Source organism: Apaloderma vittatum, unplaced genomic scaffold, assembly GCF_000703405.1.
Source record: "Apaloderma vittatum isolate BGI_N311 unplaced genomic scaffold, ASM70340v1 scaffold18411, whole genome shotgun sequence".
Lineage (NCBI taxonomy): Eukaryota > Metazoa > Chordata > Aves > Trogoniformes > Trogonidae > Apaloderma > Apaloderma vittatum.
The window spans coordinates 1-60,554 of record NW_009698785.1 but is presented as its reverse complement, the minus strand read 5'-3'; the positions used below and the strand labels follow the sequence as shown (position 1 = coordinate 60,554).

Sequence of the window (60,554 nt, the reverse complement as noted above, 5' to 3'; positions counted from 1 at the left end):
GCTCGAACTGCTTGCGTGCTCGTCCGTGAGGGATGAAGTGATTTGTTACCCAGGGCTTGGGAAGCCAACGCCCTGTTAGCACTGATGGCTTTTTCTCAGGACTCGCATTTCCCATTCCACGGGTAAAAATAAACCATCTAACTCGTACGGAATTATATTCCTTTTTTGACAGAGCTGTACTTTCTCGCCCACAGGCTGGTTACTGATAGTTGATATTTGCACAGAACAGCTCAGCCCCAAGCTGTACGTAATGCAGCTGGCTTAACTGTAGTGCAGCATAGGTTGTGTCTTAAAAACGCAGGAGTAGAAAGAGAACTTAGTAAAGCCAGGTGGTGTTAAAATTGTGTTTCACCTGCTATGTTTTGCTGTCACCCCAAACAAGAGTGCTGAGTCTTTTTAGAAGTGCAGCTTCACACTAAGTTATCTTTTTGTACTTCGAGGCAAAAAAAACCAACCACAAAGATATTGCAGGCCTGTCATTTTCACTTTTGTCATTCCTGGTAGTTGTCCTTAGTCCTGACTGGTTTTCCGTCTTCTATTTTGCAGAGAAAATTAATTCAGTTCGCTTGTGTTTCGTTTTGTACTAATCAAGCTTACTCATTTTAGTCTGCTTATATGGTGTAGATCCTTCATCTTCCTGAGACTCTTTTGCAGAGTCTTTGTCTGGTGCATGGTAACTACATGACTAATAAATGGCCCCAAATCATGAAGAAGAGCCTTGCCTGAGATGCCTGTGAAGTACCATTCTAGACTACTAGGGTCTCCTGTTGAGAGGAAGCTGAGTGTAGCAAAGAACAAATGCTGTTAGTGCTCTCAAGTAAAGTTTGGATGCAGAAAAGCATAGTAATCTTTGTGGTTTTCAGTTTGTGGAAACTTCCTCAGGGTATGGAATTTCTTTCTACTGTGGAAAAAATTGCCTTTTATTTCATCATGAATTTGTTTTGACATCATTTGGTATTTGTTTTGCTAGTTCTCTGTGCTGTTCTGACACTTCTCTGTATTACCATACCTTTCGCATGCAGCTCACTAGGGTCTCATTTTTGCCAAAGTATTTTTTAATCTAGAAACTTAAATGCTATGAACATTCATCTGAGTAATCTGCTTCATCTCAAATGGTAGTCAGAGTGGTCACATAGCACATTAAAAACACTTATTTGCACCATTTTGTAATCAATGTATTTGATATGCAACTTGGAAAAATATCTGAGCTTTCAGTCAGAAGTAAGGACACACATTTCTATATTGAATAATGATTCTAAACTTGATGGGGCTCTCTTGAATCAGTCCATTTTTTTGCTAATGACTAACATCCAAAATACTGGATTTAGTGCTTCTTAAGATACATCATATAGAGATCCCCCATACTGTTGTAGTTCTTCCAAGTAAAGTTAAATGAAGGTTTGTTAACTAGGTGCTATATGAGGTTTATGTGCTAGCTGATTCAGAAGTTGTGGCAGTGACCACTTTTTTTAAAATACAAAACACATCCTTTTTTTTATACTGTCTTCAAGATGAAAGATTGAGATGATTTTAGCAATGCAGTCCTTTTTCTACACCAAATGAGACCCATATACCAAAATACAATTGAGATGTAAGAGTAGGTGATTTACCCAAAAGCTACAAAGTGTGTGTAAAACTAAAATTAAAAAAAAAAACCACAAAAAACACATGACCTGATAGGCTCGATTACTAAGTATGGCTAACTAAATATGTTTTTTTGTGTGTGTTTTTTTTTGCCTAGTACTCAAGTAAGGATGCCTTAAGAAGATAACTATGGATAAATATATTAAAGTGCGAAAGATTGGAGAAGGATCCTTTGGGAAAGCAATTCTTGTAAAATCTAAAGAAAATGGCCAACAGTATGTCATCAAAGAAATAAACATCTCCAAGGTGAGTGATTATTATTATTATTACTGTTCCTTTTTTTTTTTTTTTTATATTTCTGTTCCTCAAAAATCATTTTTTTCTTTTTGAAGATGTCAAACAAGGAGAGAGAAGAATCGAGGAGGGAAGTTGCTGTCCTGGCTAACATGAAACATCCAAATATTGTCCTGTATAGGGAGTCATTTGAAGGTAAGATTAACTGAGTAGAATCCGAAATAATAATAATAAGTGACTATCTGTGCACTATTTATTGTGTTTATTTTAAAAGTATATGCGTTTCTTGTCTTTAATCAGTCTTTTAGTGTCTCTTCGTGCATCAATTTTGTCTGATGCTTAAATGAAAGGGTTATGGTCTCTTGTTTTTTCTCTAAAGTGTAAGTGTCCTTGAATACTTATGTATACCCTGATGATTTGGATGCTTGTGTATGTTAAATATGAGTATGGTCTAAATTTGGGGTTTGATAATCTAGCAAGAGCAATTTTTATCTCAAAGTCTATTGTCTTAGAATGCAGTCTTCAGTAGTTGCAATCATTTCATTGCTTTCAGAGCTGTAAAAATAGGTAGGAGTGTTTACTTCATCAAGTTGTGAAGGAAGGAGAGATATAACTGCACATTGTTTTCACACTGAATGTCTTGGAAAATGAGCAGAACATATAAAAGATTCCAGGAGCCTGTCTTACAGGTTAAAACACTGTTTAAAAGCCTAAAAGTTATCTGACATACTGTTCAGGGAGACTGCTCCTTTCTCCTTTACTTCCTCTCTGCTGAGTTTCATATGTCTTTGGGGGACTTTTATTTTTTCTATGCATTAAATTAAAATTTTGTGCCATAGTCATTGTACAGTCGTAATCTTTTGGTTTATAAAATCATGCTTCAGTTTTCTCTGTAATAGAGGCCTGTCCTTTCTTTCCCTTTTTATTTTCACAAGGTAGATCCTGTAATCTGTAGTTCACAAGACTTGATATTGCATCCTTATTGCTAAAGCACATTGACTTTGAACATAGTGATTTGATTTATAAAATAGAATTATTTCAGCAACAGGTTTGCAAGAAATCTAGAGTCCTAGGATCATCTTCTAAAATAATACCTATTATAAAGCTTGACCAAAGCAACAAACGTTGTAAACACAAAAGAAAAATCCTGGTTTTGATGTTTTGAAAGACAAGTTTCAGAAGCCTCTGCAAGAGTGAAATTTAACCAACTTAGATGATTTAACTAATTTTGACTCTATTTACAAATTTTTTTTTAAGTGCTTAGGACTGACTCTTTCAAAAAATAAGAGTTTTTCTTTTGAGCAGCATGTCATTTTATGCATTTATTCAGTCATGCTTAATATATGAGAAGTGTAGTTCTTGTGGTTTTGGTAACTTGCAATTTGCTTCTGCATAATCTGTAGCTGGAAAAAAATGGCATTGGGGAACAAAACTGGAACTTAGTGTGAAATTTGTTATATAGGTATATATCTCATAATGGAAACTACCTGATCATAACTTAAGAGGTACCTATTTTTAGGGTAGAGGATCTATAAGATGTTTGAAAGCAAGTTGAAGAGTGGTTTTATGCTGAATTCATAAAGGGACACTTTTACCTTCATAGTGGTTTTGAACCCCATTTTGGGGCATTGGTTCCGCAGATGTGATTTATTTTTTTTCCTTTTCATATCAAAATAGTCTGATACTACCAGAAATTGGAAACTTAGATTGTGAAACTCAAAATAATAAAAGCATTTTTGCTTGAGGTTTGAAAAAGGGGCTAACAAATGATATCTGAAGATGTGCGTGAAAAGGTTGGGGTTTTTGTCTTGTTTTTTTCTGGGACTACAGTGAAGATATTTGGAAAGTTATGTTAAAAATGAGGAATGTTTTTGTTATAATTTGTGTTTTATTTTACAGAAAATGGCTGTCTCTACATTGTGATGGATTACTGTGAAGGAGGAGACCTATTTAAGAAAATAAATGCACAGAAAGGAATCTTATTTTCTGAAGATCAGGTAACAGCAAACTGCTCTTTTGTTGCATGATATTTTTTCATGAGTTTTAAGTTATTTTGCTTCAGTTTGGCAGATATAGTTACTTAATCTAAAAGGAGGTTCTCAAATTGTGATTCTTATTGCCATCAGTCATAGCAGTACCTTAAAAAAAAAAAAGGTAACTGGGAATCCTGAGTGTGGTAACTGTGGTTTTGCCTGTATATGTAAGGTGCTTTAAAAAAGTTAGATCTCTTGCAAAGTAAACCACATCTGAAAAGTAAGAAATACAGAAGGACATCATGAATGTTTTTTAAACTTTTATTTTTTTTTAAAGACATAATGGCATAGGATTTCTGCTTTGTGATAGTGATTTTCATTTATCAGAAGTACAAATTAGCATACTATGTGAGTATAATAATGTGAAATATGGCAATATAAAGATATGTCATTCAAAAGTTTCTTTGTCCATCAGAAAAAAAAATGTTGTACTGGAAGTATACCAGCAGGTTTACTTTTTCTGCAGTACCGGCTGTGAGGTCATTTGTAAGGTGCGAGAATTTGCAATAGATGAGATGATTTTACATACAGGTTTGTTGAAATTAAATAAAACCAGATAATGTAGGATTGAATTTTTTGGTTAGAAGTGACATATATTTCCTTGTTTATAAATTGTTTTTATGCTTTTGTGTCTGCATCCAGTAGGATCTCAAGTTACGTATGGTAGGAAAGGCTTAGTGGTATATTAGGTCTATTGATGGTACCCTATTCAGATAGGGTAGTCATGAAACATTTTGGATATAGCTTGTAAAACTTTTCATTTTTCTAATTTGGGCTCATTTTTATAAGAAGAGCTTAAGGTAGAAAAGTGAAAATTGCACCTGGCATTATACTGTGATTTTGACATGTATGTACTTGTAAGTTGAGAATGTTAAACTACTATTCACATGAAAAAGTTCTTGCCAGTATTCACTTTTATATAGTCTTTTTTGCAAAAAAGAAATTTTTGTTGGTTTGTTTATAATATTCTAGTTACATCTTGTTGGGGTTTTTTCCTTATTGATATCTGCTTTGTACTGTTTTGCTTTTTGAGATAAAATAGATAAAATTACTATATGATAAGTGTTTTGGTAAATATCGCTGTGGTCTTTTGGGACTCTTGGTTCATTAACTGCAGGAAGGCTTGTATTGTTTACAGCAGAAGTACAATCTTTAAGATGCAAGTTCCACATCTTAAACATTTTAGCCAATCAAATTCATATTGTGTACTTCTGTTAGGTTTATATACATAGTGAAACTAGTAGTATCAGGCTTAAAATCTGGGTAATATGCATATTGCCTTTAAAAGTTTGCGTTATACTGACAGTACTGTTATGTTTTTAATTATTTTATGGTATAAGTGAAGGCAGGTTTGTGGGAAGAGGGTTAAATCTTGAATTATAATAAAACTGATTTGATAACATCTTCAGTTATGTAACTGGGGAAAGTTTCAGATAAATAACAATGCTGATATTGCATTTTCTTTTATGCATAGATCCTGGATTGGTTTGTACAAATCTGTTTAGCACTAAAACACATACACGACAGAAAAATCTTGCATCGAGACATAAAGTCACAGGTATGTAGGTAACTATTTGTTTACTTCCAAAGTGATTGCATTCATATAGTGCTAGTGTAAGCTGGCAAATTATGGAAAATAGTCTTTTTATGCAAACACTTTAACACTGCAAACACTTCTTTTCTTCAGAATTGTCTGGAAGATATTTGTAAGATATTTGTACAAACAGATGAGGCTGTTTGATAAAGCTGTTTGAGTGTTACTCATATATTTATTTATGGGGGTATAAAATGTTACATTTTGGAATGTGCAGTAGTGTTTAATTTTTATGAAGTAGGACTAGAGTAGTCTGCTGTTTCATAATAGTCAATAACTATATAATGACTTCAGAGGGATTGAATGGCAGAAAACTTTAATCTTCCCAAAATATGTTGAGAACAAAAAGTGTGCAATTGTATGAATGTTTTAATTAACAGACTTCTTAAAATTTCTATATCAAGAATATATTTTTAACCAAAGATGGAACAATACAGCTGGGAGATTTTGGGATCGCCAGAGTTCTTAACAGGTAACTCCTTTCTGATATACTGTTCTCTCAGACTTAATCTAAATCACTTCACTCTAGGAAAACGCAATCTATCTGTGTCAGGTGAGTTAACTAGTTAACATTCATTCTTATTTTTTTTCCTTAGTACTGCAGAGTTGGCTCGCACTTGCATAGGAACACCATACTATTTGTCGCCAGAAATATGTCAGAACAAACCTTACAACAATAAAAGGTACTAATCAGCATTTTGTTAAGCATTTTGGATAAGGAGAAGAGAGCAAGTTCTTCTAGAAATCTAAGACTGATGGTGACTGATGGTGATGATGGTGACGGGAGGTTAGTTCATCTCTTACCCCAGAAGGTGCTGAGTCTCACTGTCTGAGTGGGACCTTAGTAGGTCTGTGCAGTACGAAGCAGCGTGATGCAGGGATGACTTTGCTTAATGTTCTGAATTTTAGGTCTATCCATGTTCTTAATTATGGTTCTACTTTTGCCTAACTGCACGCTAGTTTTACTGGCTTATCTTAGGCAGTATGAATGTGAGCGTGTGTTAAGGGTGAAATCACAAAACCAGGAGTTGGATTCTCTAAGCACATATGCAGTGAGGTGGCTCAGCTTGCTTCAGATAACAAAAGTCATACAGGTACTTTGCTTATATGTTTGCTGCCCTAGCAGTAGACTGTATCTGGTAACAGTGTCCCTAATGTAATTTAAATGGTCATTATCAAGTTAGTCTTACAGTGCATGAAGCTGCTGCACTGCTGCAGCCATTGCTTTGAGTGCCTTGTTGTAATTTCAGTTGGTTTCTTAAAAGGTAAAAGATTATTAATGTTCCTTGTCCCTTAATTTCTTCTACGTGGGATTTATTACACATTTCTAACAGAATTCTGTAATCCTGTAATGAGTGAGGGTAAAGTAAGTCAATGTTTCACAGAGTAAGTTGAGAATTGTATTTGCTGAATTAGGTGATGTGTTTTGGCTGGTTGTTTTTCTGTTAAATTCACCAAGACTTAAGGCAAGTGTATGTATTGTTTGCCTAATTTCTGTGATTGGAATGGTTCAGATGAAAAGGTCTAAAGAGAATCTGGACCCAAAATAACCTCATCTGGTTTTCAGGTTTTGGTTGTTGAATTCATTTTTTGTTTGGAGTTTTGTGGTTTGGAGCTGAAAGATGTCCATACAGGGGGAGCTTGTACATACACAAAATACCACCTTCTCCTTTTTAAAGACAGACTTCACAGATACTAGTTACTTGAAAGTGTTAAACCCAAAACTAATTCTTAAGATATGTTCTCTTTGTTTAGTGATATCTGGGCCCTTGGTTGTGTTCTCTATGAAATGTGCACGCTCAAGCATGCGGTGAGTAGAAACTTTTTGTGCCTTCAAAAAGAACAGTGATTTCAAAGAGTAATTTTGCCTTATGTTACAGAAATGTGTTTCACGATGGGAGAACAATTTTTAATGCCTTAAGAGTGGTAAATAGTCTCTGAAAGAATACTGCTTCAAGGATGGGAAGAGGCAACAAAGAAATTTTCCAGCCACTTAGTAGAAAAGATAAGATAGTGTGTACCTAGAGATAGCAAGTAGACCATTGTTTCGGAAGTTTTAATGAGCTATGCGTCCTTGGCGGTGCTTTGAACCAGACCTAAGCAAGGCTTTTCTAGTCAAAACCCTCATTATGGAGATTAGAGGGTAGCACAACATCAAAAATTATTTATGAAAGGCTCAAAGTGAGCCAAAATTAAATGTGGCACTGGATGATCACAACCACTGACTCAATTCAGAGCACTGAAAACTTGTTCCCCCACAACTGCAAGGAGCGTGCATGCTAATTTACGTGAGAGGCTAAGCTTATTTTAATGTACTGAACCAATACTGAATGTGATAGTTATCCCTAACCAGTAACTGTAGAACTAGTGGCAAAATAGGCGTGTTTATGCAAATAGATATGTTGCTTTTTTTTTTGATGTGATGTGCTAGTTTCATCTAGCATCCAAACTCATCCAACTTTGCTAATAAGCCAATGTCAGCTTTCTAAACTATCATTTAGTTTAGAGAGTTCTTTCTATGCAGTTGCTGCTTTTGGCAGCAAGTTGAAGAAAGGCTTTCATGGTGGCTGTTTGAAATTACCCTCCAACGATTCATCTCCTCTTCTTATATTGACCAGTATTTTCCATCTGTGTTCATGCTAATCTCAAGGTTCTTGGAAAAAAAAAAAAGGTCTTGAACATCTCTTATATGAAGAGAGACTGGGAGAACTGGGGCTGTTTAGTTTTGAAAAGAGAAGGCTGAGAGGGGACCTTATTAATGTAAACAAATATCTGAGGGGTGAGGGCCAAGAGGAAGGTGCCAGTCTCTTCACAGTGGTGCCCAGTAATAGGACAAGGAATGATGAGTATAAGCTAGAACACAGGAAGTTCCACCTCAGCACGAGGAGGAACTTCTTTCCTGTGAGGGTGACAGAGCACTGGCACAGGCTGCCCAGAGAGGTTGTGGAGTCTCCTTCTCTGGAGACTTTCAAAACCCACCTGGACGTGTTCCTGTGTGACTGCCCTAGGGGATCCTGCTCTGGCAGGGGGGTTGGACTAGATGATCCCTAGAGGTCCCTTCCAACCTCTGACATTCTATGATTTATGATCTCTCCAGAAATCTTAGCACTGTGTAATTTGTTTTCGATGTAGCTTTTTCATGAACTGTATTAGTTGAAAAAATTGTTAGATGTTGTGACAAATGATGCTGTGAATAGTGTTCCTTTCTTTCAAAAAAACTTGACATTTTCATTGAAAGTCGAATTTGGACTGGCAGGTTTTGTGCAGATGGATTAATGCCTTTCTGTTTAGAACAGGAATAGTTCTTAGAAAAAACTCCTGGGATGCAAGAGTTGCCTTTTTTTTTTTTTTTTTCCTTCTTCCTATATATGTGTGCTGTTTTGAAGAATATATCTATTTGCCAGTTAGGAAGTGAAAGAAAAACCACTTATTTCTGTCTTGTTTTGAGGTTTTTCTTTGTGAGTTTGTGTTTGATTGGGGTTTTTTTGTTCTTTTGGGTTTTTTTTAAGAAGCAATTACAGCAACATGAAAAAAACCCCAAAGGATAAGGGTTTAATTTCATTTCAAGCTTTTGTAATTTCTTACTGCTTAGTCCTTTCTGTGGCAGCAACGCTGACAATGTTGCCTTTCTGAGAGTTGATGGCAATAGGTTGTTTTCTGTGAACTGAGTGATACCTAGAGTTTCTTTTTATTGTACAAAGGAATTAAAATGACACGCTCTGTTGCCTCAGTTTAAGCTGAAGTCTAAGCATTCCTTTGGATTTTACACTGAATGAATGTGAATGCTTTGCATTCTTTCATTTGAAATGCAGCTTCACTAAAAAGGGCAGAGGGCATGTGATGATTGAAAGTGTTTGGGAGAGGAGGTCAAGCAGACAGTTATGTAATTATTCTTAATTGTATATCATCATTAGTTTAGATTTAGAGGGAGATAATTATGCGTTAGCAAAATTTGTATTTTATAGTATGAAGTAACTATCACGATGTATTTATAATCAGAACACTTTACAGCAAATTATTTTAAATGGATGATGTGTAAACTGTTGATGGCCTTGAAAATGTATTTTGTTATGTTGGTGTAGGGGAAGGTGTGTTGTTGGGGTTTTTTTTGTCTTCATTTGCAGCTTTGCAGACAGTACATGATGTGTAGTCACTGTTTTCTTTCTTGTGTGTTGACAGTTTGAAGCTGGTAACATGAAGAACTTGGTACTGAAGATAATCTCTGGACCTTTTCCTCCTGTTTCTGTGCATTACTCCTATGACCTACGTAATCTGCTGTCACAGTTATTTAAAAGGAATCCTAGGAACAGACCATCAGTAAACTCCATATTGGAGAAAAGCTTTATAGCCAAACGGGTTGAAAAATTTCTTACACCACAGGTATGAAATTAGTTTTAAATCTAGTTTTGCTAAAAACATCATAGGACTTTTCTTTATTCTAATGTTAATATACAATATGAGAAATTGAAGGGTATTCTCTAAAGCTTCTATAGAGATACTTTCAGTTGAGGAAAAAAGAGTTTTATTGTGAACTGTAAACAAAAATCTTAAATTACGCAAATATTTGATAGTTTTAAAAAAATAAATTTAAATTGGCATTTTCTTCAGTGTATTGTTTTGTGTGTTTTTTCTATATAGTGAGGAATTGTGACTGATATGTTGATTTGTTTACATATGCGTTTTTTCATAAAACGATGCTGTCAATGACTTCATCATTGCTGCTTTATCATAATTTCTTCAATCAGCTTTTTGTTTGGAATTTGGAATGGCCTGAAAGTTTGTTCTATGGAGTACTGCTAAGTAAACTGATCTTTAAATTTCTTAATGCTTGAATGTATCACATTTATGTAACCTCAAAGTAGTTGCTGACTATTCTGTTTAGAATCTCTTGCTACCACTTGACACCTATTCATGTCCTTTAATATAAATCTAAAAAAAAAAAATCAAGATTAAGAAGTGAATAATAGTACTGATACAAGGTAAATGATTATAAACAGAGAAAGGACATGGAGGAAATGAATGCAAAAGGAGACCTCATTAAATGCAAAGAATTCTAATGGATTCTAACTCACAACTAAAGAAATTTGACCAGAAGGCCATATATAATTGGAATTTGAGTCGTATATAAAATAAACTTTCAACTAATAATATTTCAGATTAAAATAAAAATGAAAGGTAAGATTTGGAAGACTTTACAGATAAGTTTATTCTTACTTTTACAGTAGTAATAGGTTGATCTGATTTTATTTGCAGTAGCTAGAGTGGATATGAAATTTTTATTTGGAGTTAGTCATGCGAAGTTTAATTAGTAATAGAGTACTACCAGATGACAATACCAATTTCTCCTACATTGAGTGAATACTTTATTTTCCAGCTGAATCACTGACATGTTTGACTTACGAGATGCTACCTAATCTTAAAAAATATGGAAAAACCCCACATCCAGAAAGCACCTTTTACTAAACATAGCTGTCACTGGTATGTTCCCATTCAGCCAGAGGTGGTCATTCTGTGACGCAGCTGTAACACCCATTTTCTTTTAGTTTCATCCATGGCTAAAGCTGTTGAACTCTCTTTTCGTTAGTCTAAGCTTAAGACATCTTCTGTAGTTGACATCTTCAACATGTTGCAACTATTGGTGAAATCATGCTCTTAAACGACAGGAAATAAGTCTTCCAGGTTTATATGAATACTTTCTTAATTTTCATAGTTAAGTAGGATATAGTAAAGAGTGGATCTAAATTAGCATCAATTAAAAAAAAGTGAAAAACAACAACAGGCTTTTTGAGCGGTACTGAAGAGTCTTATTTCTTTTCTGTCTGCTACTTGTTGTTGAAAGCATCAACTTTGTTTATCCTAAACCTTCCTCTTTCTGTTCAGTGGTACCCCATTTCTTACACTGATATTATCATTTGCTGCCCTTGCGTGTTTCTCCACAAAATCACATGTGGTGTTCTAGACCTGTCACATCACATCTTGGTCATTTTTTGTAGACTAAAGAGCAAGATTATTTATTCTTTGTACTGGAGCCTTATAACACTTCTAATTATCCTTGCTGCTCTACCAAGGTGTTGAGTTCAGATCTACACAGAGTATTGGAGGTGATGGTCTATTAAGGTTTGAATGTTATTTTTCTAGACTCCAATTTTTACCCAATAGGACTGTTTTCCACATTTTTATTATGATTATTTGATATGCCTGACACCACACCGTGTATGTTGTTCCTAGATATCCACATAGGTGTTGTCACCTTCCCGTCTTGAAAAGGATAGAGAAACTTAAAAACTGCAAATATTTTTGAAGAACTACTTTTTGACACAAGGTGTCTGAGAAACTGAAGTAAAATTTGACAATTACACAGAAGTTTAAAATGAACTATGCATAGAACTGTTGATGCTTACATTAACTTTCTTTATAGATTGTTAGTGAGTTCATAAATGAGGTAATGTGTGCCACCCAGCAGTCAAACTAAAATGTTCTCTTAAAATTAAGAGTAAATATGCCAAAAATGTTTGAAAATACTGAATCTAGCTTCATATTAGTATTAGTGATAGTAAAATTAATGCCTGAAGTTGAATATTCAGCATAAAGTTGAATATTGATTTAAATTAAAGTTATTGTAAATACTGTTGGTTAGATGCTTACTGGGAGAGGCAGACTTCTCTGAAAAAGAATTCGTTGTAGCTTCAGTCATGAATAACTGTTGACTAACTGTTCAACTTTTTGTGTAGCTTATTGCAGAAGAATTCAATCACAAAATCTTCCAGAAGTTTGGGCCACATGCTGCACCAGGTAAGGAAGTGTGTAAAGTACTTTTGCTTCCAGCTGTGGCAAGATAGTGTATGTAGGTTTATTCTCTGACTGGGTTTGGTGTGTTCTTGTACATAATTCTGGAAGTTTCAGAAAAAAAGAGAGGAAGGCAATTTTCTTCTCTCCCCTCAGGAGTTTGATGTAAGCAGGGTACAAATGATGCAAATACAAACTGTGATCCTGTAATATTTTAACTATACTTTTTCTTCTTGTGGTAGGCTATGCTTCCAAAATTTAAGGAGACAGTGAAGACTGCAAATGCTGGAAATAATTTGTATGTTGTTACTGTATGATTATTTTTCCCCACTTAGTAATGACAAATATGTAATAAGAAAGACCATTTCTTTGAAAAGCATGGGAGATATCATTAGAGATTCCAGGATAAAGCCCTGACTTCAGCCCAAAGCAGCAGAATTTCTTCTGCTGGTAGCAAATTAAATCATGGTTCATTTTGTCAAGATAGTTTTACCTTACTTCTTTTTTTTGTATTAGTTTGCCCTTTTTCCTCTAGTTTTTCTGCCCCCTCCCCTTTTTACATTTTATTTCCCTCTACTTGCTTGAAGCTGCAGCAAGGACTTGGGTGTCTTTTGAGAGTGTTGTTTCCTTGCTGCCCTGCTGTTCTGTAGTAAGAGAGCCTTGCTAACAAATCCACAATATTGGCATATCTTCAGGAGCTCTACAGCGGAAAAAAAATATCCCCGAAGGCCACTGAAGCTCTCCTAGAACTCATCTTCTGCTGACATTAGTGTTGCAGATTGCAGTTTAGTGGTGAGGCCTGTCTCTCCATTCCAGCAGTAAAATTTTTTGCTGTGTCCATGACAACTGTATAATAAAGCATGACAGCTTGAAATGAGCTTCAGTTCTCCGGTTTGAAGTGTTGAGAGTGAAAAGCTTAGGGACTGTGTTCTGCTGTTCCTTATCATGCATGAAATTTAGACAAGCTGTTTTGGACAACTGGGTATATTGCACTGACACATCACCTCGCGTGAATGAAATGTTAGCACTTCTCCCATTTTCTTTCAGCTTTACCGGTCCAAGATTTAGGGAAAAGGAAATGTGATACACTAGCCAGCCTGAATAGTTGTATAACAGTTTGTTTTGTTTTTTTTCTCTAGCTAAAAGACCAGCTCAAGAACAGATACTGACTTCAGTTGCACCAGCTCAGAAAATTACCAAACCTGCTGCAAAATACGGAGTGCCTTTAGGGATCAGGAAGTCTTGTGATGCACACAAAAAGCCTAATGAGAAGAAACCATTGGCTAAATCTAGACAAGTAAGAAGCCAAGTTACTTAAATTGAACTGATTTGCTCATACCTTATTTTAATGCTATGAAAATATTATTAATTAATTTTTTAAAAGTTTTTTATATGGACACGTACAGCTGCAGACAAAGTAATAGTAGTTTAAATGCTCTGCTTACTTCATTATTGATTTTTCTTTTTTTGATGGTGGTGCTGTTCAGATGGTTTTAATGACATTTGGAGACTACTACATTAGGTTTGGTTTTTAATTCCGCTGTTAAGTTACATGTGTTTTGCATGTTTTCAGTTCCTTTGTTGGTGTTGACCACTCTTAGAAGTATTGGAAGCCTGTAAGGTATACCAATGTCATTGACACTGGATAAGAATCTTAGCATCTTTCTTCTTTGTTCAAAAATAATCTCAAATTTTCAAAACATAGAAAATTACTGAAAAGGTTTTCTCAAGTGTTGTCAGACAGAGAAATTTTGTAATTTGGACACGCCTTTCCCAGACTTAATTCTATGAGCTAATGAGAAATAGTCTTCTGTATACTTTCATGCAGTTCTTCTGATCTTTCTTCCAGTCATCTTCTCTGTTTTCCTTATTACATACAGCTCTTTTTTTTCTCTCACTTTAATTACTGCAAGGCCAGGAGATGTTTATGATACAGTGAGTTTTGAGCTATATGCAGATACCAATCAACTAGCTCCCACTTCAGCAAGAGAGCTAATTCAAATTTTCTTCAAAATAAGGAATATTTTTGTTGTTGTTGTTGTGGGGTTTTTGTGGGTTTGTTTTGTTGTTCTTTTCTTCCCCCCCCTTTCCCCACGGCACTGCGGTGAAAATAATACTGAGGTATTTACCTAATTGGTAAATTTGATGGGTGGATAGAAAAATGTTCTTGAGATATATCTTATCTTTGAGGTTCAAAAGTTATTAGAGGTTTATGGAAAAGTTGATTGATCATACAAGCCTTATTGGCTTTTGTGATACACAGTTCAAAACAGAGAGCAAGAAGAAGGGAATACACAAATTTCTTATGTATACTTAAGAGACTGTGAGCATTTTTATGTTTTAAGGTTTGGTTCCACAACCACGTGCTAGTCTGCTGCTCTTTATAATCAGTTTGATCAGCCAACCAATCCAACTTGCATAGAGACTTCAAGTGGCAGGGTAGAGACTGGAAAAATATCCTGTTGTTGCATGTAAGCAGTCAGTAATGCTGCAATTTTAAGACACGGTCTCTTTGTGGATTGTACCTGGTGACAAGGTATAAGATGTAGGATAGAAACTGTGGCTGCAGTGTAATATAAGTTTCCTTCTATTTGCTGTTGTTCCAAGTATCATCATCAAAATAAAATATTTAGATAATCAAAAGAAAATATTATGAAGCTCTCTGTGTACAGTCGGAAAAAAAAGTAACCCTCACTCTTCTGAGAAGATTAAACAGTAGGGTTTATCACGTAGAGCTGCTTCTTTACCAGGTGTTCAGCAGTGGCTGCATTCCCTTCCATAGGTAATGGGAACTCTTACTTGTAAGAGAGTGTAAGCATAGCCTAATAAATCTGTTCTCCAAATAAAACAGAATCTTAGTATCTAGGGACTCTCAATGACTTAGAGTGGAAAAAGTTTGTAATGCAGGATGATATTGCCAGAGAAGAAAAATTAAAACAAAATAGTTTTAAAAATTACTGCCTTCAGATTTCAAGAGAGAACTTTCAGCAGAAGATCAACAAGTTACAGTAGAATTTACCCCTAGATCCTAGCAGTGCTTTTTGTTTAAAATCTCCTGAGTAATTAAGTATTTTAAACCCCATTTTGCACATGCTAAGTTGTGGGTTTGAGATTTTTTTTTTTTCTGATTAGAATTTTTCTTTTTCTTGCATCGTGCTATCTAATTTGAAGTTTCACCTTTTATCCAGGCATTTCCAGCTCCAGTGAAGAAAATGAATCCAGGAGAAGAAAGGAGGAAAATGTTTGAGGTATCATGAAATAATCTGCTAATTTTCAAACTAAGCAAAAGCTAAGTCCAAAAGAATGACAAAATAAAACCTCCAAACCTTTCCTCCTTATCTTTTTTCAAATATTATGTAACAGTGATTTATTTAAAAAAAATAAATTAATCTTCATGGATGTATACAAGCAATCAGAGCAGTAATCCATGTTGACAGAGGCTTGACGAAATGATGACTCAGTAATAATACCAAGTTATATGCTTATTTTTCAGGAACCTTCAAAAAAGAAAAGGTTAGAATTGCCTGAAAAGGAAAAACGCCAGAGAGATCAGGGAGACAAGGTTTGTGAAACTTTCTTTTTCCACTCATAGTAGTGTTAATCAAATATCTTGTCATGTGTTATGTGTTGCCTATGAATATGAACTAGTTCCTTTTCCCAATTACTAAGCATGTTTAATCCTTACACATTGCAGATCACTTTACTGAGGGCAGATGAAATGAGAAGAGTGGAAAAAGAAAGGGTAAAATATGTTTAAAATATATTAATAGTGAAGTTCAATTTTTGCTTAGTGGTTCCTTGAATTATGTTTTCCTGTATTGTTTTCTCCTTTAGATGGAACGAATAAACAGAGCCAGGGAACAAGGATGGAGGAATGTGCTTGGTTCAGGTGGAAGTGGTGATGTTAAGGTTGGCAGCAGATGCAGAAATGGGGTGTAGTCTGTTACCCCAACCTTTGGTTTTCTGGCATGGTCCTCTCTTTTCAGAAAGATCCGCTCTTGGAGATCAACTCTTGGGACTGCCATTTATTAATCTATGGATGATTTAAGAGAAACTGTATAACACACTCTCTTCTCTGAGTTTTTGGAGATTATGTGCAATTTTCATTTTTAATTCTTAGTAAATTTCTGAATCTCTTCTTTCTGCCAGTAATGGTCTTCATACACCACTTTCTTTTTTTCCACCTCTGCTTTTGCTCCTTTTCCTGTGCTAAATCTATGCATGAACAGCTGCTTTCACATTCAAGTTTTTTTCTTGAATACTTATGTTGAAGTCTTTTTACAGGTTCTTGTATTATGATAGTGGACCTATTCCCCAGTATTGACTACCTGCTTCTAAGCATTCCTTGTTATTTAGTAACATAGATGTTTTATATATATCGATAAGTTGTTCAGGCAGTGAATAAAAAATCCTCAGTAAATCTAGTTGTTTTTTTCTACAAGCAGTAAATTCTTTAGACATTCACTTCCTACATAATTTAATTACCTAATTTAATCCTATTCCTATGACAGTTTCTTTTTGCCTGTTTGTGTGTGTCTTATTTCATGCAAACTTAACTGTTCTAGGAAGTAGTCTCGTAAAATTAGTTGAACATAAAGGGCACTGGGTATTTTCATCAGACAGAGCCAGTGGAGGAGCTGCCATGGTGTAAATTTTATCTGACAATAGAAAATGGATTGAACCCCAGCTATTTGTGGTGGTAGTGAGTCTTAAAAATATATTTTGTCTACACGTGTAGTAGGGTTTTTGTAAACAGGCTCTGACTGCATAGTAGAGTCAAAATGAATGGAAGTTTTATTCTCTATTCCTTGTACAAGACTACAAGCAATGCACAAGTGCTTGGCCAGGTTTCAGTAGCTGCTTATTAAATGTGTTATTTCAGAATAGACTTCGTCTTTGCATGTGTGCCGTGCATTATATAAGTGAAGTTTAAATATAAAAGCAAACTTAAGCATACCAGACTTTGAAAACTACCTAGTGCTGATTTAATGAAAAAATCAAAAAACTTCATTTGATTCCCGTGCCGCCCATCTCTCTGTCTCAAGATGAAACTGGCAGGCTCCAATACAAGCTTCCATACAACACAATGTGTCAGTATCATCATGTTTCAATGAGAGCTACCTGTGTTCCTGAAGACAGTCAAGTTTTGGTTAGCTTAGAGAGTTTTAGTGCAAGGTCATTAGACTCTGCAAACGCATAAAGTGTTCTGTTGTAGCCACAGCTGCATCTGTACCAGTATTGTCAGTCACCTAGGGCAACTGAGGTTCAGTGTCTGTGTAAATTTTCACTAAGTGTCACTGGAGTAAAATGTCATGGCAGGCATGCTTTAAAATTAATTTAAATGTCTTCTCCAAATTGGATAGTTTAGTACAAATCTTACTGCAGACCACTAGGTTACCGTCACTCCAGGTTTCAATATTATTATAGTAATCTTCACTTAATGATCTTTTTCCTTCTCCAAGATAAAAACAGTGTGTTCACCAACATCCTGATGGTGCTGTCAAGTAACAAGACTTTTCCCCTCTATTCATAGAAACTGTAGTCTTGTACAGTAAGTTGTTTTTATTCAGATGGACAGCATACCTGCATGTTTATTTGGAAGCCTGGATAAATTTTTCAGTTAGTGTTCCATCATATGGATTATGGGGAACCGTTGATATTGTGGAACTGAAACTCGGAATGCGAGCTGAATTCCATTATCAAATATAATCTGATCAAGAAACTTAAGGAGGCAATCTTAAGCCTGTCATGTCTGCACTCACTTATTTAAATTTATTAGAAATCCTTAAGACCACTCTAGAAGGAACATTGACACTATTGTTAAAACAAGTTCCATAAATGCACTACCATGGGCTATTTAACTGCTTCCCCCAGGTGTAAAGGGAACATTTTAATGCATGTGCTGACAACCTTAACCTTATTTTGCCAGTTGCACATTTTCTGCTTCCATCCTTGGCTACTACTATACACAGCTGCTTGCAACTTGTTTTATTTTCCTGTTTTCACATGAAGTTTCTGTAGGAATTCTGATTCTTTAAAAATAGCACAGATTATTTGCCTAAAGCGATAGCCTGTAGCGGATGTTCTCCTGATCTGAGCTTTAGTAGGGAAGCATCTCAATTCTGGTGATGAAATCAAAGTATAGGTTGGCAACAATGGAGGTTCTCAGATAAATGTGCACTTAGTGCCATTCAGCAGACTTAGAAGTGTGCTTAACTGTTTCCAGCTTCATGAAAAAAAATGTGTCTACAAATCACTCTATAGTACTTCAGTTAGCACAGTGTCACTTGTAATTTTTATGTTAAAACTTTGGGGTTTGCCATGTAGAACAACCATCTCCAATTATGCTTCAGAGGATTTGCTACCAGTTTTTTCCAAAATGTGTCGCAGATGTGTCACACATAACTGGACTATTACCAGAGAGAGGTAAAATGCTATATTATTCTGGAGTGCTAACAGAAAAGTAAGTTTTCTCTATATTGTAATTCATTAAAACAGGGAACATATTAGGAATAAAACTAGGGCTGATTCAGAATTGTTGCAGGACATGCTTTTATTCTGCTGAAGAGGTGAAAATTGGAATGGCATATTAAAACCAGTATTTGAGATTTCCACCCTACCTTCTGATTTCCAGGCACCATATTATGGCGGTGGAGGTGGTGTTGGTCCTTTTCCTGTGTCTTCCAGAGGACAATATGAACACTACCATGCTATTTTTGACCAGATGCAACAGCAAAAGGAGAACATTAGAGTAGCTGAAGAAAGGGAAGCCAGACTGAGAGTCAAAGTACAAAACCAAGACATTATTGAAAGGTATGGCTGCCTTCCATTAGAAGCTGCATGTGGTCTGCTTTAGATGAAAGTAATGAAAGTTACTGTACGTATTTATCTGCAGAGGAATTCCACCTGGAGTACGTCCAGGAGTTCCTAAGGGGCCTGCAGGTCATCACCATTTACCTGATGCTGGTGCAGTTAGGAAAAAAATGAAAAGATTGAAGGAGGTGTCTAAACAAGCCAATACGAACAGGTTGGACAATGATAATCCATAGACCTGTCCCTACATGTTAGATTCTTGTTCTGTGTCTTGTTTCATGTAGTAGTTGGACATGTCTCAAAATCGCTTCTATCCATTGGTACCGTGCTGTCTGTCCATGTGTTAGTCCCTCACAGACCACAGTGCTTTTAGAACCAATGGAAACCTTGGCCTCCCCAGTAGTGGAAAAAGTGAATTACTAGCAACTGCAACTAGAGTAGATTTCAGCCAAAGTTCTTGGCTTAACGCAGTTGGAGATAACATCCTCCTTTGCTTTTTTCATAGTTCCACTTCTTGTGTTACCTGCCAAGATGCTTCCCTTCTCCTGTCATCTCATTCTGACCACCTTTTCTACATCGGTTCCACTCTAGCACAGGAGTGTCTAAAAAAAACTCCCAGAGTTTTTGAATCCTGTTTATTGATCAGTGGAAGGGCTGCAAATTATGAATAACATGGAGATCATGAAGAGAAACTGATTCATTGTTTCTCAAATACATTAGCATTAACTTGGAAGCAGTAATGAAAATACTGTGTGAAAGTTTCAAAATGGGTAGAGGTGGGGTTTTTTCTATTTGTGAACTGGATTATCTTTAGCCTTAAATTAATATTATCATTTAAAATGTGGTAAGTATTTGTACTTTATTGTCTACAAACAATTCATTATCATAGCTAGCCTAGCAGAATTTCTCTCCTGCACTTTATTCTTTCAGATGGAGGTGAAATATGATAAGTGTGAGGGATGTTTAGCTCCAATAAACAATGTAAATAATTGCAACTTTCTTAAAGGTAGAGAATTTAGAGTGTATATGTTAAAGAGGTTGAGAAGTCCTCATGTTGCAATCACTCTGATTACGCTACCACAACTAACATAAAGCTAAATATATTCAACATCACCAATCTCTAAAAATTGTCTCTTGGACAGAAATGCATCCCAGAAGAGATATAGTTGAAATGTTTTAGCAAAATGAGTCGCTCAGCTTTACAGTAGGGAAAACCATTGTCATAAAATTGAGTTGAACTAAGTTTTTCCTGTCAGTTTGGCTTGAGACAGGTAGGTTTGGGTGTTTTACTTGGGAAGCACCTCTCCTCTAACACTGTCAGCTGAACTTCAGCTCCATGACACATGTTTGTACAGGTTTCACTCTCCACTGATTGAGTTCATCTGTAATTAGCAGTAAAAATCTTGTAGTGAGTCAAATATGTGTGTATATATATTGCGTGTTTGTTTCTTTACCAGTGACACCGATGCCTTTTCAGAGCATCAGCTACAATGTTTGTTTTGTTGAATCAAAGTATCTCTGCCTTCCTCTTAAGGAATTGACATATGAAAATATTTAATTTCCTTGTTGCTTGAAGGGGCGTGGGTGGGTGGGTGATTTTCGGCTTAATCCACTTTCCTGCCTGCCTGCCTGCTGCTGGACCCCAATATTCCTCAGTCAAATGAGACTAGGGAAACCTTGGAAAGAGGACTGGCTCATCACTCTGCTATTTCTTAGAATATCTTACACCATTTCTCAGTGGGTGTTCTTTTAATAGAAATCTTTCTCTGAGCCCACTTCTAACCAATTTGTCAGAAACCGACAAAAAGATTGTATGTATGTACTAGGAGACTTGCCAGATGCTCAGTTATGATCACTTGAACAGGAATCCAAGCAGGTATCCAAGCAGGTCCCTGACCTAGGATGCAACATATGGAAAAAAAAAACCCTCTTATTTTGGCTAATTCTAAGGTAGGAAAATTCCTTCACAGTCCATTTAAAAACAAACAAAAAATCCCCCAAGATCTCCTGAAAGGAGTTGCCAAAGCACTCTGAGAATACTAGCACTGTATTAATTATCTAAGTGGTAGAAGCTCTTACTCTAAACATAGGCCAGTCTTAAAGGACTGCTGCAGTATTGCCCTTACTGGCTGGCTCATGTCGTGAGTTCTTGCTCACCTCTAAAGGGAAACCTTGAAAGAGTCTTATTTTTCACAAATTATAACAATAATGAAGCAAGCTGAGACATTTTCAGAAATAATCACGCTAAGATGGTGTTTTGACATTCATTTTTGTTTTGATGACCAGGATCTGGAAGGATAACACGGTGTTCTGTGTTTGTTTTTTAAATTGTTTTAGCTTTAGTTGGTCCCATTTTCCTCCGTTTTGTGGAAGTCTGACTTGTATTTTGGCTGATGAAAGGCATTTTTTGAAGATGCCTCTCACGCACAAAAAGTTACTTTTTTGTGTGTGTGTCCTAGTTAGACTAAATGCCGGGACCAGGGGGAGGAGCACTGAATGACGTATTTCAGAGACTTTCATCTTGCCATGTCTTGCGATTACGCAGGCAAAGAGCATGGATAGCTGCAGACAGAGCAAAGCAAGTTGAAGAGTTCTGGCAACGAAAGAGAGAAGCCATGGAAAACAAAGCTCGAGCAGAGGGACACATGGTATGGAATCTGGTCTTCCTATGCATATATTACTGTTTGAGCATGTTTTATGAATCTTTGGAGTAGTATCATAACTGTGAAATACTGACTAAATATTTTCCTAAGTATTAAAAAAACAAAAAGAGAATGGGAGGTAGGTTTTTTTCACTTTGTTACCGATTTTATTAAAATGTAACAGTTGTACAATGCATTTCTCATGACTGTAAATTTATTAACGAAGGAAATTTTTTTTTGCATGTGTCTAACTTGAGATTGTGAATTTTAGAACATTCATTTACATTCTTTTCATAGCTTTAAAGTTTTTGTCAAAATTAAACTACTATTCAATAGCTTGAAACTAAAATTAAGTTTGATAAAACCAATATGACTAATGGTCAGATACAGTTCTGTGTTTTACAAAAACATTCCGCTTATTGGAAGGTATTATAGCGGCATCTCTCTGTTAAGATTGATGCTTCTAAAACCTTTACTCCTTAGAGATTAACTAGTGGGCAATGTCATGAAATGTTCTTTGTTCTTTATGCTTGCAGTTCTGAATTCAGTATTCCTTTAGGAAGCTTATTTTGCAGTAAAGATGTCTTGAAAGTGACTCATTTGCACTAGACTTGGTGTGGTTGAGCTGTGTATTTTGATGAAGTGGAAAGTTTTGCTTTTTGAGTGCTTCTCCATGCTATTCATGTACAACCAAATCACAGTATCGCTGTTCCCTGCTGAAATGACTGACTTTGCTGGCATTGCAGTGAGATGAGACCAACTGCAGATTTACAGAAGCATCTCCTGAGTTCTGTCTGAATATCAGGTCATGATTTACAGGCAGGTCTTTGTTTCAGGGATTATTTCACTTCCAGTAAGCAATTCTTAGATACTTTGATTCACTGCTTGGAGGGTGAAGTATCCTTACGAATAGTCTGTATGTTTTAAGGCATGAATCTTCCACTTCAAAACTATGGTTCTATTTTTAAAACCTCCAAGACCAGTAAGTAATTTTGAAAATATGAACAATTCGTGTTAAGACTGCCTCTTCTTAGTAGTCTTCATCAATACGTGCTTCCATTTTGTTCTTGATATTGTTGGGCATTAAGATAAATCTATGAGATCAATTAGTGCAAGATACTCAAGTATTCAAGCTAATGTTTCTCAGGTTTCTTTAATGTATTCAACTGAGCCCAAATGTGCTGCCGTAATAAGACAGGGCGGTTACTGAATGGTTGTAAAAGTACCTTCCAGGTGCTTAATACTTGTAACTCAAAGCCAGGGTTCCAAACTCATGTATTATCATTTGCTGTTGATAGAAGTTCTCAGCAGCCTCCTTCTACTTGGCAGGAAAACAGTTTGACCATCTGGCAGTAGCTCTCATATATGGATAGAACTGTTGTCCAGACCTTGAAGATTTGAGAGGAGAAATCAGTAGGAATCATCAACTAATGTGCAGCTCTTTGTCATATAGGGAATTGTAAGCTAAATGACTTGCACTGATTTATCCAACTTCTGTTAAATATGGTTTTATCCAGCTTCTATTAAATATAGTTGCTGTCGTTTTTAATTTTCAGGTGATAGTCTAAAGTTTGATTCAGTAGTTGAGTTGATACTTTCAGTCATCTCTTCTTTCAGATGGCCATTGACCTAATTTGCTACTTCACTGTAGCTGTGTGGCCTTACAAAGCATTGCCTCCTGGCCCTTGAAAATTTTAATGTAAGCAGAGGAGTACAAGTTCACAATCTACAGAAAGAAAATCGTTTCTCAAAAATCTTGCTTCCAGTTTCTTTCTTGTTTAAGAGCAGTGATATAAATCTTGTTCAGTTTGATGAAAACACCTAAACTGTCTTAAATGCTAGAATGAAGAGAAATGAGATGACTTGAATAGTGCCAGTTAGCTTTTGTAAATCTCAGGACTATGTATTAAAAACTTCAGAATAAACCCAAATATTTTCAGAAAAGGTGAATATGGAAAAATACTTTCCATTTTGTAGGTCTTAATGCTCAAGCTGAAATGAGACTTCATGGATTCCACAGGAATGTATGTTACTTTTTATCCACAGGATAATTCCTGTAATTTGTTCTCTGATCCCCCAGTTACTAAACCACAAAAGTGCAGAAATGTGCTATTTCCTTGAGTTACTGATTTTCGCTCAATGTGAGACTATTTAGCCAGAATATTTGACTCTCTATCAAGAACTTAACTAGTATTTAATTACAACAGTTCTCTACACTCAAGCTTGGGAAGGCTAAAGCCCTGTTATTTCAGAAGGCAGAAGGTCCATGTAACTCTTACGTGTATGTTTACTGTCTTTACTGTACGTTGAGTCAACAAATCAAGATATTTTTAACCTGTTCAGCAGAGGCTTATGGTGTATCATAAACAAAATACTTTGAATAGTTTGGATTTTAATCCAAGTAGGAAGCATGGAGTTGAATGATTCTTGTTTTGCATTGGACTTTCTTAAAGGTTGAATCTTCTTGGTGAGAGTTAAGACACTGAGTACACCCCACTAACCAACACTATCCAATAGGAATGCATACATATTAGGCATTTCGCATGGCTTATTAGATGTAATATATTTTTAAGTATTTTATTAGGTTTTTGATTTTGCTACTTGTAGTATATGTTTTTAAAAGTCTACATTGTGGAAAAAGCTTAATCTAAGAACATATAAAGATTACACTTTTATTTTAGGCTTGGCTCAACAGTGGCAAAAGAAGTGCCAACTGTGTGCCCCAGATGTAGAAAAATTCATCCCCATCAAAATTTAGGCTTTCTGACATAACAGAAGGTTAGAATTGCAGGGAGAAAGCAATTATATTCTTAAAGCTCTAGTCTGTGTCTTTGGTTACTCAGGATTTTTAGTTACTACAGTCATGTTTCATGTAGATGGAAAAAGGTTATCCATTAACCTCAGAACATCTGCAGATCATTCATGGGTTTGGTTTCTTAAAAGTGAACAATTATTGGATAAAGCAGTCAATTTTATCGCCCCAGCCACCTTAAATGTGATACCATTAAATGGCAAACAGGGTACACTGCAAAACGTGGCTGATATCTATGGAGGCAGGTCCATTTCTGCAAGAGGAAGGAAATCCAGAAACAAGGAGGAAGAGGTATGCTTGCTGCATGCTTCCCACTTTGCTCATCACACAAATGGCACTATTTTGACCCTAACTGTGGCTAGTTTCCCTGCATGGTTCATCTGTGTAACAAAATAAAAGGACTTTATAAATTCCTAGGAAATAATTTACTGTGTAAAGTGCTACAGTTTGGATGTGTTTGTTGTTGTGTGGGGGTTTTTTTAATAATCAAAATAATAGTTATCTACATCACTTTATTTCAGAGGTTTTTGAATGTGCATAAATATAGATATGAGTCTGTATATCTTAGTCCTGTTGTGATAAGTATAACAATTTTAGCTTTCAATGACATAAAATGTAATGAAAGCTTAATATTGAGCAACGTACATTCCAGTTTATTTTCACTAGATGAGAGTTTTTCTAGAGATTAGTAAATCCTGATACAGTAATAGTAATAGTGTTGGTAGTTTTTTTTCATCCATCTTATTTTCTTGTGGAATATTATATATTTTAAATTAACTATAGTGGAGACAGTTTCAGTAGAACTGAAGTTTATTTTCTTTCTTTGCCTTAGGAGTACTTGGCAAGATTAAGACAGATCCGGCTACAAAACTTCAATGAACGTCAACAGATTAGAGCAAAACTTCGTGGAGAGAAGGTTAGTTTGAAGAATAATCTTAAATACTTGAGGAAATTGGTTGTGGTATGTATTCTTTTATCCCTGTGGGAAGACTTTTCTCATAATCAGTTTATATGTAGAGAAGTATCTTTGACATTTAATTCTTTCCACAGTTCGTGAACTTCCATCTTCCAGAATATGCAGCTTCAGTGCCTGTAAGCTAACAATGTTTTAAAAACAAGACGACAAGTTACATCTCAGTTTGATACGTAAATTTCTCAACATGCACTAGAATGTTTATATTTGTTTGAGTTTGGTTATAGCAGCTTCTCCAGAATTCAGTTTTTGACAGTGCTTACACGGAATATGCATAGTGTGTATAAAAGTTGGAAATCACTGGCATAAGCTCGGTTTGAATCAATACACCTTTTTTAAACATAACTTTTCCAAAATATGTTTGTAATACAACAAAACCAAAATAATATGTTCTTGATATAGATCCAGAATGAACACTCCTTAAGGTGTCAAATGAATAATCCAAGGCACACAATCCATTTACTTGTTTAAAAAAAGTTTCATATGAGAGGCAATCTATGTTGTAAATAAGTTCTGGAGTTTGTTTCCATCTTGTCATTAACCTACTGGGTGGTCTTGTAGTCCTGTCTGTTCTTCCCCTTTCTGTCCCTTTGTCTTAATAGAGTGAGTTTCTTCAAGTGATTACCTGTTTATATACTCACATTGTTTAAAATCAGAGAAATGTTTCTGGCCTGTCTCACCCTTTCAGACTCCATAGTAGGTATATTTCAGGCATCTTAGGTCTAGTGAGTGAACATACAAGGCAAGAGCATGCCCGCTGTCACAAGTTTTCCTTGGACCACCTTCCCAGCTAAACAGAGTTCTATGCTCTAGCTTTTGGGTTCTTTTTTCTTAATGCTGAAGTACTACTATTTTTTTTAACCTTTTTTCTATATTAGTTACTTCCTTTGAATTGTTTTATTTATTTTGTTTAACCTTGATTGTGTCTCTGGTGAGACAAAAGAGAGACAAATTCAATCTCTTGATTGAGGTGCAAAACTTGAGTGCATTGAAGAGGAACCTGTGCCCCTTTAAATCTAAAATGGATGATGCAGAGCAGAAGTTAGGTATGTTTCTATCTGAGACAACTTTATAAGATGTGCTAGTGACTAAGTCTGGCATGGGACCAACAAACCTAAGTTTGTCTTAAGGGGTATGAGGAAAATCAAGGTCTTGTGAGTCTATAAAGTTGCTGTAGGGGCTGGTCAGAGACGTTTATCAGTAGTGCTGACTCATAAAATGTGAAGTTGCTGCACCATAGGCCTATGCTTTCTTAATTATATCTGGTGCTAATTTCACTCATAGCTTTTGTCTTCTCTGGGCTTCAAAACTGCTGCAGTGGGGCTAGTCATCTCCACACGCAGCCCTACAAAATCTTACTGTGTATCCTCAGTACTCTTAAAATACTGACAACAGTGCTAAAATGTTACTAAGTGCAGAGCCATTGCTGTGCTGTTCCTTTCAGTTTGTTTCACTGAGCAACTTCAGTACTTCCTTTCAAAATTAGGACCATCCATGCTTTACCTGCAATATGGTTAAATGCAGAAGTAAACCTTTTCTCTAGAGGCCAAGGCTGCTTGTGCTAGTAAAACCAAACAAAAGTAGTTAGGGTGACCATGACATTAATTCTCTGTATGGATTGTTAGGCGCATTAGGAATCTAACTTCTTTTCCTAGTGGCTGTGCCTTAACTGGAGCAGTGCTATATGCCTCAGGGGGTATGGCAGCTACAAACACAGAATAGATCAATATTTTTTCCAGGAAGTAGGGCTAAACTAATTTTCAGAATTCAGAGATGAAGTCTTAAGATGCTTTTTCTTGATGACCTCTGATGCAAACTTGGTGTGGAGGTTCTTCTTCTGGAGGAATGCCATTTCAGACCAAATCTTGTCACTGATATGTTTATTTACTTATCTTAATTAAAAATTTTATGCCTATCACTACTGCATAATATCCTATACTGCGTAATATCCTATTTTATGCACTATAGATGGATAGATATATTAATTTGTTTGCCTGTGAAGAGTGTCAGATTATTTTTCTAAGGTTTTCCATCTCTAGTGTTCTTTCTAGTTGTACTTTCACTTTAAAACTTACCTAAAATTCTTATCTGTGTCTTGCCAAATTCTTTCTAATTATATTATTTTTCTTATACTGCAAGTAGCCTACTAAATAGGCCTTTTAAATAGTTCATTTTAACTACAAGATCTGCACAAGTTGGTCACGAACAATAAAATACTCCAATCAGAAAGTTTTTGCATAGCTCTGTTGGTCTTCTGTAAATAGAAATATGCAGAGACCGTGGAAAGAAGTAAGAGAGATTGAAGCCCAGAGATTTCAGGGGTAGACATTAATATATTCTTACTTGTTACCATTTGCCCCCGCAAGCCGGTTGCAACTTATTTGGAGCACATGCAGTGGAAGAAACTGGAACTCTAGAGCATCAAACATTCATTGTATACCTTACCTGCACAGTATGTGACAGTGATAAGGGGAGGCAGGTGAAAGCTCAGGTTTTTTGGGTCACTTCCCTTGCAACAATAGGCACATTACTTTTCTTCCTGGCTTGCAACAGCTTCGTGTCTTTTAAAATTAAAACCAAACCAAACAAAAACAACACCAAAAAAACCAACACAAAAAGAACCCAAACCCAGCCAACCAACCACAAACCCCTGCAAATCTCAAAGATGAAATTTTGTCCAAGTAAGCATTACATTTGAATGAGTTACCTAGTGAAGTTATGACTCGTATTAGTCATACAGTCAGTCTAAATGATCCAAGTAGTCACTTAAGTCATGTACCTTTTAAATACATGAATTAATGTTAATTCTCTAAGAACTCTTACTTTGCAGAATGAAGCTGCCAATTCTGATGGTCAAGAATCAAGCGAGGAAGCAGAACTGAAACGCAAAAAGATAGAAGTGCAGAAGGTAATTGTGGGAAGGGAGGAGATGGAACTTACTGTTTTCAGATATCTTTCATATCATGAAGTGTCTTACATTTCATTTTGCTATCAATACTTTGTTCACACACCCACAAGAAGAGGTTTTTATTTTAACCATACTGAGGTAACAACTCTGTTTTATCTCAGTAATTTTAAAGTAAATTGTGACATAGCATAGCAAGACAAGGATTTTTCTTACTGCTACCTTTGACATGTATTTCTAGGTTAGCTTTAGACCCAAAGGCAATTTGGTATCACTAAAATACCGTTTTGCCTTATCTTAAAACTAGAAGTGAAACAGCAACTGAAGCTTTCTGTGTTTATGTTGAGTAAGTTTGTAAAGTTTAAACTGAATATTTCGTGATTAATGCATTTGGCTTCAAATTTAGAGATTCTAATTTTACACTGCTGTTTAAGATTACTACATACACTAAAAATATAAGCATACAAATCAAGAACTGTAAATTTTGAGGAGCTGCCATTACTTTCAACATAGAAGATCAGTTATTATACTTATGTGGTGATTTTGATTGTCAGTGGAGTCTTCCCTTCAGAGTTATACAGTAATAAGTGAGAGAAAGGAATATGAAGTAATCCAAAATATTTCTTTTTAAAATGTTTAACGGAATGGCGTACTAATGCTTTTTATGATTTTAAGTTGGTCTTTGGTTGGCTTTTTTACTGTAGGCCCAAGCAAATGCTCGAGCTGCAGTTCTGAAAGAACAGTTAGAGCGAAAGAGAAAGGAAGCGTATGAAAGAGAGAGAAGAGCCTGGGAAGAACATGTAAGAAAATGAATCTGTTACATATGCCCAAAGTATGGAGCGCTGTCTTTGCATAACTAAAATCCTATGCTGTGATTTTTCAGGCTTAGATAATTTTGTCTTCTGAAACTGAGGAGAGCATCTGTCAGCCAGAATTCCCTCATTAGAAGCCTAATCTTAGGTATACTTGAGTGAAGAATTTGGTTGAAAAGTTTAAGAACATCATAGCTAAGCATTATTAAGATCACCTTAAGTATCTTATTAATGATCTGTAACTTACTAGACTGTACTTAATCTTCTTTTGCTTCTGTGTGCAGTGGAGTGACAAGTCCAGCTAGTTATATATTGCTACAAAACCCAGAATGTTCTGAAGCTGATAAGCGGGAAGTAGCTCACGTATGCAGTTGTATTACTGTCCTTTTCTAAGGTTTACAGGAGCTTAATTGATAATACTGTGTTTAATGTGCAAAGTTTTAATTAGACTTTTTTTGTTGTTTTTAATTTGAATCCATACAGCTAATAGCGAAAGGGGTAAAGAATCCTAATGTGCCTTTTAACGTGGGAGCTACAGAACACAGTCCTGTGCATGGACCACAAGAGCTTGGAGCAGCTCTTCCTAAGCCACAGCTTCCAATGAAGCCCAGTACACCCAGTACACCAGTCATCTCCATGACTTCTGCTTTGAAGGAAGTGGGTGTGGTAGGTACTTTTGCTAAGAGCTTGAAATTAATGATAAAAAACCAATAAAAGCTGATTTGAAAAAGGATTTTTAGAAGAATGAGTAGAAGAGAGGAAAAAATCATTAAGGATGCTTGTTGCTCATAATTAAGGAAAGGGAAAAAAATAAAGTGAAAAGAAACCAAAACTTGGGAGCTGTTGAAATACATCTGTGCGCTGAAACTCAAACTCAGTCAGTTTTGAACAAAATGGCTTATGAACGCCAGGCTGCAAGTTCAGTTTTGATCAAGGCAGTCATGATTAGTGGAAGAAGACATCAACTAACCAGCATTTTCATCAGCCTCTTCAAGTGGGAAGTTAAGGAGTTTGTAGCCTGATGGAAGTGAGAAAATTAATTTTGAGCAATAGGACTATTCATTCTTGTTTGCAGTGAGTTTGAAAGTATATGCTGAATAGAAGAGAGAATATAAAGTTGAAGATACTTGAATCTAATAGTGTTGTCTCTTGTTGTCTATAATAGTATTAGAAGCTTCCTAATTTCTATCTTCTGTGATCTTGGGTCCTGATACTGTAAATGCTCACACGTGTACCTCGACTACCACCATTTGATTTAAGTAACATTTGTGAAACTAAACATATGAATGAGTTATTGCACAATTTGAGTTTTCAGCAGAACCTGTGTTAATTTGAATGCTAACTTTAGTGGGTTTTCCTAATCTGTTTCTGGATTTCAGTGGGATTATATACTCTGTACAACCCTGCAGGTCTTGACCATAGGGAATATAGTGAAACTTAATGCTACGTACTGTACGTAAAATGTAATACACTGAAATATGTTGGTTGATAGATCGAAAAATATACAAATTGTTTTGACAAATACTTAAATCATTGCCTTTTTTTTTCCACATGGATAGTTTGTCTTAGACTAGTACAAGATGGTAACTGTGACTGACAAAAAGTAAGCACCTGGAGCAATAAGAATTGGACAAGATGAGCCTTGTACACAAAGATTATAAGTTCTACGTTTTTGCCTTCAATATTTAGTTTGATTATTTTATATATCACTGAAGTTGTCTCTTCTTCCTTCTACTTTTCTTTACAGGTGCTCCTTGACTCTGTCCTCACAACTTTTTTTTTACTCATTTCTAGCATTGGCATTGGGTAGCATTTTCCTGTAGAGGTCATGTCTAGCTTTATCTCTACGTGTTTTGTGCTCTGGACTTTCACTTGTCTGCTTAAACTGTGTCTGATTTGTTGCTCACCACTGTCAGTGAACAGTTCAAAGATGGAAGCTGCCCTTGAAACTCTTGTGTTTAGGAAGCCCCATAAAAACAGAAATATCACACATTCTGTTTCAGTCTGTCTGCAGTTGTCATTTAAAAGGTTTTAAAGGTGATTTTTCATTATTACATCTGTTAATATTCTCAAGATTATTTTTTTCTGACATACTCTTCTACATTGTGTTTCTTGCTTCTTGGACATAAAGGAAGAAAATGTAACTGCTATCCATGAAGCTGAGGAGGAAATAAAAAAGCCAGATGTTGCAATGCAAGTATGTCGTCTTGTATTCAGTTTCATCGATTTTCTTTTAAGAAAGGTACTATTCTGCCTTTCTTAAGGTAAAATACCATTGCCTTTACCAATATATATTGGCTCTTATTTTAGAATAAAAGAGAAATACTGAGAAGATTAAATCAAAATCTTAAAGCTCAAGAAGATGAAAAAGGGAAAAAGGAGTATAAAGATACCTCTGAATCAGCTGGGTCTGAAGATGGTAAGGAGCAACAAGGCGGCGACCATCCACTTCTAGGAGATCGCAAGAAATGGGAATCTGCAGCGTCTGAGTTGGTGGTTCCTCTAGCTCAGTTATCAATGGAAGATTCTCTCTCTGGAACAGACCGTAAGTGCTTTTTTTTTTTTTCCTTTTGTTACAGTGATATTAGTAGGTCAGTTCACCACATGTAGTGTCTGTTTTTGTAAAGCAAGTACTCTTTATTACTATTGTCTTGTTATCAGTTTTGTGTCATCTGCTTCTAAAAAACAGGTGGTTATGTATTCCCTTGGATAAGTAATAAGATAATTAAATGGACTGCAGGAGATCCAACAAATAATTTCTGAATTTCAGCAAATAGTTACTTAACTAAATGCATGGTTCCTTTCTTTGAACTTTCTCTGTGAGTGTCTTTAAAAAGGCACTAGTTTAACAGAAAGAATAAAAAGTACTTAAGATCTATGAAAGTTTCTCATTTGACTTAAATCCTTTTATATTATCTGTAGAACAATAAAAACTGAGGGTTTTCTCAGTTTACTTCTGTTAATTTTACTGTGTCCTGTTTAACTTTTTCCTTTTTTTTAATCAAAATTGTCTATTCAAATTTTCTACCTGCCTTCTCTTGTATTTTGGGTGACAGACCTTTTTCCCTGTTTCTGTGTGTCTTATCAAGGGTGTATTCCACATTGTAGAAAGAAAAAATCATTGAGAATGTGACAGACTTACTTCATACATACACAGCTAGGATGTTTGAAGACCAAGAAACTTACTCTTTTCCTCTGTTCTTCTTTGTTGCTTTATATCCTCTGTTTTTCTTGGAGAAAGAAATAACAGAAACAAATATCAAAGGATAGCAGAACAAGAGACTGTCTAGTTTCCCATTTCAGGTAAAAATAAGACCACTCATGCCAGTTTAAAACATTTTTTCATACTGTTTGCTTTTGGAGTGCTGGAATTGCTGAAAAGATCTGCTATTAATTTGCAGATGTTAACTGGCATTGAATAACTCCTATTATTAAATGGAATTGGCAGAAGAAAGACTCTGGACTTTAGGGCACAGTCTTTAAGCCATCGAACTTGGAGTGAGGTGACATGAGTTCTGGCTTTGTAATTCTTAGTTTTGTGGAGGTTGGTTGGTTGTTTATTATATAGAAAGTGAACAAAAGATTCTAATTTCTAATAGTATCTGTATTTCTGTTTGCATCCCAACAGGTCAAACTCTGGGGGAAGTAATTAAGTTAGATATTGGCGAACCTCACAGGAAAGTGTGGGGCAAAAGCCCTACTGATTCAGTCTTGAAGATCCTAGGAGAAGCAGAGTTGCAGCTGCAAACTGACTTACTTGAGGAACTAGACGTAGTAAATGGTGAGCACAGCTGGTAATTATCTGCACTGCAAAGTGTAGGAAATGCCAGATGGCCAGTTTGTCTACTGAGAACAATTTTGAAGTCATAGAAGCATATATTCTATCCTCACTTTTGCTTTCCACTTCTGGGTGTTGCCTCAGTTCTAAATGTTTGAAATGTCAGCACAAACTGATGCTGGTGGACACCAAAATACTTCAGACTTAGTGGTATTAAACTTAGAGGGACGTGCTGAAAGGGAAGGATCTTATTGGGGTGGTTTTTTTTTTAAGTCTCAGACTCTGCTTATTGATAGAAACAAGTCTGTTTTTAAAAAGGGTGTCACCAACTGAATAGTGTATTAGATAGGTCCTATAGCCTTCTTGTTAGTATGAGACCAACCATATCAGGGGATTTTGTCTGGTCAGCTGTTGCTTTTTTTTCTGCCCTTTCCAAGAAAAAAAGGACTTTACCATTACTACTAACTTATACTTGGAATAAATGTTATGTAGCAAGTAGAATTCAGTTAATATTTCTAGCTTTTCATAGTAGTTATAATAAGACTTTTCCATTCTGTTTTCCTTTAAAGAAACAAAAATTCTCAACTTACCTTGTAGCCACGTTGTAGTTTATTATCAAACTGTGTCAAAGCACTGTTCAAATAATAGACTAATTCTGTGTTAGGTACTGGAGAAGTTCTTGAAGGAGATCACCAGTCCTCATCAGAGAAGGAAGAGAAAGCTTCTGCTGCTGCTGGAGCTCAGTCTTCAGTGCCAGTTGGTGTCACAGAGGCTGACGTGACTATACCAGAAGAATCTCAACGAGCTGGACCTACTCAGATGCAAAGCAAACCTCTTATGCTAGACGGTAAGTAATTTCAGTAGTAATTCTAATTACAATCTGTTTTCCAATTCAGTGAGGGAAGTAATGATTCTGTATATTTTATATCTTCCCATAAGTAATGTGCAATTCTTTCTTAACACCTTTTAGGTAAGACCAAGTGCTTTCCATGCCTGTGTTGTAATTTGATTTGCTAATATATTTTGTAAATTCCTAGAAACATTTTTTATGTATTTGTAGAAAACTCTCTAGAATACAAGTGGAATTCTAAAATCCTTCAAATTGTTGGATTTTTGTTTGTTTCTCCTCATCAGCTGTGCTGGAATCTTTTCCTCTGCATGCTACCAGCACCCTGCTGACACATCAGGGAATGTTACTGAGGTTTTTAGAAGACTTAGTTCATTGGAGCTTGAACATACTTTCCTTGTATCAGAAATAAACTTTTAGCTCTGGGGTTACAAAACTTTGGTTGTTTCTGAAAAATGCAGAAAATTATTAAAGCTGAAGGGTTTAAGTGTAATCTTAATATGTATAGTCTCTCTTGTCTTCTTGTTTGTTTTTGTTTGTTTTGGATTCATTTTTAATGAGGTGTATGACTTAAATTTAGAGCCTGATGATTTGGAAGCAGAGATGTTGGAAGAAACAGAAGATAAAAAGCACCAGAGTAAGAACAGGAAGGAATTTCCAATCACTGTTAATGAAGTGTGGGTAAAAGAGAAAGAGGATAAGTAAGTACACTTTTCTACTGATTCCTCTCTCCAGTTCAGACAACTAGCCTTAATCTAGTAGGGCTTAGATACACCAGTTAAAATGTTAAGCTTAGCTAAAGCTTCGTTGCTTGTCTGCCATATTAGTTTTACTGTAGACTAATGACTATTTTTACATGGTGTTTCCTATGGATGTGGTATCTTATAATAGGGCACAACATTACAGAAAACCTGAGGCACCTTCTGAGAAACTAGTGCCTGATGAGGTGCAACCACAAAGGGAAGCTCCAGAAGGTCAGTCAAAGTCTGTTTTGTTTTGTGCTTGAACCATCCTATCTCACTTCTTCACTAGCCCCAAAAGAGCAAGTATTCCATTTTCATTTTCTTTTTTAGTTCATACTTCTAAAAAGCAAATTTCTGATGTATTAGGAAGACAAAATTGCAGGTGTTGTTCTTGCCGCTTGCAAAGAAAACATACAACAGCAGAGCTACACCATGTATAGATGAACAGGACAGTAACAGGACAGTGGTCCACACTGATACTTGAAAGGGAATGTCAAGTTTCTGAATGTTGCAACCTTTTAAAATGTCTATTTTAAACTATTTTAAACTATTTTATATTTAAACTATTTTAAATGTTACAAAATCTGATTATTTACTTTAAAATGCTACTTTGTTTATAGACATCTCAAATTAATATGCAGCTTGGATAAAAATTGTTTTAAGCAGCTGCTAATGATAATCCTTTATCTATAGCATAGAAGAACTTCTTGCTCTTGGAGGTCTTTGAAGTAACTTCAGAAGATCTGCGTATTTTAGAGTAGAATAGAAAATACACCTGCAATACTGTCAAGTGTTATTAGTGATACTATTGCATCTATTTATGGTTGGCTTATGCAAATTGAGGCTTTCTTCCTTTGGGCAAATTATGTTGAGGCAGCTTTGAAGAAATTTGGTACAAGGCAAGAAGCAACAGATGAAAATGGATGGTACTATTATTTCAGGCATGGACTGGATAGTGAGAAACTAGAAGGCATGAGAACAGAGGAGGCTATTGCTGAGGGCTGTATATTATCAGAAAGTTAAAATGGAAAAATTTCACAGTATAATATGTGTACTAAAATAATCCAAAGAGATTTCAATACTTCTACAGTGCTTTCTATTTTTCGCTTTAACTGTACAACAGAAATAATTAATTTTATTCCCTTTAGTTAACTTCTGCTTAAACGCTTGGGGCTTTTATTCTGTTAGGATTTGTAACAAACTTTCTTGTATCACTTCAGGAACTTGTTCCAGTGATCCTCTGCAACCTGAACCCTTATTCCAGAGGGTAATACAGCCCACAGCTGTGCCAAGAGCTTCACCAGTTCTGTCGGCTCAGTCTTCACAGGAGGAGCCTTTTGTACCTCGTTCACGTTCCATATCACCAGCAAAAACTAAAGGCAAAAGTTCATTGTTAATTGGACTTTCTACAGGGCTTTTTGATGCAAATGACCCAAAGGCAAGTTTAAAAGACTAAAAAGGAGTACTTGTTTTTCTATAGTGATATCATTCTTATTTTCTTATTGAGGCTGAATGAGGCCAGAACAGATGCCTAACTGTTGGAGCAAGTGTTTGTATTTGTCTAGCCCTGCCTGCCCTGCAGAGTGACTGCACCGTGTTCCTTGCATCAGCAGCACTTGGGCAGCAGTGAGGGTCTCTGGTTTCACCATTCTGTGTTCAGGTGTTTATGCAGGAATTCCAGCACTTCGCTCAAACATAACTGAGGGAGTTCCATGAGGAAGTTCTTAACTTTCCTTGACTGCTTTCTTGCTTTTGTACAGTTTTTCAGACTTACTGCTTCTTTGCCTTCATAAACACAAATGCGGACCAGAGCAGCAGAGGTACCTTGTCATTTCTGGTGACCAAGTGTTTTGGTTTTTTTCCTCTAGGATTTAACCAACTAGCACAGGTTTTGGCTGTGAAGCTGGAAGACTGCAGAAGAGTGAATGGAACTAAGTCCTTTCTTGAAGGCATATGTTTTGGTCCATAAGTGTTTATTTCAGAGTTGTTAATGCGGTACCAGACGAGCTCTAGATAATAGCAGAGAACTTGGAAAAAAGCGACCGATGTGGTGGTGTTACTGCTCAGTAGATTTGATGAAAGAAAGCAACAAATTCCCTTCCCGCATTTGATTGCATCAAGCAAACATTCAGTACTGCTTTGCAATATCTGCAAATGTAACTTTTTGGAATTTTCCAAATATTCCTCTGCTGCAGCTCTTGCCCAGAAGCTAAGGAAAACATTGGCAGGGAGCAGGGCAGAGAGAGTTAGTGTCCTGTCTGTAGGCAGGTCTGTATGCTAACAGGAGGAGGCTAATAGGAAAAGAAGCATTTTTCAAAACACCTGGAAACTTTCAGATGGGGTAGTCAGCCTTCTGATTGTTCCTTCACTTTGGTAGTAGCAGTCAAAAAGGGTGGTTACTCCTTCGATGGCAATAATATTCTGGCCGTATGCTGACAGAGAATTGATATTTGAGCATGTATTTGTATACAGTGTTCTGGTATAAATTGCACCTGAGGAACTGTTTCTTTTCATTAAATTTTAGAGATTTTCAGTAGGAGCAAACACGTAACATACATGTATTTAGAGCTCTGTTGAAGGAATATGAGGCTTGTTGGTAAAACATCTTAGTGCAGACTAGGTATTGTTTCTTGGTTTATTAATACTCTGGTGCATATTTAGTAATTTTCTGGGGTTCTTAAACTTCTTAAAATAGAGATCTGGTAGATCACTGAGCGGACAGTTACTTTGTTTCCATGTTGCTTTATTTCCATTGCAATATCTGTTGTAATTTGAACCTCTTTCTAACGCTGCTTGTAATGAACTTATTTCTAAAACTATGGAACTGCCTTGAAATATGCCATAAACAAATGTTACTGTTTTCAGTGACCAAACACAGAGAAAGAGTAAAATGTCAGTTTAGAAAATACTCCTTTGTTAGCTATTTAAATTGGTTCTAAGCTGTAAGTGATTAACATACATACATACATTGTAAACAGTTGCATATAATTTATCTACTGCAATGTTCCTTCTCGTTAGTCATCAAGGTAATAAACAAATTGGGACAAAACCAGGATCTGTATGTCAGCTGATGTTTGTAAAAGCTTTTCAATTACTCTTAACTTGTAAAGGCAGAAAGAATGGTTTCCTTTTAGCTGAGATACAAACTTCAAGATGTCAAATTTTCAACAATTGGAGTATCTGTGCTAGACACATTGTTATTCTGAAATTGCCCTTCAAATGAAAAACGACCAAACAAATCCCAGTTTGAAGTATTTTGTAACCTCTGACTGTCTTTAGTACTGCAACCAAACAGGCTTTCTCTTACCTTTGCAGATGTTAAGAACATGTTCACTTCCAGATCTTTATAAACTGTACAGAACTTTAGTTGATGTTCCCAGTGTAGCTGATGTGCAGCATCAACACAGTCTTGAAATAGATACGGAAGATGAGCAAGCCAAAGAAGGACCCTCGGACTCTGAGGATATGTGAGTATATCAAGTTTAGCAAGTATTTCAACAGGCATTTTAGATCAAGAATAGTTTTGGTTAGACACTTACAATTATACCCAGTATACCAGCATGGGGCTTTTACCTGAATTTGAAAAATTCTGTCTGGAATCACCATTTGCTTTGAGTCATGTTCCAGAGAATTGAGAAGCTAATGGGGGGTACTGTTTACGGCAGCTGTCTGAATTGCCTTTTGAAAAGCCATCCAAAACGCTATTCTGCCTGGCTTCTGCACGTTGCGTTCTCCTGAAGCAGATCAAATTTGATGGCCACCACTTTTATAGAAATAAAGATTCTTAAATATTTCCTGTCTTGGTATGTTCTGGTAATCTCACTCATCTATCTTCTCTGCTGTTGTATTGGGATGTCCTTCAAGTCCCACAAATTCTTTCAAAATTCGACCCTGGCTCTTGCCTGCAGCTTGGCTAGTCTGCAGGGATGAAACTATCTGGTGTATCTATTCTTACTTTTTATCTAGATTGGAAAAGCTGTAGTTGCCACGGTTCTGTAAGACTGCATGAATGCAAAGATTTTGAAATTACCTTACTAATAAAGTTGATTTGAGGTCCTATCAGCATCATCATATTTTTATGAAATGGTCTGGTATTTGCTTAGCTAATTTTTATTCCCTTTGTCTTGCATGATATAGTGGTGTCAGTGCTGTAATCATGTTGGACTGAGGACATAAATATTTGAATCATGTTGGACTGAGGACACAAATATTTGTCTCTTCACCCCCCGCCCCCCCTTTCCCTTCCAGCCACATTGGCTTTCCAGTTTGTTCGCTTAACAAAAGAAATAAGCTCGTTCTACAGGGTATGTCTTGTAAAGGATTAATTCTAAAATTATATATCAATTTCTTTTAGTCTGTTTGTGGAGGCAGATACAGATTTGCAGGAACTCCGGGCCTCAATGGAACAATTGCTTAGGGAGCAGCCTAGTGAGGAATTCAGTGAAGAGGAGGAGTCTACTTTAAAGGCCAATGTCATTGAATGCGTAACAAATGGTACAGAGCTGGATGAAGGAGATGAAAATAACCCCAGCAGTGAAAGTGCACTTAATGAAGAATGGCAGTCAGGTACAATTTCTGTTATGCCTGTTTTATAAGTTATTTATTGATGTTAACAATTAAAACATATAATAATGTTTTTACATTGTATACTTATAATGAAACAAAGCTCTAATTAATAGTTTTTGTACAGGAGTCTAAAAAATCAGATAATATGTAGGCTTCCTGAATGTTAAGATCAGCATCTAAGCAACAGTCAATGTTGCAAATTAAATGCTGGCTATTTGTTAGGCAGTGATTATAAGTCACTCTTTTTCTAGCTGTCTAAAACTTGTGTTCAGGGAAGATCAAAGACTGTGCACATCATATGTTTTGAATAATTCATGACTGCAATGAAAGACTGAAAAAGAAATAGCAATTGACATCACTGGAGTATCTGGGATCCAGCTTACATTACAATTAAGTAATTTAAGAGGCAGTTGTTAACCTTGTCCTTAGCCCAAAATAGCTATTAATGCTGTCAAACTAAAATGAGACAGAAAAATTTCTTACTGCTTTTAGCATTTAATATTAGCTCTACATAATGGTATCTTGAAGTCACAGTTCTATTTTTTTTAAATTCTGGTTGATATATCAAGTATTTTACTACTGTTGTAAAATAGTGAGCATGTAGAAATGTAGGTATAAAAAGATTAAAAAAACAATAACTAATCTAAAGCACAGCTTTTGTGTAACTTTTGTTTATTGAAGACAAACAAATTGGAAATCTGGAATATACCTGTAATATATGATCTATATAATACATTCCAAGATGTATCTTAAGGTAGACTAAGCCTAGGTAATCCCATCTTCTGTCATTTCTTGTGACAACACTGATGTTATACACTGATAACATACAGTACTGTCCGCTTCTGTGATTCTGTTGTTGCAAGCATCACGGTATTTGGTGTCAGTGTCTCACCTTCTCGATCCATGGTACTGCATCAGAATTGCAGGTTTCATTGTTGGGGCGGGAGGAAGGCCTTCAAAACTCTGGGGAGCAGGTGGAACTTGAAAACAAATCGATTAAAGGATTTAGAAGTTTCATCTGTACAGGATTAGAAGTCAACTAATGAGTTTTTAACCCATATACAACTTCAATGATATCTTTTTATTTGATGCGACTGTTGATACAGGATTTTGTCAGGATTATACCTTACATTAGTCATGTATAGGAACTGAAAGTAGTAGAGTTCTGATACTAACTCACAAAATCTGTGACCTACCGGGTAATATTTGTTTTTTAAGGATGTAATAATATAAGCCCTGAAATCTAAAAAGTTGTCTGTTTTTCCCTGGGTAGATAACTCCTTTCATAATTCAAGTATTTATTAAGGGAAGTATTTTTCCTGGCCAAAAGCAGTTTGCATTTTATGATAGGATTTTACATAGGGATTCTATCTTATACTTTTAAATAGATCGTTTTTTTGGTAAACTTACCTAGTGTTTGACTGTTACAAATCTATTTGTAAGGTTTCTGTAGCCTATAAGCAAAATCATCTTGATTTCTCTCACGTACTGCATCGATAGGCATACTGAATTTTCTACGCAAAGGAGATGTGTTCATAAAAGAATGAGGGACTTCGTAGCTAAATTAGTACTGCGTTCTTTTAGACTTCCTCCACGGAATGAGATGCATCTCAGTGCAGAAATTAAATAACTGATTCTTAATGTACACGTCCTTATTTTCTGCTAGATGACAGCTTCTTCATTAGGGAGCTCTTTTCCCTAGCGTGGGACAGCTGCTGACCCCTGCAGCAGTTCCACCCCAGAAACGGGGGGGGATGGTTCAATGGAACTTGACCTACTAACATTGGGTTTTAGAGGAGAGGGCTAGAAGTTTCCCATTTGGGATTCAGAATTTCTTTGCTATCAAGAAAGGGACTGTTCTTGTTCCCTTGCAGGTTGTTCCAAACATCTGCCAACATGGCCTAGTGCTCCTGAGCTTACCTGCATTTTTTTAGAAGTCTATGGCTTTCAAGTTTAGAGACAGGGAAGCACCATTAGGACAGACAGAAAATTGAGAGGTTTTTACTGTTGTTTTGTTTCTTTATAGATAATAGTGATGGAGAGATTGCCAGTGAATGTGAAGAATGCGATAGTATCTTCAGCCATTTGGAAGAGCTGAGATACAACCTGGAGCAGGAAATAGGCTTTGATAAATTCATTGAAGTTTATGAGAAAATAAAGGTTTGTGGAATATTTTAACAGAAAAGTACCTAGGGCTGTTTACTGTGCCAGTAACTAATCATATTGTGTCACTAGAATCAATGCTTGTTTCTTTTGTCTTTTATCCTCGTTCGGTCCCCATGTGTTGCCTGATCTAGTTGAGAGGCGCCCCTGCCCATGACAAGGGAGGTTGGACTAGGTGATCTCTAAGGTCCTTTCCAGCCTAGGCCATCCTATGATTCTGTTTTGACATGCTAAAATATTAACAGGGAAAATACCATGCCACTGAATTCAAGAGGAAGACTGAGGGTTTAACCATGAATTGCATTTAATATATTTGAACTATTTCATTCTATGCCCATTTTAATTTTGGCAACATGAATTGTCCTTTCTCCCAGGCTATACATGAAGATGAAGACGAAAATATTGATATTTGTTCAACCATAGTTCACAATATTCTTGGAAACGAACACAAGCACCTGTATGCCAAAATCCTTCACCTAGTGATGGCAGATGGAGCCTACCAAGAAGGTAATCTCACTGGGTCCTGGCTTGTCTCACGTTCCTTCTTGGTCACAAACAATAAGTTCTAATATACTTTTAAAACATACCTGTGTTTTGTTGCATCAACTGGCTAAATTGATAAAGTTATATTTTATTCACAAGGGATATTTGTATTTCCGCAACAAAACATGGCAAACTTTGATTAAGCATGCAAACCCCCCGATTTAACAGGATGTACATATGCACTCAACTGCAACAAGAGTTGTCTTACGAAAGGTGCAGCATAATTATTCAATTTCTCTAAAACAATTACATGGATTGGGAAGATGGAAGGCTAGAACAATTTTTTTGTTAATTCTGAGAGAGATATCTTGAGAATTAGTGAATTTTTAGCTAAAATAATATTGTTCTTTCCAAAACCCTACTTTCAGTGGGTTGCAGTATCACTGCCTTTCTGAAAAGAAAATTTTCATGTGGCTCTTTATCAAAAATTGTTACTTCTGAGAAGAAATGGATGTGCAGGTACCATCTGTCTTAGTTTTCAGGTGGCTCAGTGATACATGAAGAGAGTTTCTCTCACTTGGGAGCCCTGCCTGGCTTAGCAGAGATGCTGAGGCACACAGAGTTCCTAGATCTTCCAGAGTCATGCTGTGAAATACCACAGAGACCACTATCAATGAGAAATGGCTTGGGGATTGTTTGGGGTTTTTTGTTCCTATCTCAAAAATTTAACTGCAGTTATGTGATTTTAGATTTCTAACGATGAAAGTCTTTACTGGAGAGAAAAATACAAACCTGAAATTTCAATTATTTTTAGAGAAATCAGAAGAAATATATATATATATATATAATGTGTGCAGTGATCACTAATGTATTTCAATTTTAAAAAAATACTCTAAGGCATGTTAACTAATGCATCTTTTAAATTCTTATACAAATACGTTGCAATAGCAGTGAGTAAAGGGTCAAATAAGATTACAGCTTTCTATGATTTTTAAATATAAATGCTGGGGGCAGGGAAAAGTCATAAAAAAAGAGTTCTAAAACCACAGTAATTAAAAAGAAGTGATACATATTACAGTTTGCCAGTTTTTCTTTGCTACTGATAGAGAACCCCTCAGTAAGAATGACCAGTACCATGCTGGTTTAATGCTATTTTATAGAAGTATGATAGAAATGTGACTGAAGAAATACTTTTTTTTTTTAATCACAAATTTACTGGTTTTATGATGGAATCGGAAGCATATATTGTAGCAGTTCCTTTTTCAAGTGGCCAAAGAACTGACAATATAGAACAAGAAGAAAATGGTAACTATAAGTGTTACCAATTTATTTTCCTTCCCACTTTCCCTTAAAGATATTTTAAAACTAGTGCTAAAAGGCTCAAATGACAATTTGCTGAAATGTTGGCATACAAATTGTAAGCTGTTGTCTGAGTGAATCCTCTTAAAATGATCCAGCTTTCATCTTGCAAACTGCTGATTAATAAGTGGCTATTTTTAACAGCTTCAGTTCTAATTCTGCATTTTACAAATCTGTGGTAGCATACAAAAATGTAAAAATAAGTAGTTCTTTATGTTTCAGACATTTAAAGTACATGTAGTACTTTAGTCCTAAGGTACATTTAAAGTAGTTCTTTAAATTTCAGACATTTAAAGAAAAAATCCTATGCTAATAAAGGTGAAGAGACGACAAGTGACAGAAGCACGTTTGTGAGCTGCTGTGTCAAAAGTTTTATACTCTTCATATAAGACAAGTTAAAAAATTTTGTATTGCTCTTTATGGAGAGGATTGTTCTAACTGCAGCAGGCAACTTGAGATGAAACTGTCTTAAATTCACTAATGCAAGAAAGATGACCTGGTCTTCAGTATTTGTACACCATGTATTCAAGGCAGTTTTGCTAACAGTCCCCTCATTGGTGACTGATTCAGTGTATTCTTGTATTATTGCTTACCAAAATGTTGTTTCTAATTTTGTAGTTTTGCAACTCCAGCTTGATTTTGTCTGTGTGTGTGTTTGTGGCTTCTTTTCACCCTGTCTCTCCCTCTCTCCTGCTTTTTACAGATAATGATGAATAAACCTGACTCAGGAAATTCCTTAATGCTGCACATCAGCATTTGAAGTCTGCACAGCTAAATAACAAATTGTAGTAGAGAATGTGACATGGGGCAAGAGAAGCAGGACTTCAAAAAAGAATGTTGATTGTATGGAAAAGAGAAGAAACATGTCTTTTAAAACTGAGATACCTGTACACTTCTCTTGTGTGTACTTGTATATGTGTTCATTAAGTATTAGATGCCTAAACTTAAAAAAACCCAAAACATCAAGAAACAACAAAACAGACAAGCTCAAACCCTGTAATCTCTCAAATTCCAGAAGAAGTATAGAAAGGAATACCTGCAGATATTTCGATACAAATTTGAGACCTACAGTCTCAGTGTAAAACAGAATTTCTGCCATATCGAGCAGGTGCCTGGCACGGTTAAGCAGGTGGAAACACTACTATGGGGTGGAAGTACCCCCATCTAGCTATTCACTTACATACTTAAAAGAGCCTCTCTTCACACTTACGTAAATCAAGTACTTCATTTTTATTGACCCTTGTGGTTGCATTTTAATAGCATTTTAATCTAGTGGTCCAGCTTGAGTATTTCATGTTTTTCTTAATAAATATTTTGAAACTGAAGGTTTCTGTCACTTTTTATCTCATGTCATCTGAAATATCTTAAGGGTGTTTCTAAATCAAGGCAAACTGGTACTTCAGTCATCATTGACATGTCTGGGTTTTTTTGAGAAATTTGTGAAATCCATTTGGATCTAGAATACTTCTTTTTCCAATATTTTTCTTCCCCTGCCCCAGCCTCTTCCCAGAATCCCAAGTATTTAAATCTTCTGAATTTTGTTACCTGGTCAATAACAACATCGTATGCTGTTGAATTGAAAGGAGTGGGGTTTTTTTCCAGTTTGTTTCTGAGTTCTTACTCAGCTCCAGCAGCTCCAGCAGAAGATGAAATATGGCAGATGCAAGTGCTATGTGTAATACTTATCATCTTTTGGCTCCTTTTGTAGATTGATTTCCCCCACCCCAAAAGAAAAGACAGGTTTCTTCTAACCCACATTTCCTTGCCCCTGTCACTAGGGCATGCTGTTGTTCTCCAGTCATTACCCCTGGAACAGCTTTATTGGTTTTCCCCTGCAATAAGTCTCTTGTCACAAATCTGATGAACTGTCAAACTTCCAACTGCCCTTCCGGAGAAAGTAGATTTGGTTTTATTTTTTCAGCTACAGCCAGTCACAATGTAAAACTGTCAAAAGTTACTTTTCCACAAAGTAAAATCAAGTATATATATGTATTATTTAGAACTGTCAAAATATGTACATGGTTTTTGTATAATTGTTTTATGGTGTTGTTATTAAAGTTTTGCCCACTGACAAGTGTTGCTTTTTTAAAAAAACACATACAGTTCTTTAAAGATAGACCAAACCTACTCTATTTCAGCTGTATTCTAGGAACCTGCAGTGAGAATAAAGTTAATAATCATAAATGTCTTTAATTATTTTTTATATCCCTATTTGTTTGATAACCACCTGTTGCTTCATCTAGTGTGAAAGCATGATCATTGTTGAAAGTACTACTGGTTCTGGCCTATGCTGCTTCTCTTCCCCTTCCATCTCTCCTTTTCTTTTTCCTCTTTTTTTAACCTCTCGCAGTAACTTTTGGGTCTTTTCACTGGGCTTCTTCTCCCAGGGGAGGATAACAGGGGAACCAGGGAGAGAGACTTTAAAGTTGAAAAAAAAAGACTTGAACCAGTTTAATGAAAAAGAAAATATTAACAATAACAATGAAGATGATAAACTATATACAGACATGTACAAGTATGTAAATATATTTAAAGATACAAGGGAATATGTTAATAGAGAGCTCACTCGCTCCACATGACAACTGGGGCCCGAACAGAAAGGTCCCAGTCTGGACTAGGCAGCAGATGGGAGCACCCAAACCCAGAGTCCCGATGACAGTCTGAAAGAACAGAAAAGGAAGCCTTGAAGCGGCTGTGCTACTCCCATCAACGGAGGCAGGGAAAGACAACCTGTTCCATCAAACTTTGCACCTCTGCAGTGTAGAAACAGGAGGCAGGAACAGCAGCCACACAGGGAGAGGTGACAAACAGGTGACAACAGTCCTCCCAGCACAGCAGGCACTAAAGACCGCAGGGCTTTTCTTGGGGGGCCCTTTTATACTGAGCATCATGGGAAGAAATACCATGATTGGCCCATTTGGGTCACCTGACCCATCCTCTCCTCCCATGGGCACAGCTGCCCCCCCCTGCCCCACTGTGATTGCCCCAGAGAACTTTTATCCCGGTGCTCTCACACCCGGACACAGGTTAATCCTTAGACCATGTCACACAGAGCTGTTTAACAATTACTTGAAAAATATGTGCAGATTGTGCACAGCTTTTCAAGAATAATCTTCAAATCTGCCAGCCAGTACTGGATAACCTTGAAATCCCTCAGGAGTTGACTTAAAATTGACAGAGTAAATAAGTTTGTCTGCTAAAGAAATACTTTTATCAGAAATTTTAAATCCCTATTTAATCCCTATTTATTATCGCTGTAATGCCATCAAAGCATGTGACTTCAGGATAATATATTGGTCTGTACATGAAATTACTGAAATTAGTTGAGCATTTCATTGGTGTTCATTTTACATTATACAGAATTTTCTGGTTTAATTTTAGTAGCTAATTGAGATACAGAATAGCATTTTTAGCACAAAATGTACTCTGTACTCTTTCACATTATATCCTCGTCCTCCCTCAGTCTTTCTTCCTGACCCCTGTAGTTCAAACAAGAAGTTAAAAAAAAAACCAAAAGAAAACAAAACAACCAGCCACAAATAACCACAGAAATACCCAAACCCACTGAAACACAACGCCTGTGGTGGGAAGACAAGAGTCTTGACCGCAAACTGGCTTCGTTTTGAGCTGGGCAGGTACAGCAATCCTACCCAGAGCATCGGTGCCTAAAATACGTTTCAAAGAACAGAGCCCAAAACAGCATTTGCTCTTCAGTTGCTGAACTTCGAGTGTGTGTTTGAGGTTACTACTAGGAGACACTTCAGAAAACTGTGTTACTTGGCTGGGCAAGGTGAAGCAGATGATTAATGTTTCTGTGGTCTGGTAAGCGAAGGGCTGACTGAAACCACGTTCCCAGGTGCCGTATTCCTGACAAGGTTCTCTGTGCTCTTGAGACACCTACACCATTTATCAACAATTCTTATTGCAGCTTTTAGTGCTTCTGTCTCCCTCTTGCTCTGATTTGTGCTTATATGCTGTGTGCATATTCAAACATGCATTCTCTACCAATCATTTTGTTCTAAAGCTTTACAATCTTGCCTAAATATGTTGAAAATTTCCAAAATATTTTTAAGATTGTTTCTTTTCACATTTGTCTGCAGAGGAAACTGCACACTTTTAAATCTCTTGACTGTCTGCAACTCAAGCTGAACTGTGAGCTCTTAAGATAGAATTTAGAATCATAGAATGTCAGGGGTTGGAAGGGACCTCTAGGGATCATCTAGTCCAACCCCCCTGCCAGAGCAGGATCCCCTAGCGCATCCACACAGGAACACATCCAGGCAGGTTTTGAAAGTCTCCAGAGAAGGAGACTCCACAACCTCTCTGGGCAGCCTGTGCCAGTGCTCTGTCACCCTCACAGGGAAGAAATTTCTCCTCATGTTGAGGTGGGGCTTCCTGTGTTCTAGCTTATACCCATCATTCCTTGTCCTATTACTGGGCATCACTGTGAAGAGACTGGCCCCTTCCACTTGACACCCACCCCTCAGATATTTGTTTACATTAATAAGGTCCCCTCTCAGCCATCTCCTTTCAAGGCTAAACAGCCCCAGTTCTCTGTGTCTCTCTTCATACGAGAGATGTTCAAGTCCCTTAATCATCCTCATAGCTCTCCGCTGGAGTCTCTCCCTTTGATCCTCGTCTCTCTTGACTTGGGGAGCCCAAACTGGACACAGTATTCCAGGTGTGGTCTCACCAGGGCAGAGCAGAGGTGGAGGAGAACCTCCGTAGTCCTGCTGGATGTAGATACATACAACCCAAACCTGCGTGGTTCTTTCACGGTGCCGCCATGGAACCACCAGGTGGCAGCGTACAGTGGCCAGTGTGATTTAAATAAAATACCACACTTTAAGCACAGTTATGATGTTGTATATGTTGGACTGAACCTTCCCCTCCACCAGAGGGTGGGGTAGAAGGATGCTCCTGCCTAAATTCCTGATTTTGCTTTTACCTCTCCACTAAAAAGCACCTCATCAAGGCTCAAATGAAGCCAGGCTCTACTTAATTTTATTAACTGTGATAAACCAAAGTAAACATAGACATTTGGTTTTTTCGATCCTTTTAAACATTTTTCTTCTCCAATAATTGTGCACTTTCTCAAATCTTATTTTAATACTTGCTCGTTCATGAGATTTGTAGACTAAAATTTAACACAAAATAGAAACCAGTGGTTACCTTTCCTAGAACATTTCTTTTTGCTATTTTTATCATAGCAGTTAGATGGAGCAATTTTCAGAGTGTAAGTACTAGTTTAAAACCCATAAAGAGCTTCTTCCTTTAAATTAAATTTGTGTGTTAATGCAATACACACTTCAAATGCATTTCCAAGTCGATATGTTTTCCAGCTGAGCTGATGAGTTCATCAATTCAAATAGCAGCACTTTTAATGGTTAGCTTGTGCAAGAGTCTTAAAAACACTTCTTCAGCAACTAAAAACTTAACTGAAGTGCTTCCATAAAGATATATTAATTTGTAGTTACTTGCCAGACACGTACATCGGAGTTCGGCTGCTCCTGCTAAATTGCTTGCCTTGAGCACCTCTGATCTGGTGCTCCATTAGCTCTCTTTTTAACGATACAATTTAAAAACTCACAAAGCCAAAGACTTGGAGAGGTGTGGGTTTTTTCACATTAGCCGCACAACGAAAGCCAAAAAAACAGGCAGGCTGCACAGTTGGAAAACTCGAGCGAGGTAGCACTTGCTCAGTTTCGGGACGGCTCCAACACGTCTTTCACAAGCCATCCCCAAAGTTGACTGTACCAAGTGTGAGGCTGGGGCGTTGTGCGCATCGCTTCTGCTCAGCTGATGGATGTTCCCTCAGGGACTATATAGTCAGACAGGAGAAAAGAGGGTTCAGTTTTAAATAGCACTGTGGTTTGAGCTGGTGGAGACATGCTCTGAGGATAATGGAACCACAATCATGTCCCTGACATACCCTAATTTTTGCTGTATCCTACAAGACGGTCCTGAAAGTAATCCGTTCTCCAGGGGAAGGGGATTAAGTATGCCTTTTTTGCTATATCCTCAATATAGGATAAAATTTCCCCAGATTCAAATCTTAGGCAAGAACTCTGTAGTTCTAGCTCTCTTAGTAAAATTTTAAATCTCAAGCAATTACTTCAGGGATGCTATTTTTTCCTTCTATCGCCTTCCCCATCCCATCAGTTTTGCCACTGCTGGGACTATTTTAAATGCTATCAGAGCAGTTTTGCAAAAGTAAGGCATGTGGCCTGTTTCTGAAGAACTGATTAATTTGAGGAGGATATCGAAAAGACAGAAAACCTGAGCTGCCATCACTGATGAGCTAGAACTCTGCCTGTTGTGGAACCACACCAACACAAGCGCTGCTTAACTGGTCAGTCAGTCTCCTTCTTATAAGCTGTTGTACTTCCTCTAAACTCTCTGTCTTCCTGTATATTGAGCTGTAACAATTCTTGATAAAGATGTCTAAAAGTCGGTAATAAAATGCATCTAATTCACCATTATTGTAGCGCACTTAGTTGATCCCTTCCCACTGATGTTAGTTTTGATACCTTAGACAGCAGTGTAGCTTAGTCTTAGTCTTTAAACTTTCTAAGAGGAAATCAAAAAGTGAAGATTGTGGCAGTTGATCTTCTCAATAGAGTAAATTTGGACTTAATGCTGGACATACTTCTATGCCTTTTTAATTCTAAAAAAATATTAGTTCATTTTATTTTTTCGTGCTTAGTAGTTTTAAAGCCTGATTTAGTAGATCTGTATTTCACTGTTAGTAAATATATGTGGATAGTTATTTCCATGGCAGTAAAACATCTCTAATGTCATTTTTAGCTATTAATAATCTAGCGTTTTTTTCCAGCTGTTGAAAAGCCTGATTGCACTGAATTGTACGTGCTGTTCCACCGTGGACTTTAATATGTTAGTTAATGATCACAGGGCCCTGGATAACTTAGCTCACGGTGTTCACTTAACTCACTGCAGTGTTTCTTTTTCCGATGACCACTATTGCTTTCTCTACACTGGGTAATCACCTTTTTTTATCCAGGAAGAGACTCTGGCAAATTCTGACCCTACCAGGCAAGGGGGTTATGCACGGCTGTGGGGGACGGCAGCTGGACTGCTGGTAACCTGGCATTGGTTGAAGACATTGACCTTGACAAATTCCCAGTGTACCCTTAAGATGGGAAGTTGTGTGTACTGAGTTTGGACACGTTTGCGGAACTTTCTCCCTCAAGATCCGGGGGGATGAGCCCAGCCAGAAGCTGCTAATTGTTACCCAATTAGAATGTGAAAAACAAGTGTTTGACCTATAAGCAAAGGCCACGCTACCTTCTTCTAGTACCTTCGACTATGTATAAAAGGCACACCCTTTCTGTAATAAAGGAGCCATTTTGAGCCATTCTAATACCATTGAGTTGTGTCGTGTCCATCTCTACAACAACACACGGCCATCTGGGAAAGGGAGCACAGTTCAATCCCGGCCTGCAGTGATTCTACAGTAACTAGTCTGCTCAGACCAGTAACAGATGGATTTTCACCATAAATACCAGTATCTAGCCATACCTACAGCAGCAGAGCAAGGATGAGCATGGTTCTAAGGCCTCCCTCCTCCCAGTAAAAGTTAAAGCAAGCTTGAGTCAAGCCCCACTGTCAGCTGCTAAGACGCTCCTGTTCTCGGCTGTCTGCACCTTCCCTCTGCTGATGATTACCAGGACCAGCAGAACGAAACGTGCGCCCACCCTCGTGCTTCGGCACAAAGCAGAACGTCGCTGATTAAACTGCTGAGAGGATGGGTTTCAGCCAAGTCGCCAGACTCTGAGCTGCAGTTGGTGAGGATATGAACACATCTCCCATTCTGCTTGTTCTGCCACAGTCAAAGCGATCTCCATCAGAAGGACGGGCTGTAACAGATGGAGCTATAACTTAAACCACTTTGTAATAGTTCCTAAAGCTCATCTGTCAAGGACGGTGCAAGACTGCTTGCGCAGTGTAAGAGAAATTTCTGTATGAGCTTACAATGTGAAATAGGCCTGCTGAGGAGCAAAAGCTGTGCAGTGTATAATGTTTATCTTGCATTAATCAAGTCATGATGTACTTACTTAACACTATTTCTGTTTTCACTTTCTGGCAAAACTCCCCACTGACGCTTTATCCTGCCTTACAGCAGTTAAAAATGTGAGAAATGTATAACTGAAATAGTTTAAAAACTCTAGTACTTGTGAAATTGCCTGTTTTATCATATGATAAACCACGGGGGCTTGTTAGAGGGATCACACTAATCTGTAGTATGAAACAGGTTGGATTCCTTCCTACAGTCACCAGCTTTAACAGAGCTGTCTTTGATACCTCAGCTGAGGTATTTTCAGCTTAAATTCAGAAGCCTTGTATACAAGGCCTATAAGATATAAAGTATCTCTCCTGCCCGTCCGTTCTGCATTTCTGTCTTAGTTGTGTCTGAAAAATAGGCTGCTCACTTAAGTTACACCGACGTTCATGGATATTGCAGGTACCCTGATGCTTTTCAGCCTTCAGGAACTGTATTTCTTTGCTGTATGATAACAGAGAGGTCAGAAGGCTTTGTGATCCTTGGACAGGAGACTGTGTAGAATAATAGAATGAACCAGGGAAAAAATGTGCCGAAAGCATCTGGGAGTTTTTTTCTGCATACTAGACAATATATTCTATACTCACTTTCTGTGATAAAGTTTACTGTTACTGAGGCCTAGAATTAGCCAAATAAAACAGCAGGGAAGCCTCCTCTGTGTTCTTTGCTTCCATTTCTCAATAACATTTTTACATTCACTCACTCCCTCTTCTAATGGAAGCTGGGAGAAAAGTGCCTGGTACAGCACTAATGACATGAAGAAAAACACCGAAGGAAGCAGCAGGGAGGCCGAGGTTTCAACCACTCTCCCTCCCTCGCACGGGGAAATTTGAGTGACCTCTTGACACCTCCCACGGGAAACTTTAAATTGATGAGACTGTGTGCCAAGTAAATACAAAAAAAAAGGTATTAAAATAGTATTGTTTCTGACTTAATCTTCCTAAAGTCAAGGAAAGTAAGTTAAAGTTCCCATAGCAGCTACAATGCACTAACCTCATTCTAGACAGCAGTGTATGTGGATATGCATCAGGATTGATTAAAAAACACTTCCACGCTCTCACTAGTATTCACCTGGGAAAATGAAAATAAAAATGACAAAAATTAATTTACAGTTTGTTCCTGGATTATCCTGGTATTTTGGTTTAAACTACATTTTACATTATGCAACGCTATCTAGAGTCACACATTGTTAATTTGTCCTATGGAAACAAAAGGGGAAGGCACCTCGAGCTTGTTACACCCCGACTGTTAATTTGGCCATGTTTTTGCCAGGATAAGTTACTAAAGAATGATTGTTGTGACTCTCAGAAAATATTCTAGCTTTATTATCTGCCAGTTGCCAATTTTTCTGCTGAAATCTGATGATCAGGAATGGAAAGATGTTAGAATCTCCTGCATCTCAAACGTGTCCATGGCACTTCTCCCCACACCTAGAGAGTGTATCTGCTACCCAGCCACAATTGCTGGTCGTTACCAACTCTGGTCCTGCTCATTAACAGGATTCCAGGAGACAGGCCACTAAACTGGAGTCCTGTGGTTTAGTTCTGGGAATTGTCCCTTTACTTCTCCCTAGTAAATTATTTAATTTATCCTGTGGAGATGACTGCATCTAGGCCAGCCATTATCTCCCCTCATTTGTCTTCCCTTCTCTTACCTTTCCAGATTTTTTCATTATTAGTTGCAAAGTCTTCAATGTACGAGGTAACTCTGCCACCGTGTTCCTCATCCCTGCCACACAGAAAAGGAACAGCACAATAAATACCATAAATAAGAGTGCTTCCAGAATGCAATATTGGAAAAACACTGATAACATGAACTAGCTCATAGGAAAACACCTGGCACAGACTATTTGCCAACAACTGCTTTGAGCACAGCTGCTTAGTCATATTTAAGGACTATGATATGGATTAAAAATACATCCTTTTCTTTCATGTAGGTGTGACCTTAGACAAGAATGGTAATAGAACCACACAAGCAGCTTGCAGTGACGCTTGCAAACAGGTTTTTGGCACACTCACCCATTGTCAGCGCCCTAGTCACACAGTCACATCTGCACGCAGAGAGCTGTTGCTCGCGTTTTTGGGGACATGTGGGAAAACAATACTCGAGTTTGACTACAGATCATATAAAGTGTGTATTCAAGGGCTGATGCTTAGCTAAAGGGATGGAATCCAGCTGCCTGTTTTCTTTGGCCCCGAGAATCACTTTGATATGATTTACATTTTCATAGTTGGCTTCACAAAGAAAGAGCTAGAGGGCTGGTTTAGAGGCCTTTTTTTTTTCCTTTGGTGTGCATTAGTGAGTAAATATTTTACAGCCTGAATTCTCAGTTTCACAAAATCAGTGACTCCAGGCTGTGAGACAATGTAAGTAAGCACAAAGGCTGGAATTTATTGCTAGCAATGATCTATGAGATAAGAGTTTCAACTAAGCCAGTGCAGAGAGGTCTTTTGCCAGATGTGTGGGAGTGAAAGTGACACAAATCTACCAAAAAAAAAAAAAATTATCTTTGGCAATCCCAGAGTGATTACATAGCCTTGCAACACTAGCAGCCTCAGAGAATTCATTTTGTGTCTCAATGTCTTCATCAACTTAAAAGCCAAATCCCAAGCTTTATAAAAAAATCCCAAGTAGTGCCATGAATACCTCATAAATTTATCGCACTCCCTTAATCTTATTTTGAAGATAGAAAGTTTGGGGGGCTTTTTTTTTGGTTTTGGGGTTTTTTTCCCCCTACATACATTCCTCTGTTTGTAAAGAGCCGTGTAGCAGAATGATGTTGATTCCACAAAAAATCACTGAGGAACTTGTCCCTTTGTTCCTTTACTTCCATCTCAATGTAATTCAGAACTCTCAGAGTCAAGCTACATCGGAAATCCTTTCTTTTTGCTTCTAAGATATCACAGATACAAAAAAAACCCCAGTACATGGGTGGTACAGTGATCACATCCAAACCTCTGCCTACATCCTTTGGCAACTGCACTAGAAATTGCAGATAACTGAAGCTGTAAAGGTGCTTCTGTACCTTTCAGACAACGCAAGTATAATGTGTGCTAAGGGGAATGCAACCTTTCTTGTAGCTGAGGATACATTCTAAAAAGGGGATGCTTCACTCAAAGAAAATGCTTTACGTGAGTATAAGGAACACTGCTTTGACTAGTTTGGGATGGAAATGTTAGTGCACTTTAAATGCTGCAACATATTTTTATTTTTTATAGCCTAGTACACAAACACTTACAAAACCTATCTCATCACTCGTGTATGTTTGATACCACAGCAAAACTGCTTAAGTGTGGCAGAGATGTTTGAAAAGTAAACATGCTGATAATTCTACTTGCCTGCCAGATAGCTCTGCCCAGCAGGCAGTTTTAGTAGGAAAATGCTATTTTAAGGAAATAAATCTCTCTGAAAAAAACTAGCTGAGTATGCCTTTGAGAACTAACACGACAACTCCTGTTTTTTGGTTGGGATTTTTCCGGTGAACCATCAAACTGCTGTAGCACTGAAAATTCGAAAATGGCTTAGTTTAGAATTTAAACAAAATAGCAGTTTTTTCTTCTAGGTTTTGCTCTGAAAACATATGAGTTCAATATGGAAAGATGTCACATATTTATCCTGGAGCATCTTACCAGTCCCTGCTCCTATGCCTGGGCATGTGGCGCAGTTATGTTCAGACTGTTCTGGGACAAAATCCAAACCGACTCTCACTGCAGAGGAGATCTAGTGGAAGGGAGTACGGTGCTTTTCAGCAGATCTCCTGATTTGGACAGGAGGAGGAACTCCAGGGCTCACCATAAAACACACGCAAACCACAGTGCAGACACATCATTGCCGTTACTATACATTTCTCACGCTTTAATGACCACAAAAACACAGGCAGTTTTTAAGAATTGCTCCTCTGTAAATGCACATCCAGTAACTGCTCCTAGAATAAGACACCTAGAATAAGGTGTTTGTTAAAACATGCAGAGGTTTCTGAGTTTTCATTATGCTGTCATGCAATTGCCCAAAAGAGAAATAACATCCCTTAAATCACTTGTCAAAGAGCCTACGCTCTGAGTGAACTTGAAAATTCCTCATCTGGAAGGACTGAAGGGAATGCTTAGTATGTGCTGAAGATGTATTTAGTATGAAAACACGAAGAAACCTGAGGTTCCAGCCTGCTGCTTTTTGGAGGATGCTTTTGAAAGGAGACAACCCTGAGGCTTTGGCCAAGGCTGTTTGCTCTAAGAGGGTTAATTTGAATGCAGGATCCCTCTAGATAAAAAAGTACAGTGCCAGGAATTCTTCCCTATTCACAAAAATTTATTGAATAGCTTTGGCTGTCCCATAGGATTTTAGCAAGTACAGCTGTGGTGCATTTCTAGAAATACAAAAAAACAACCCCAAAAACAACAAAAGGCAGACTCTGGGAATTGTAGACCTGACAGGATGGATACAGACTTCTCCCAATGCTCACAACCTATCTCCCTCTGCACAGTCCACACGCAAAAGTGCCTCTGACTCTCCTCAGCAGTTCCACCTCCTCCCATCTAATATTGTATTTTTCTGTGCAAATAGCATATACGCCAAGTCTCCAGTTTCCAGATGTTCAGCTTCTTTCAGATACTCTAGTAATGAGGTGTGGTAGTAAAGACTTAAGTAAATTTTCACAAATGTTGAATAACCTTTATGACACTATGCTTTCGCCTATTTAAAAAGAAAAAAAAACTGTTTGGGCCCCACAACTCATCTGTTTGAGTTTTGAAAGCTCAAAACATTTGTCACAATGTTACACCAAGATAAAATGGGAGTTTAGTCACTCCAGCCCACTATCACCTGAAGTGGTTGATTACAGTTCTGCCTGATCTCAGTCTAGAGTCAGTAGCACAAAAATTCTACTTAAACATTTCTATGATTATTGGTTTACTGTTCACAGAAAACAGCTTTACCCTGTGAATTGTACATAGTCTTTGCACGTGGGGAAAATATTAATAGCATTTTAATAGCTTAAAATTTGCTAACAAAATAGCAAACTACTATAACAGCATGTAAGTATTCCAACAAGTCTAGGGCTGTCAATAATCCTGAAAGTACATCCTGAATCATTTACAAATCTTTATGAGAGGAGATCTAAAGAGGATTGGGAGACACCTAGAAAGGGATTGAAGAGAGAATCCAGCATGCTCTGTCCCCACAGGAAATCTCCCCTATTGACACAGAACAAATTCTAGAGGCAAAGAAGTAATAGGACCTACTCTGCAGCCTCACAGATAAGGTCTGCGGCTTATCAGCTGCCTGCAAGGAATGAAAAAGATAACTCGACTTTAGAACGAACTTATTAAGAATGGATTCATCCATTTCTGTACCTCTTCTAAAATCTTCACAGCTGTGCCATATAGTTTGATTTCTTCAAATAATTACTCTCCTTTGCTTTTTCTTCAACCTTGTTTGTAGTAAGGGCAATTTCAAGCTTGCTGGCAAATAAGATGCAGGCACTATGTTCCCACCAGGGTAACAATCATTTAAATCAAGTTCTTAAACCACCTGCACACACCAACACCTTACTGCTCTTCTACAAGGTACAGCAGTAGATGCTGCAGCGAGGCCGTGGGGATTCGTGAGCAACCATAAGCCCAGTAAATGTTTTCCTGTGACTGGCCTGGTGGAAAAGTCTGATGCTAACAAAGAACTCGCCCAAACACCAGGAATCTGTAACATGTTTATTCTTTAATGCCACGGCCACTTTTCCCGTTGCATATTTCCTCACTGCGACGCAAACTAAGTTATTACAAAAGCACTGGTATGTGCAAAGGTACAACGTCCAGCTTCACATTCTCAAGAGCGAGCTAATTCACGTTATAGATCATAGATCATAGAATGGCCTAGGCTGGAAGGGACCTTAGAGATCATTTAATCCAGCCTCCCTGTCATGGGCAGGGATGCCTCTCAACTAGATCAGGCAACACATGGGGACTGAACAGGGATCGAACCCGTGGGCTTGGTGTTACCAGCACCAAGCTCTAACCGACTGAGCTAACTGGCCCCCTAACACAAATGATACTCCCCTCAAGAAAACAGGAAAGTAAAAAGTAATCAGAAGTCAACTGTCATCTCTGTCTTGTCAGGTTTGAGATGCAGCCAGGGAGCTTTTGTCCAGACCCCAAGGTAGATGTCTAGAATACAGAATAAAGATATATTAACTAGAAGCCAGAACATGCTGAGAGCACACAACCACTCGTTTCTCCTGCCTCCTCACAAATGCAAGGGCAGCAGAGACCCTTCTGGCCAGATGCAGAAGCCTTAGAAGTACATTTGTATTAGTTACAACTAGTTCACAACACAGAAAGTGCAGCAGGGGTAGCACAAAGCTCAGTTTGCCAGCAGGCTGACTGGATCCGTATCAACCGTGCTGAGCTCCACGCCACCACGATTCCACCGAGAGTAACCGAGCTCAGCCACTTAAAGTCTGTATTAACTGCAAAGTAGCAAAAAAACTTACCCCCTCCAAACCACAATCCCCTCAACCCTCCAAAAGAAATGAAACCGCAAAAAAAAATCCCAACTCTTTAACAAAAAAAAGGACAAAGTCATCAAAGAACAACCTTTCTCATTTCCGCCAGAGACTGAGGAAAGTTGGCCACGCTTCGCTATGTGCTGTACATGCCAAAAAAGAGCCAGCAATCATGGCTAATCGGTGGTAAACTCTTACTAAACAGATGTCAGTGGGAATTTTGCGTGGCCTTTGAAAGGAAATTCTCACCGCATCTCCAGGGGACATTTTACAAGGAAATAAGATTAACCTCTTTGGTCTGTGCTCGAGAACTATACTGCATGGGAAAGATGGGCTGATGTGGACATTATGAGTGGGGAAAACATCACCCTTTCTGACAAAAAGTAGCTATAAAAATAGTTTAGTACAAAGAATGTGTCTTAAAAAAATGTTTATGCTTCTCAGTAGAAATAATCTTAAGGCTAAAATTGATTTCTGTACCTACTAATAAAATAATCAGACTATGACTGCCACAAGACACTACCTTCTGTTGCATTTTCCTTCTGATAGGACATAACACATCTTGTTCCATGATTCTTACTACCTTGAAGTCTTTTCCAGTCATCTCAACATTTTAAGAGTGGAATTCACAAATACATTAAATGTACCTTCACATGTTTATTCTCACAGGCCAGTGTCTGTACTTCGCATTCACTCAGTTTTGGTTTACAAATCTAAACATACAGACCGCTAATAGGACTTCTTTCAGGCATGTGGGTTGTCTTGCTATTAGGGTCACAAACTTCAGGGATATTTTGTAGTACTAGAATGCAGATTGGGCCTGATTTTGTTTTTCAGCGCATTAGTGTATTTCAAAGTTTTTAATGCTTTTGCTCTTTTGTGCATTAGTTTACAGAGGTCTGTCTGTTTCAAAAGATTTGCATGTTAACAAGTGGAATCTTATTCTGAATTGTCTCATACTATTTCTTAATTAAATTTCCTAAGGAACTATATGTAAATGATTATACAGTACATCTGTCAGCTGCTCTTCCCAATTATTTATAATTCATCAACGAAACCTGACTGTATATTTATAAGGATATTAAGCTGCTATAGGTTTTATGGAAAACAGCGGCCATACCCAGAACAAGATCTGAAATTTAACCGTACACAAGAATGCAATGGTTTCAAGAAGGGAGGTCTCCTCGTGTAAAAATGTGCAAAGTGTCCAGTTCCTTTCTTCTGGCTGGAAGTGAGAATGAGTAAATGGTTCGATGAAAGAGCAATTCTGTACCTTTCAGCCCTGGCACCAGACTCTTCCAGCCACTCCGAGTCAAATTTCATCCGTAAGAGGGCAGTGCCGTACATCAGCACGCACACCCACCGTTCTTTCACATACATTCTACTTGTTTGAAAATTAACCACTGCTGCTGCTCAGGAAGTATCATATTTATCTGACACTCTTCAGAATGTTTGCTGCTTTGGCTACTATCCCGCAGTATATTTAGTATTTCACAGACTTTACATAAAACATTATCAAAGACCAGCCCTGATAAAGGGCTGAGCTTTTTATTTCACCTCCCTGAACTTTCATCTTGCTGCCCTGCTGCTCCACCTGTGTTGTAAATTCTTCTACCATTTTAATAGATATTTTACATTCCTTAGGCAGCAAACTAAGTTTAGACAACAATAATTGTGCTGCTTACAAAACCACGTGGGAAAGGCTGGCAAATTATTACCATGCAACCTAGATGAGATCTTTTGGAAGAGGTATGGCCAAAAGGGAAAACTAATTGCCAGGCGAACTTTTGCTTAGATTCAACAAGTTTCTATTTTAAACGTACTGATTTTCCTTCCTTCTGTAGCAGCAGTGCTGACACAGCAAGATAGTGGAATACGATGAGACACGGGAATATTCGTAAGTATCAGATGTTTACACCCATCTCATCTATTTATGTTAGATACTCCCTGGAAAGCACAGACACAGACCAGAACCCCATCTGTATCAGTTTTACTAAACTCCAGCATTCACGGGGGAGGAAACCTTATTTCTTAATGAACTCTAGATATTTAGCACTTTCAATATTTCTACTACTAATAATAATAAACAAAAAAAAAATAGAGAGGCATTCAGTGCGAGCACTTATTTGGAAATCCTGATAATCACAGATTATCATAATCATAAGAAACCTCGTTAACAAATCCAGAAAGCAAGAGAGCCTGCCATGCTGTCAACTTGCACAAACCTACACAATCCATGGGAGGAAAAAAAAAAAAAGGGGAAAAGCTTTTTATATGCACACAAAATTCAGCAAGAGCAACAACAAACTCGAAAGAAGGGAGCCTTTGGAACGCTTCCTTTTTGGGATGGAGATGGCAAGATGATTAACTAGAACTTAGAAATTTCTCCAGTTTGGGGTGGATTTTTCCTTCACCCTCCATAGACAAGGTGCCTCATGTGATTTTAGAAGTGCGTTTTTCAAAGCCCTTTTTTAGTGTTTCCTTTTAAGATAATTTGCATGTACCTCGGGGTTCACTTCCTCCTGCATTCCCCCAGTTTTGCAGAGAAGTTCCTCAAGCAGAACGCCTCCAAACCCGGCGCCTCAGCTCCTGAGCACAGGTGGTGTGTCAGGAGAGAGACACACGCACCGACCGCGGGCAGCTCCTCACCTCACTCGATCATTCCATCGAGAAACACCAACAGAGTAACGTCGTGCCCCCCCGAGGGAGGCACGCACCTCCGAGACTGATGCCTTAATGCTGCCTTCGAGCTTACCACGGAGCGCCCTGCGGATCCCCTGGAGGTGACGGGCCC

General features: G+C 37.3%; 1 protein-coding gene across 1 annotated transcript; it reads left to right on the top strand.

Moving 5' to 3' along the window:
- Positions 1 to 1,773: 1,773 nt before the first annotated feature.
- NEK1 (NIMA-related kinase 1) lies at positions 1,774 to 41,852 on the top strand (the record flags this gene model as incomplete). Its single annotated transcript, XM_009878158.1, has 33 exons — positions 1,774 to 1,890; positions 1,977 to 2,073; positions 3,778 to 3,875; positions 5,386 to 5,469; positions 5,910 to 5,977; positions 6,102 to 6,188; positions 7,261 to 7,315; positions 9,685 to 9,885; positions 12,237 to 12,297; positions 13,431 to 13,588; positions 15,480 to 15,539; positions 15,785 to 15,853; positions 15,986 to 16,033; positions 16,126 to 16,200; positions 18,926 to 19,104; positions 19,187 to 19,318; positions 21,650 to 21,752; positions 24,766 to 24,849; positions 25,391 to 25,474; positions 28,362 to 28,439; positions 29,141 to 29,236; positions 29,732 to 29,914; positions 31,380 to 31,445; positions 31,559 to 31,793; positions 32,877 to 33,029; positions 33,691 to 33,873; positions 34,454 to 34,574; positions 34,765 to 34,847; positions 35,837 to 36,054; positions 37,932 to 38,083; positions 38,971 to 39,182; positions 41,209 to 41,342; positions 41,720 to 41,852. Coding segments are annotated over exons 1-33 (3,907 nt in total), but the record flags the coding sequence as incomplete, so codon positions are not given.
- Between the last annotated feature and the right edge of the window lie 18,702 nt (positions 41,853 to 60,554).